At 42.7% G+C, this 72,089-nt stretch overlaps 1 protein-coding gene across 1 annotated transcript; it reads right to left on the reverse strand.

Annotated features, from left to right (window-relative positions):
* Window positions 1-10,085: 10,085 nt before the first annotated feature.
* Window positions 10,086-37,519, reverse strand: LOC134577513 (nicotinamide N-methyltransferase-like). Its single transcript, XM_063436280.1, has 3 exons — window positions 37,350-37,519; window positions 11,780-11,987; window positions 10,086-10,589 (listed from the first exon to the last, which is right to left on the reverse strand). Exons 1-3 carry the CDS (start codon window positions 37,504-37,506, stop codon window positions 10,169-10,171), a joined length of 786 nt encoding a protein of 261 aa, XP_063292350.1. The 5' UTR covers window positions 37,507-37,519; the 3' UTR covers window positions 10,086-10,168.
* Window positions 37,520-72,089: the final 34,570 nt, after the last annotated feature.

Raw genomic sequence — 72,089 nt, forward strand, 5'->3', positions numbered from 1 at the left:
CCCCCCATACACACACACACATTGCCCCTGCCCCCCATACACACACACACATTGCCCCTGTCCCCCATACACACACACATTGCCCCTGTCCCCCATACACACACACATTGCCCCTGCCCCCCATACACACACACACAGCCCCTGCCCCCCATACACACACACACACATTGCCCCTGCCCCCCATACACACACACACACACACACACACATTGCCCCTGCCCCCATACACACACACACATTGCCCCTGCCCCCCATACACACACACACATTGCCCCTGCCCCCCATACACACACACACACACACATTGCCCCTGCCCCCCATACACACACACATTGCCCCTGCCCCCCATACACACACACACACACACACACACACACACACACATTGCCCCTGCCCGCCATACACACACACACATTGCCCCTGCCCCCCATACACACACACACATTGCCCCTGCCCCCCATATACACACATTGCCCCTGCCCCCCATACACACACATTGCCCCTGCCCCCCATACACACACACACATTGCCCCTGCCCCCCATACACACACACATTGCCCCTGCCTCCCATACACACACACATTGCCCCTGCCCCCCATATACACACATTGCCCCTGCCTCCCATACACACACACATTGCCCCTGCCCCCCATATACACACACATTGCCCCTGCCCCCCATACACACACACACATTGCCCCTGCCCCCCATAAACACACTGCCCCCCATACACACACTGCCCCCCATAAACACACTGCCCCCACACACATACATTGTCACACACACACACTGCACCCCTGACACATACTGCCGCCCTCACGTACACACTGCAACCTTCACACACACACTGCTAATACACTGTCCCCCACACACACACACACTGCACCACTCACACATTGCACCACTCACACATACCACTGCTCCTCTGCCCTACTACAGCCCCATTTCCCAGAGGACCTCAGGTAAGTTGTCAAACAGTTCTTAAACAGTTTGACTCCTTACTCTGGGAGGGGGTCTTGGCATTATTGGCACTATAACCACTACACTGAGCTGTAGTGGTTATTGTGTCTGCATTATTTATTTAAATAATCTACAAGTGCCCCTCCCGAGATCAGGCTCTGGATCCGCCACTGGGCCTGCAGACCATGCTGTGGAGACCTTGCAAGCTCAGGCAATGCTCTGACTGTCTGACACTTTAAGTACTGTAGCTTGTGAGATTTCTAACACATGGTCTGCAGCTCTGCACCAGGGAGGAGACCACTGGAACAACAGGGAATTGATCACTGAAAAATAAATATTTTAATTTCGGGAGGCTTGCCTCTAAAACACCACGCATTGATAAAGACCGCAAGGTCAACATGTTGTGTCACTTTGGGCTTCAATAAATGTGCCATTTCTGGATCTTGGAGTGCCAGAACCATTATTTACATACTATATTACCCCCTCACACTCTGTCATCCCTGTGAAGCAGGGACGTATTTGCCGCGAGGCAAACAAGGCATTTGCCTTGGGAGGTACTTTCCAGGGTGCAGCAGAAAACGCCGCCCCCAAATGCCAGGCAAATACCTTGTTAGCCTGGCAGCACTCGGCTAACTAAAAATCCATGTGCATGGTGCCGGTGAGGGAGCGCTGATTAGTGATCTCTCTGCTCAGCTCCCTCGCACGCCGCAGACTGATGCCAGGAGCCGGAATATGACATCATATTCCAATCTGCGGCACGCGACGGAGCTGAGAAGAGACAGCTCGCATATCAATGCTCCCTTGAGGGCGCCGCGTGCCTGGATTATAATTAGCCGCCCAAGTGCCTGCATGCCTGCCTCCCTCCCTGCAAGAAGACCCACTGGACCCCAGGTAAAAAAGTTCCACCCAGCTATTCCAAAGGTAGGGAGGCTGGGTGGATTTAAACGAAAAATGAAAAAGTAATCTTTATCAATTAATGTTTGGGGGGGAGGGTTGTGTGTCTGGCTGTCAGTGTGTGTATGTCTGTCAGTGTGTGTGTGTGTGAGTGATTGTGTGTGTCTGGCTGTCAGTGTGTGTATGCCAGTGTGTGTCTAAGTGATTGTGTGTGTCTTGCTGTCAGTGTGTGTATGTCAGTGTGTGTCTGAGTGATTGTGTGTGTTTGGCTGTCAGTGTGTGTCTGTCTGTCAGTGTGTGTGTGTGATTGTGTGTGTCTGGCTGTCAGTGTGTGTATGTCTGTCAGTGTGTATCTGAGTGATTGTGTGTGTGTGTGTGTGTCACTGTGTGGCTGTCTGTCAGTGATTGTGTGTGTCTGGCTGTCAGTGTGTGTATGTCAGTGTGTGTCTGAGTGATTGTGTGTGTCTGGCTGTCAGTGTGTGTGTGATTGTGTGTGTATGTCTGTCAGTGTGTATCTGAGTGATTGTGTGTGTGTGTTTGTGTGTATGTCTGTCACTGTGTGGCTGTCTGTCATTGATTGTGTGTGTCTGGCTGTCAGTGTGTGTATGTCAGTGTGTGTCTGAGTGATTGTGTGTGGCTGTTGAATATACAACAACAGGTAGGTCTATAGAAAAGTCTCACTTAAAACAACAGAATGAAAATAAATGAAGGTCCGACCGGATAATAAAATATATTGAAAATGGAAGTTAATAAAAAGTCATATAAAAGTCTCACTGATATATCTGGTGTGGGGACAGTCCTCGGGAGTGGATCCGTCCGGATTGATAAAACATCCATATATGTGAAGACAAAAGGAAAACACGACAGGCAGCCGATAGTGTAATATGGTAAAAACCCAATGGTAAAATAGATAAAAGGGAGGTAATACACTCACATTTGTGAGAGCTCTAACCAGCTCTGGGATGGAGGGCATATAGCGGTATAATCCCTACTAAAGGATATACTGGAAAGGTGCGTCCGTCAGTCCGGCCTGGTTTGATCAGTGCTCCAAGGTATATAAAAACAGCAATAGTGCTCTTAATATATAAAAGATGAGTAATAAAAATATAAATAAAATATACTCACAAGTATAGAGCAGGAGGTACTGCTCTATCAATACAGAGTTGGTGGAATGATCCCCACCTAGGATTTCTTGAGTCAGGATACAATAAAAAATGCCAGGAAGAATAAAAATGAACAGTGCATATAAAATCCAATAAAATGAAAACTGGTCCTTTAAAACATAGAAACATAGAATGTGACGGCAGATAAGAACTATTCGGCCCATCTAGTCTGCCCAATTTTCTAAATACTTTCATTAGTCCCTGGCCTTATCTTATAGTTAGGATTGCCTTATGCCTATCCCACGCATGCTTAAACTATGTTAACCTCTACCACTTCAGCTGGAAGGCTATTCCATGCATCCACTACCCTCTCAGTAAAGTAATACTTCCGGATATTATTTTTAAACCTAAGGGTAACCAAAAGACTTTGATTGTTAAAATACACAATTTAAAACCATTAACGCGTTTCACCTTTAAGGCTTTATCAAAATAGTAGTATAACATTATACCTGGCACAGAACATTTATATAAGGATATGTAAATTTAAAATTGGCGCGAGAACTTGGATCAGCCAATAGGAAACAGATATTTTAAAACATATTTAAAACCATATTTAAAACAATTAATATCTTTATAGCTGTGTTAAGTAATCTGATATGGACTAGGTAGTGCAATTGTATTTGTAAAACTAGGCTATAAGATATTTATAAAAATAAGGCGTCAACGCTAGCCAGCAACAGAGGGGTGTGAGTAAGAGGGAGGTGCGGCGAACGGCTTGTTCTCGCCAATAGGCGGTGAGCAGCACTAGCAGGGGGAGGGAATATGAAGGAAGCGGCAAGTGCATAAAGTATGCCGCTTGGGGGTAGAAATGACTGACGGCGGCATGTGATATTCGTGCCGTCTGAGTCAATATGAAATACATGTGGCGGGAGGGATTAGGGTTCTAAATACTGCCCCAAAAAAGGGGTGGGATAATCTATAGATAGGGCAGAGGGATGTATATTCGCCACATATTCATAAGTAAAAACATATAAACATTCCATAAAAGCATGAAAGGGAATGGTATCACAACATAATAAAAAGTATATCGTTAAAGTATATAAATTTGAGGCATTGGCTTGCTGTTACCAGTAAATACACCTAAAATTACACAATATTATCTTTAAAGTAAAAGTATATAAATTTAAGGCATATGCTTGCTGTTACCAGTAAATGCACATACAAGTACACAATTTTATCCTTAAAGTGAAAGTATATAAATTTGAGGCATTTGGCTTGCTGTTAGCAGTAAATACACATAAAATTACACAATTTTAAAATTCAATAAAAAGGTTTACATGAAATCAATATGACAATTAATATTGGTTATTATATATATACTTATAAGAAAGATAAAAGTCTGCATTTAAACCTTGGGGTGTGAGGGTCTGTAGCTTGTAGACCCATCCCATTTCTTTTATTTTTCCAGGATGTTTTTTTATATCACCCCCCCTTCCCCCTCCAAGGTAAAATACATTTTTTATTCCCATACATTTCAACATTTTTGGATCTTTATTGTGATTAATGAAGTGTTTGGATAAGGAATGGTTGAAGTATCCATTTTTAATGTTTCTGTAATGTTCGCATAATCTAATTTATAAGTCATTTTAGTCATATTTGAAGTGAATTGTGTCAACTCAGACGGTACAGTAGAATCAGTGGTTCTACATACAATACATGATTTATATTTGTGGAAATCTTTGACTTGGGGAAAAAAGGACACTGGATTTTTGGGTGGGATAATTATGGTAAAATTCGTGGTTAAAATTGATCTAAAATTGGGAGCTCCTCTAAAAACTATATTTGACTTATCAGGAATAATTTGGCTGAGTTTGTCGTCATGTTTTAAAATGTGCCAATGTTTTTTAATAATCTTTTTAATTTCGCCACTTTTATTATTATAGTTGAAAGTAGGGAGAGATATAGATTCATTACTTGTTTAGGTGTTGTATGTTAAAAGTTTGTCCCTGTTTTGTATGCTTAATATGGTTAATACATTCTAAAAGATCTGTATCTGGGTAATTTTTTTCAATAAATTTATTTTTTAAAACATCAGCTTGTGCATTAAAATCTTCTAAGTCTGTGCAATTCCTGCGTAGACGTAAAAACTGACTTTTAGGAGCACTGTCAAGCCAAGGTTTGTAATGGCAACCGTATTGACACAGACTTTTTTAAAAAAAGTTTTTGTATGTATTTGCCAATTTTTTATAAATATGTTTAAATCCAAAAAAATAATTTGTTCTCTACTAAATTCATGTGTTAAAATTATACCTCTATCATTGATATTAAGATTATTGATAAAAGAGATAAGACTGTCTTTGGGTCCATCCCAGATAAAAAAAAGAGGTCATCAATGTATCTAAAATATGAGACCAGCTTTGCCCTCAGAGTGTGTCCATCATAATTAGCTGTAGATTCCCAATCTGCCATGAATAAATTGGCATAGCTAGGGGCAAACCTGGTACCCATAGTAATCCCTCTTTTCTGAAGATAAAAGGAATTGATGAACCAAAAATAATTATATTTTAAAATGATGTTAATACCCTCTAGTATAAAATCTATTTGTACATCAGAGATTCTGTTTTCATTGATTAAAATATTTCTAATTGCTTGGCATCCTATATTGTGAGGTATAATAGTGTAGAGAGATTGTACGTCGCAGGTAACAAGTATAAAATTGGGGTACCAATTAAAATGATTTTAAAATTTTAAAAGTGACATTGAATCTTGTAAATATGAATTCATTTGTTTGACATAAGGATGAAGGAGGGTGTCTATATATTGGGAAAGATTACAGAGGAGGGAACCTATACCTGACACTATTGGTCTACCTGGGGGTGTTTTATCATTTTTATGTATTTTAGGAAGAAAATAAATAACAGGGATAATTGGAAATTTCTTGTTCAGGAAGTTAAACTCGTGTTTGTTTAAAATTCCTAAATCTAAACCTTTGTTTAAAAAAAACAGATACAATACTTTGTATGGTACTAGTAGGATCTGATAAAAGTATTTCATAGACATCGGTATCAATCAATTGTCTGTGTGCTTCTTCTATATACATAGAACTAGGTAAAATGACCAGACCACTGTCACGGGTGGCGGAACGGAGACCGGGACCACTGAGTGCCTGATGATGATAAAGGGAGTCTCAGCGTGGAAATGGACCATCAGGGCGTGGTGCAGGGTAACCACACGCCCCTTGGTGTTCATCACCAGCATTTGTGCTGCCACATACCAGGGCCCTGATGCAGCTACTGCGGATCCCAAGAGCTAGGAGCTTGATATGCAGACCTCCCAGGAACTGGATAGGGGGGCTCTGCAGCAGACATGTATCCAGTACAGAAAGAAGGCAAGACTAGAACAGGCACCAAACAAGATAACAAGACAAGACTAGGAGAACCCAGAGCAGGACAGAAAGCAGAAGCCAGAACATGTACCCAAGACATGAGGGAAACATGAACAGGACAGGACAGGACTGTACATGAACTGGGAATACAAGACAAAAAAAAAACAAGACTAGAGATGCAAGGCAAAACAAGAGGAGACAAAACTAAGTGCTATATATGTAAAACATTGGAGATTTAGACATACATAAATGGCCAAGATGTATGCAGCCCACCAACAGCGGCAAAGTACTCCAATTAAGGTTGAAAACTAACTGCCTAAATATGAATGACTAAATAAACAATAATAACACACACACAGCACTTACCTGCAAGAAATGGGCAGAAGACTTGGAGCAACTGCCTGCAGGAACCAACTGAAACAAAAGGATTAATGGAAAAGGAACGAGTGTGGCAACATAAAACAAACATTTAAAGGAATCCAAGAGACTGGGAATTCCAGGAATGGAATAAAGGAATGAACCCAGAAAACCCAGCATAAAGAAAACCAGACCTGGAATAGAAAACCAGAAAAACTAAGAAAAACTAAACAAGAATTGTAAAAAGAGTACTGGATAACAGAAGCCAAGGCCAGACATCTCCGCAGAATAGGACAGGATGTGACAACCACCTCCTTTGTCTGCTGGCTTTATAACTATATCATTGTCATCTTGTAATTCTTTAAGTGCCTTCCTTTCTGCATTTGTCAAATTATGTGGGTCATATTTGTAATCGGTATTTTGTCGAGATCTTTTGAGTCGAGCTGATTTCATAAAAGCAGGATAAAATTTAGATTTTTCTTTAAAATGTGTATCAGAAGTTCTCACATAATCTTGTTATTAAGCTACCTAATAAGTAAGCTAAGTGAAATGATGGTCTACTCGGGAACAAGCAATTACCTTAACACCCATTAAGCGTCTGCTACACTGTTATATAGCATAACCTGTAGATAAGCCTGATTCATCTTTTATATGCACGTTAAGATTTACACCACACTGTTGTCTACTCTTATATAATATAAAAAATGTGCACAGTCTATCCATGCCATATGATTGTTTATCTATGCTTATGAAAACTCTGGCATTTGCTGTTGTGGCATTATTAGTATAAAATGTACCTTGTCTAATAAATGCACAACAAAATAAAGAATAAAAAATAAAATGTGTATTGATAATATGATTGTCATTGGAAGGGGAAGAAGATAAAATAGGGTTTTCTTTATTAAAAAATCGCTTAAAGGGACACTCCAGGCACCCAGACCACTTCTGCTCATTGGAGTGGTCTGGGTGCCAACTCCCACTACTCCTAACCCTGGAAGTGTAATTATTGCAGTTTTTTATAAACTGCAATAATTACCTTGCAGGGTTAACTCCACCTCTAGTGGCTGTCTATTAGACAGCCACTAGAGGGAACTTCCTGCTCTATAGCACAGGAAACCTGTGCTAGAGCGTCGCTGGACATCCTCACGCTGTGTGAGGACCTCCAGCGTCGCTCAAATCCCCATAGGAAAGCATTGAAATTTGTTTTCAATGCTTTCCTATGGGGAGACGTAATGCGCATGCGTGGCATTGCCGTGCATGTGCATTAGGTCTCCTTGGCCGGTGGGCGGGATCAGTCTCGCCCACCGACCGACGGAAGAACAGGGAGGAGCATCGCGGAGGAGGAGACTCGCCGCTGCCTTAGGTAAGTGACTGAAGGGGTTTTCACCCCTTCAGTAACCGGGGATTGGTGGGTGGGAGGGAGAGGGCCCCCCAGTGCCAGGAAAATGGATCGTTTTCCTGGCACTGGAGTTTCCCTTTAAGAGTGGCTTTGAGGACAAATTTGTTGACGTCAATAAAAGCTTCAAAAGCTTAAAAAGGTTTAAAAGGGTTAGTTGGGGCAAATTTGAGGCCTTTGTTTAAAACTGATATTTGTGCAAAAGTAAGGGTTTTCTGTGAAAGATTAAAAATGCCACTGCATTGGTCATTCTGGGTAGTTATTGTCTTTCTAATCTTTGTCTCTTGTTCACGTCTGCCACTTCTTCTTCCTCTAAACTTAAAATTAATTTTTGTGATTGTGATGGGCGGGGGGTTTGGACTAGTGTGCTGGGGTGGGTGCGGATCTCTAAAAAATGATCTTCATTTCCGAATTCTGAATCTATCGACAATAGTTGGTATCTGTTTTGGTGACGAGGGATAGTGGGTGATTTGGGATATTCCTTATGATCATTGATGTATTTAGATCTTTGGGTTTTGGGTTAAAAATTTGTATTTTGTTAGAATTAGTGGTATGGTGGTATTTGTTGGGTGTTGGAGAATGTGTGTTCCTGCGATTGTGATGAGTGTTGAGTGATGATTGATGAGTGTGTGTTGGTATGTGTGCATTTTTGCATTAGTGACAATGGGTTTGTGCTTTTGTGTCCATGTGTCTTTAAAACATCAAGTTTCAATATAAAAATATGTATATACAATGGTGTATTAACATATGCTTAATATATTAACATACACAAACTGTCACCATCACACAGACTCGCTGTCACCCCACCACACGCTGTCACCCCATTCATTCAGACACAGTAAAATTAACCCCTCTTAAAACCAGTCGCTGTAATCCCCTCCAGCTATACCAGACTTGCCTGACTTTGCTCTGCCATACTCACCCTATCACATTAATTTTCCCTAATCCTGTCACACTAATCTTCTTTCACACTGTCACACTCACCCCAACCCCATCACACCCATGTTGTAAAATATGTTTTTTTTTCTGCCTGGAGATAATTGGGTTAATACAATATCTGACTCAATTATCTCACAGGCAAAGAAGAGGGATTGTATGTTTGTTATGGGAGTGTCGTACATTTAATTACTGTTCTGATTGGTTTGTAAACTTTGTATCGCTGTCCCCAACAAGGTCCATGTGGGCGTACACCTTGCTTGGGGACTTGCATAAAGGCCGGTGTGGCACCATTAAAATTGAGTTCCTGCTTACCCTCAACATAGAGTCTCATTTGGTGGCAGCGGCGGGATGGCTTCCTAGTGCGAGGAGAAGAATCCTGTAGACACCGGTAATGTGTGGATTTATAATTGAGGGCAACACTAGTACCCATACAGTGCCCCTGGCTACAACAGTATGGAACCAGACAGTTCCTGAACAGCGTTCCTATATGAGGAGCCAAAAAACAAACAAGAGTCTTGCGCATCCAGTATAGGTGTGCACACCCAGGTGCTACCACAATTTATTTGAGGACAAAGTTTAAGCAGCAAACGTTTCAGGCAGCAGCCCTTGTTTTGTTTTTGGCTGTTGTATATACACTGTTGGGATTTCAGTGTGGAGTTTCTGCAGCACAGGTCTAATTTTCTTTGTTTATACTTTGAATTTTGTAGGCATTTTTTGCCTCTACCTCACCCTATATATGGTGATTCCTATATGAGGAGGAGGATGACCCGGACTGGAGGGATACAGTCCGGAAAGACGTCTGGTATGAGGCCCTGGAGGGCGTACAGTGTCGGCGAGGCGAGAGTCTACCCAGTGAAGAGCAGCAGCGACAGATGTGAGTGGATAATACACATTAGATAGATTGAAATAAAATATATAAAGTAGTTCTGCGTATAACATGCACATTAGTTTATTCAGCTGAAAAATTAAGACAAACTGGTTTACCATAAAAAGTGATATTTGGTTGCATCGTATAAAGTCAGTTGTAGAACTTTTTGTAAAAACTTTTAGGACACTGTTGAGTGAATAACGTCTTACATTTTCCAGTATTCTAAAATTCAACATGTAAACATTACTTCATCTTTACATTTCTTTTCACAACTTGCGTGCTAAAATGCAGAATATTTTTTTACAATCAAACACCTCTTCTGTAAAGTCGAAATCCTTGAACATAGTAAACTCTTCAATGACGCATCCTGCTTCAATAATTGCTTGCTTAACGAGATCTTCATTGATTGATAGAAGGGGAAACTTTTCCTTTCCAACAACATAATATGAGGCTCCCATGTAATCAATTAGGGTCAGATACCCTCCTGATCGCATAAGAGATACAGTATTCTTTAGACCACTTTTAAAGTCCTCCACTGTTTTACATGCGCAGATGAGGCATCCCGCAATGATCACACAGTCCGCTGGAGGGAGTGAGTTTGGCTCCAGAGGGTTGGCCTTGGTGACATCACTTTTCAAGACAGAAACACACTTTTTAATCTTCTCTGCTTTCTCTTCAGGTGTGGTACTAAAACGAGAGTTTATGTAATTAAATACCAATCAAAACAATACATCTCTTTGCTTGTAATATTTTCTATTTGTAGCATTTTTAAGAAAACAATTTCTATTTGACTATGGGTAAAAGAGTCCCTTGCACTTTGCATGGGTTCACATAGGCTGCTCATTTAATCTACCAGTTGGTGTTTTTTTTTTTTTAAATCTGTTTATCTGACAGCAAAGTCCTTTTTGCTGTATGTGATCTTGCACAAACTGACAGCTACTACTTGTGTGACATGAAGACAGCAGCAGAAAACAAATGTGAGGTAGGCTGAACTTGATGGACACACGTCTCTTTTCAGCCCATGTAACTAAGTAACACTGAGTAAACTGGACTTTATATACTGCAGCCGTTAGTTGGTAGTGTGACCACACGCATTATCACAGGACTGGCTATTACATAGAAAAGAAAATGGCAGAGGGTTCAATGCATGGAGACATGTAAGGAGAATCCTTAATTTAACAAAATTAAATTGATCATGTAAGCAACTATGGAAAACTGCATGCAGCAATATGTCTTGCATTTTAAATAAAAGTTGTTGGGTGTATATTAACCCCTTAAGGACCACGGACGTACTAGGTACTTCCGACAAAAATGGTCCTTATGGACCGCCATTCCCCTGCCGACGATTGTGTTGCTCCTGGGACGGGGGGACTGCCCAACAGCCCAGACAGTCCCCCCTTGGCAAATTCGGCCTCCGGCGGGCCATGGGATTGCTCTGAAAGAAACTATTTTTTTCATGCAGTGTGTTTGAGTCACAGCCAGGGAGGTGTGGTTATGGCTGCACAACAGAAACACAAATTATTTAATTCCTAGATGGCAGAGAATTGAGACTGCAGGGGCATGATATATACACCAGCACTGCTTAATTAAGCTAAAGTTGTTTTGGGGTCTATAATATCCCTTTTCGGGTATACATATCAGTACGACAGCTGCTAGAGGAATTTAAAATCCGCACTTTTGCTGCAGAAAGGTAGTGTTTGCAGTTGCAAGGTTAAACTACAGAGACATGGCGCATAGATGGTTCCCTATAGAGTCCATTTAAATTAATAAAATTTCACACTTTAGTGAATTGCAGTGTTAGTTGCAGAATGGGCTCTAAATGTAGAAAGTCAAAGTGATATATTTTCATGTTTTAGAGCTCTGAATTCAGTACACACCTGTTACCTTCCAAATCACAGACATATTTCATATATGGAGACCAATCAAAGGCATCTTCCTTGCCTTGCAGCCACTTTTCTATTTCATTCAGGTTTCCCTGATTGTAGTCAGTGAGGTAGATTTTTTTGAAGCTGTTGCTGGCTGGCAGTATATGATGTATTGAGGGACCAGAACCAATTTCTATGAGGCTTTCTCCTTGCAGGTAACCTAATCAGAATAATATATATCGTGTTACAAAGTCTCACCAAAATATATTTCTTTAAAGTCATTTTGCATTTTTCAAGCATATTTTAAAATTAATTTTTATTTGACTAAATGGATATAAAGCACTAAACACACAACTTATTTAGGATAATAGCCCTTCTCATTTGTAATGCCGCCAAGAATCACTGCATAGTCTGCAAATGGCTGTTTTCATATTCATGAAAAATATGATGTATCTGTATTCTTCAAAACTGTTGTGTCCATTGTATTTTCTTTGTGTGATTAAAGGAACACTAACATTAGAGATAAATATATGTACTTATTCATATTTAATATTTATTAAAGGAACACTATAGGGTCAGGAACACAAACATGTATTCCTGACCCTTGGCAAATTGGATCCAGGGGTACACCGAAGAAGGCATTGGCCAGATCAATGACTGTGAAGTATTTTGCAGAAGGTGGGACCCCAGAGAGCAGAGTGTGTGGGTTTGGTACAATAGGGGTGTCCAGGACTGTTGCTTCATTCACTGCACGGAGATCTTGGACCATTCTATACTTCTCTGGTTCACCTTTTGGAGTCTTTTTCTTCACAGGGAACAATGGGGTGTTGCATTTTGATTCACACTTGACAAGAGCACCCTTCTCCAATAGTGCTTTGATTTGAATTGAGATAGCTGCAGCTTGAGCTGGTTTTAAAGGGTATTGTGGTTTCCTTGGTAGCTTTGCTCCTGGAATGAGTTTTACCACCACAGGTGGAACCTTTAGGTGACCTATGTCCTCTGGGCCTGAGGACCACAGTTTTGCAGGTACTTGTGTCTTTAGTAATTCTGGGAAATTGGACCTCAGTTCCTTTGCATCCTCATGGGGATTTTCTAAGTGGAGCATCAGAGGAAGGGAGCACAAGGCTGAGGTGTCTGACACAGATAGAGGGGTAGATAACTCTACCTGTCCATCTGGAGTGAAGATGATAGATGCCTGCAGGCGTGAGAGGACATCAGCGCCTAACAGGTTAATGGGGCATGTGGAGGATACCACAAAACGAGCAAGCAAGCTAGGGTAGTTGCCAACTCGTAATGGAGTTGTTAAAGGACTGTGTCTTGGTAGGCCATCCACTCCTACACAAGAGACATCAATATTTGACAGAAATGATGGATCTGGCAGATCTTGTTCTCGCAGAACACTTCGGGCAGCACCTGTGTCAACAAGAAATGTAGTAGGTTGTCCTTCAATGGGTAGAGTCACAGTGGCAAGTGGCCCCCCCTTATCCCCTGTAGACACTGCCATGACAGGGGTTAATGACACAGGCTTGCCAATTTCCTAATCATCTGGTTCCTCTACAATTGGAACTGTCTTTGAGGCCTTGGGGACATGTGCAGCCTTTGTCACTTTCTTGGGTTCTGGACATTCACCCCTGAAGTGACCTTTAGCACCACAATTAAAGCAATGTCCATCCTCGGGTTTGGTACCTTTTGGAACAGGTCCGGGGCGGGACACCATGAGAGGAGCTGAATTGGGCCTTCTAGGAGTCTGGGCAGATTCCAGACCCCTAGCAACTAGGAGTAAGGTATCCAGAGGGACTACTTTATATTCAGGGCGTGCAGCAATGATTCCCTTGCGTATGGAGTCTTTGACACCTTGGACAAATGAACCGGACAGCATTTGAGAATGGATCTTGTCTGTGAGATCAAATCCCAAATCTGTAAACAGTTGAAACAGCCTTGCATGAAACTTTTCCACTGATTCTCCTTTTTCCTGTACAATATCAGTAAGGCCAGCAGCCTGATCTGCAAGTTTGTCCTTAGCCCATTCCTTTAGCTGGTTGCAGAATGCTACTCCGGAGGGGTAATCAATGTCACTTATAAGCAAATCTGTGCTGAGGTGGCGGGCAATGCTGGGCCAGTATGCATCTCCGGCTTTAATAGCACAAATACTCAGTAAATCACGCCATGCAGCGGAATAGGTCTTTTGAATCTGAACTATTCCTCGGTAAAAGGGCATAGGTTGCTTTTCTGGGAGTGATTTCATCAGAGCACTAGCCTGAGTAGGATTAAAAGCTACATATTTAGGAGGGGCCTGATCCCCCCGGCCCATATGTCCGAAAGGATCATCGAGGGAACGGCGAGGCGGAGGCCCCGTGGCATCTTGTGAGCCCTGGGATCCCTCCTCATACTCATCTTCGTCTGTGACCTGGACCCCTCTGAGTAATGGGGCCGCTTGAGGTGTCAGAACCGGGGGAAATGCGGGAATCCCGGATGCTGGGGTGGCCAGTGGATTATGAGCTTGGGGTGAGTAGTCACCGGGAAGTACCGGCATTAGGGGTGCTGGATAACTGGGGGCCGCCATATTGGAGGCGTGAAAGGAAGCTGCGTTAGGGTTAAGGGAGGTAGTGGCGGCCATGTTGGATGTGGGCACATCCGGGGTAGACTGTGCCGGATTGGGCATGACCGGGGTTTGGGGAGTGGCTTGGGAAAGGAAGTAGGCTTGGTTTGGATAGGGCAGGGCCATGTGGTAAGGGAAGGGGTATGGCCAGGCCATCTGGGCAGGGGCTGAGGTGGAACCTAGGGAGGGCGGGTTAGTTGGGCAAGGATTAGGGAAGGAAGTGGGACATCCGGGGTACGGAAATGAAACTGAAGGGGTGGGAACTTGGGCTGTGGGAGGAGTGGGAAGGAGAGAGAACGGAGAGAGATTAGCAGAGGCGGGTGTAGTAGGAGGGACCGGAGTGGGTGTAGTGGGATTGACAGTAGCGGGTGAGGAGGGGTTAGAGAACTGGGTGGATGCAAGTGGGAGGGTAGGATTATTGACGGAGAGAGAGCGTAGGGAAGGAATGGCGGATGAAATGTTTGGATTAGGCAGAGAAGGTAGTGCAGGGATGGATGAGGATGATGGGAATGTTAGGGATGATGAGGGGGAAAATAAAGATCCATCAGAATTCAGGACCGGACAAACAGGGGAAATGACGGGGTGGGTGATGGGAGGATTGGGAGTGGGGAACATGGTCAGCTGGCTGTCACTTATTGCTGACTGAACCTTGGGAATGGACATCCCCTGGGCGCCATTTTGGGGCGCTGGCTGAGGGAATGCCCCAGCAACATAATTATTATGATATACATACAATTTTACACCTTTGTGATCTATTTCTTCCTCAACCCAACCTTCCTGCTGAATAGCCTTTGCTACTCTATACCAGGCTTCTGCAGTACGTAATAAATCATTGATCTGGCCAATGCCTTCTTCAGTGTACCCCTGGATCCAATTTGCCAATACCTGTTTGCCTTCACACATGAAAAGTAACAGTATACATGGACTGTCATGCCCCAAGGGGCACAAAACTCTCCAAGTCAATTTGCAAAGGCCATGTGCTCTATCCTTGATCCATGGCAATCAGACCATCCAAAAGTTGTCCTACTCCAGTATGTGGATGATTTGCTGCTCTGTGGAGATGATATACCCACAACAGAATAATGTTCAATTAGTCTCCTTCGCTATTTAGCAGACCAAGGATGCAAAGCTTCACTTCTCAAGCTTCAATTCTGTCAACCAACTGTCATCCTCCTTGGCCATTGTCTATCCCAGGGTACTAGACATCTCACTCGTGACCGAGTTAGGGCAGTACTGGAAATTCCACCTCCAAGGACTTCAAAATCACTACATGCCTTCTTAGGCCTCATTTCCTACTGCCGAGCATGGATCCCAGAAGCCTCTCTGCTCATGCAACCACTCTATGATGCACTCAAGTCAGACCCATTCTGCCTGACCAATGAAGCACAAGACAACTTCTGTACACTAAAACGTGCCATTGCATCTGCTCCTGCTCTAGGCCTACCAGACTATACCAAACCCTTCAAGTTGTTTGTCTCTGAAAGACAAGGCCACGCTACAGGAGTCCTTACTCAAACAAATGACTTAAGAGGCCGTCAAAGGCCTATTGGATTTTTCTCCTGCCAGCTGGATATTGTGGCCAGAGGGACCCCCTCTTGCCTATGGGCCGTTTTTGCAGCAAGAGAAATTATTGAAAGAACTGCAGACCTGGTCCTTGGCCACCCTCTAGTTGTCTTGGCCCCTCATGACATTTCTGCCATCATCAACCAAGTACAACTCAAGCATGTGTCTCCTGCAAGACACCTACGCCTCCAGTGTCACCTCCTATTACCTGACAACATCACCATACAAAGATGTCAAGTTCTCAATCCGTCCCACTACCTGAGGGGGGTATCCACTATGGGTTTATCATGGATGAAACCTACATCTACCTTCTTACTGGTACCATCAAGAAAATGCATCCTGATTTATCCTTTCATCATGGACAAACACCTCTCTGCGAGGGAGCAGGATATGCCTTCTGTACCATGTGGTACAAACCAAACATCACTCCTGAACCTTGCTATGAAGATGAACTCTATCATTGGGTGGAGGTGAAACTCACTGCACACGACTTCTACTGTGACTCTGAAGGCAACAGCATGGTCTTGATTCAACTACCTTCAGAACTCAAATACTTGTACCGTCATTGGGATATTGCTATTCCACATGTCCCTGTCACCAAGTTGAAAACAAAATCATGGAATGATCTTGGGCCCATGGCAAAATTATGGGCCACCATGGATGAAACACAGCTACAGGAAAATGGCATTGCCAAATACCCAACAACTGACCATCTTGAAGCATGGCCACGCCACTTCCTGGAAAATGAATTTCAAGATCTAGTCATAGTGAATGATTATGACCCAGAGACACCTCATGACTGTTTTGAACAAATGAAAATGGAGACAATACATCTACCAACTGTACATGAGAATCCATTACCAGATCCTGATCTCACTCTGTTTGTGGACGGTTCAAGGTATGCTGATGAAGAAGGAAAATACCACACAGGATATGCCGTAACCACAACAGATGATGTTATCAAATCATCATCTTTCCCACCAGCAATGTCTGCACAAGAAGCTGAATTGCAAGCCCTGACTTCAGCATGCAAGATCTCTGAAGGAAAACGTGCCAACATCTACACAGATTCAAGATACGCTCTGGGTGTGGCACATGACTTCGGACTAATTTGGAAAACAAGAGGATTTCTTACCACTGCCGGTACACCAGTCAAACACAGCTCTGCAATCAAGGAACTAATGGATGCCCTCCTACTCCCTGAAGAAGTGGCCATCCTGAAAGTGAAGGCACATGGGAAGTTGGATACAGATGAAGCAAAGGGCAACCACTTGGCTGATCAGGCTGCTAAGCAAGCAGCAAGGAAATTGCAGGAAGTGGATGAAGAAGTGTCCGGACACGAAGAAATTCCTATTTTCACCTTGCAGACTCTTCCTACTGACCTAAGAATCTTACAGGAACAGCAAGCTACAACTACCCCCGAAGAAATACAGAAATGGAAGAAGAAAGGAGCAGTCCTAAAGGATGGAATATATTACAACAACTTTAGATTCTGCCTTCCTAAAAATCTATATCCTGCAGTTGTCCAATGGGCACATGGACCTGCACATCTGTCAAAAGACTTAATGGCTGCCCTCATACAGAAGTATTATGAAGCACCTGGAATCACAACACTGATCAACAGCTTCTGTAGGGCCTGTGTCATTTGTGCAAAATGCAACCCAGGAAAACCAACCAAAGTGCCCTTGAAACACCTGGCTAAGCCTATGTACCCATTCCAGAGAATTCAGATTGACCACATACAAATGCCCAAGAGTGGGCCTCATGAATATGCACTAGTAATAGTGGACATGTTTTCAGGCTGGCCAGAAGCCTACCCAGTGGCCAATATCACTGCCAAGACAACAGCAAAACGTCTACTTGCAGATATTGTATGTAGATTTGGACTTCCAGAAGTCATTGAAAGTGACCAGGGCCCAGCCTTTACAGCAACAGTGACCAAAGAAATCTGGACTGCTCTAGGAGTGACCCTAGCCTTTCACACCCCTTACCACCCACAAAGTAGTGGCAAAGTGGAACGCATGAATGGCACCCTAAAAGCCAGGATGTTAAAAATGTCACAAGAAAGAAAGATGCCCTGGCCAGAAAGCCTATCAATAGCTTTATTCAGCGTTAGGCACACACCTAGAGGGAAGCACTCACTATCCCCATATGAGATTCTATTTGGGACTGCACCCAGACTAGGTTGTTATTACCCACAACAGTTGCAGCTTCAAACTGATGTTTTAGTAGACTATGTAACTGAACTTGCAAGTTCCTTGAACAAAATACATGCCCAAGTTTTCTCTTCAATTCCAGATCCCGATTTTGATACGGGTGTCAGGGTACTCACCTGTTAGACAGACAGCCAGACGTGGCCGCTCCTGGAGTTCCCAACAGGGGACTTGAACCGGGGAACTTATCAGTCCTAGTCCTGATTTCTACCTCTGAGCCACAGCAGCTTTACACAGAGACTACTGAGTCCGGTCCTGTTCATCCTGGCATGACTAATACACCGGGGGCTGCACCTTGACTTGGCTGTGTCTCACCTGACTCTCATCGGTCATCAACAGGGTATTTAAACCCAGCCTCTTCCTGTGCTCAGGGTCAAGTCTTTGATCTAGTGTTCCTGTGTCGTACCAGTGTTCCAGTTTATCTGCTTCATATATTTGACCTCGGCTTCTAAATACGTTTATTCTGACCTCTGGCATCCCTTGACTTCGGCTACTCCTCGTTGTTCCTGACCTCTGGCATCCTTTGACCTCGGCTATCCCTCGACTATCCTGCTGCTTCAGTCCTTGCCTGTCCTGCGTATTGGCACTGCATCCTGCACAGCCCCCGTGCACAGACCCACAGGCCAGGTGAATTCTTACCTGACCACCTCGGCCTGTGGCTATCTGCAAGGGTGAGCAACATATCTGCGCTACAGACTCCCAACTCAGGTAAGACCCTGACAACAGGTACCCACAACCTGCTTCCCGGAGATTAGGTTCTGGTCAAGAAATTTGTGCGGAAACACACTCTGGAACCAAGATTTGACGGACCATTCCAAGTTCTCCTGATCACCTCAACCTCCGTCAAGTTGGCCGGCAGGCCACATTGGATCCACGCTTCCCATTGCAAGAAGACTCCTGCCCCAGAGGAAGCAGATACCGCACAACCATGTGCCTCTGGTACATCATCTCCTTAATTAGCTTAATTAAGGCCCAACAAGTAGCCATTACTAAAGATGCCAGTGGGTATACCTTCTGGTACAATTCTTCATGTACCCGTGTGGCTACTTACACTTTTGATTACTGTGACATTGTAGACTGCCCATTCCCTACGTCACAAATTCAAAATATCTATAGAGATATCCCTCATTCAAAGGACCCCTATGTTTGTGTAGTTGACAAGCAATGGGGGCACAACTGTAACCATTGGGGGGCGGCGGGATGGAATGCCGGGCCTGCCTGGGGTTACAAACCAAAAAGTGCCTTGTCTAAAGTAGATGATCACGGTAGATCCCTTCTCCAAAGAATGACTCTGAGGAAGCCTGGAGGGGGTATACTCATGAAATTAATCCTAAATATTGAGCATCCCAGCCCAACAGATGCAGACCAGTATGTAATGGGAATGTATTGGAAAAAAGGTTCCTATAACAAATTAGGGCACTTCTACCTGAAAGATATGTGCCACTCCCCAGAGTGGAAAGGAGCCACCCATATGGTCTCAAATCCATTAAAACCACACATCCAGTCCTTTAAAGACATGATGGCCATTGCTAACCCCACCTTTGAAGATACCATGGCCGCTGAAACAGGTTTTAATGATGTTAATTTATGGTTAGAATGGATGAAATATAATGCCAACAAACATAACAGAACCGCATGCTATGTGTGTGGTGGTGCCCGGCCTCACCTCGGCACCGTACCTTTAACCTTGCCAGTAGATATAGAAGAATGTGTTTTGAGTCTTTTGCCTACCACTACAACTTCAATAGGTCCCTCTGCAAGGCATGGACAGTAGAGTACCCTCTCCTAACCAAGGATGTCAAACCCCCAGATGGTGTTACAGTTTATAAAACCTGTTATGCCAATTATGATGGAATTGGTAAGTTCCTGGGTAACTTCTCCAAAGGGTATTGTGCCACTTACAGAACTGTCCCTATGTACCTGTTGCAATTTCACACTAGGTCATTAGGGGATATTTACTGGTTGTGTGGGGATTTACAGCTAAGATCCAGGATGGACAAGGAATGGTGGGGGGAGTGTACTCTGGCTAAAGCCATCATGCCTATACATATTATCTCTGACACACACCCTGACATACATGAGTCCATACACACACCAGCCAAGGTTAAGCGTGAAGCCCCAGTAAAAGGCAGTTTTGACCCTCACATTTACATTGATGCCATTGGGGTGCCTAGGGGGGTGCCCAATGAATTTAAAGCAAGAGATGAAGTTGCTGCGGGGTTTGAATCACTTTTTACCATAGTTACTGCAAACAAGAATTTAAATTGGATAAATTACATTTATTACAACCAACAACGCTTTGTTAACTACACCAGGGATGCCCTCCAGGGTTTAGCCAAACAGCTGCAGGCTACATCTCAAATGTCCTTCCAGAATAGAATGGCCTTAGACATGATTCTAGCTGAAAAAGGGGGTGTATGTAAAATATTGCCCGACACCATGACCTGTTGTACTTACATCCCAGAAAACACAGGTCCTAATGGTAAAGTCACCTTGGCCATAGAGAAATTAAATGAGCTCTCTGAAGAGTTAAAAAGGAATTCTGGGATAAAAGATCCCTGGGAAAGATGGTTTGGTTGGATGACAGGATGGCAAAAAGCTTTAATGCATATTGGTATGGCAATACTAATTTCTCTTTTTATTTTCGCTCTTCTCGTTTGTTGTGTCCTCCCTTGTCTAAGAAAATTTCTGCAGAAGACTGTAGACCAAGCGGCACCAACTTTTACACATCTGATAGTTGATGACCAAGATTTCCAAGATCTCAACTCACCCTGTATACCGCTGCAAACTATCCCTTTTTCTGATAAAGTGCAAGAGTTCTAGGTAGGGAACCAGCTTAGGGACAGCGTCCGTCTCTATGGAACTGACTGCCGTGCGGAGATGTGGTGGATAAGCCACCGCGGGTTACCAGCGGAGTGAAGAGATTTCCTGACCGTATTGACGGATGTGCTGCAGCCTGTTAGGGAAAGGAAGGGACAGAATTGCACTTTGCAATAACACCTAGCTAGCGGTCACTGGGTTTCTGTGCCTTTGGGCTAACACATCTTCTGGTATTAACAAATAAAGTTTATCTTTTTTAGAATCTAACATTTCATAGGGGGGACTGATGTAGAATTATTAAAAACCCTTTATTGATCCTGTATTGAATTTTTGTACTAACTCCATTTTAACTACATTACATGACAGATTTTCCTAACAGCATTTAGAATATTGAATAGAGAATGTATTTTCTAGAAGGACATGACTAACACCGGAATTATCAAGTTCCTGTAATATGAAACAAAGTATACTATAGCTAGGCCATGTGAAAACTGCTCTAATGAAATGTTCTTTCATAAAAAAGACCCTGAACCTGACCACGAGTCTGACATCACTAACTACCCAAAATGACGCCCAAGCCCCCCTTCCCACCGAGTAAGCCTCGTGCTGGGTAAGATGGCGCTTGAGCCATCTGTCCACACCCGTGTCCAGAATGACGCCACCTCCCGGTGGGAGGACACCTAGTCAGCCACTTAGTACTTGAGCCAATAAATAATATTGATGGGTGGACATTGACATAACCACTTAACACCTAATCCAATTAATGATGTTTATTTGTTGTTATCTTGATATTCAATGATGATGTAATTTTGCTCTTATAAGGGTCTGCGAGCCTGCTTTTAACCAGATGCCATTAAATTTTCTCGAAGTGCTTTTAACCTGAACTCCATGTGTCAGTGTGAATTTTACTTCTGCGTATACGCAATTTAATCATCTCAGATTTGGACAGGAACAGATAGACATTTAAACATATTTGTTTATTTTTTAAATTAATCTACATCAACCCTATAGTGTTAAAATCACCATTTAGTTGGCTTGCCTCCCCTGAACCCCCTTTGAAGGGGCTAAAACTCACCTTATTTCCAGTGCTAATCTACCTCCTTGGTGACATCATAATAGTTTATGATTCTTAGCCAATCAATGAATCTCTATGAGAAAAATTCAGCGTCTCCCTAAAGAGAGTGGAGATGCTGAGCGGCAGTACTGCATACTGTGAAGCACTGCTCCAGGAAGCACCTCCAGTGGCCATCTAAGGAGTGGTCACTGGACATGTCCCTAGGCGGCAATGCAAACACTGCCTCTTCTCTCATCTACCTGTACAGTGTAGCAGGACCATCGTAGCAGCATTTTAGGCCCCGGTCAAGGCAGTGCACTGGGGCCCTGCCTACACAACCACTCACAGGTATAAAAATGCAAATTGATTAAGTTAAGCTCATATTTATTGTTAACTTATACAAAATCAATGTTTAATCATTTAAAAAACAATAAGTAATCCACACAAACGTTTAGTAGGTAGCAGGAGGAGGCAACTGATATAGGCTGTTAAAAATATTAGAAGAACTTTATTAAAGCTATAATGCTTCAAAAAATGATGTGTGTTGATTTTGTCTTGCTTATATACAATTAGTACGTGTACGTTATTTTCGTCAAGGTCAAGATAGGTATTCGCAACAGCAAGACCACATGTACAGATAACAGCTGATATTTAGTCCACCTAAATGTTCTAATAAAGAGGGTTTGAATGTTCTGAATACATTTCTTGGAATAATATACTGAAAAGTAGGCAAGCCTATGGGGCCTCTAAGCTTTTGGGGCCCCTGGACAACTGCCCAATGTGCCCATGCGTTTAGACTTCCCTGCGGTATAGCATCTGACTATTCAAGTTATTAAAATATGAATTTCCTTTTTTTGCAAACGTAGAAATGCAACATAGTAAAACACTATAAGTTGATTAACTGAAATGTGTAGGGACTCGAGAAGCTTATTTTAGAATTCAGCATTAAAAGGACACTCTAATCCACATGATCAATGTCAATGTCGTCCAACCTATATGGCATTGACTGAGTGAGAGCAGAGTGTGTAAGCGCCAGCAATATACTTACCTTAAGATTTATTCCTTCTCCTACAAAGCAGTTGCCAAGAATATTATCTATGGCTTTAATTTAATGTTTAACCCCTTAACGATGTTACAGCGTTCTATGCTGTCCCCATTATAATGGGCTTTAAAGCCGTTGCGGTGGCATAGAATGCCATAATGGCTCAAGCCCCCAGGAGCCAGGAGAAACTTACCTCCGCCGTGATCCTTTTCGGGAGGACTGCCTGACAGCCCAGGCATCCCTCCCCTGGCAAATCAGGTCCCTGGGGGCCATAAGATCGCTCTCAAAGAGCAATCACATGGCCCCTTATAGCTGGCTATAGATCTGCCAGCAGGGGGACTGTCTGGGCTGTCAGACAGTCCCCATGCTGGTGGGTAGTGTAAAAATTTTTTTATTAAACATGTAAAATAAATTTAATGTGTATATATATATATATACGTATAATTACAATAATAAATAAATAAAATATTGTAATATGTAATTTCATTCTAACTGTATTTTGTTATATATATATATATATATATTGGAAACAAAATACACTTAATATTGACATTCTATATATATCTATCTATATATAAAATACAAATAACTGCAAATATATATATATATATATATATATATATATAAATATATATAATTACATTAATAATAACATAAGTATACACGTAGCATTTAAATACATATATATGTATGTATATATTCTACGTATATATTTAAGTAATCTTTTTTTTTTAATTTAATTTTTTTTATTTTATAATGGTAACAAATAAAAAGGGGGTACAGAAAGAAGAAAGGGGGGATGGGGTAGTACACAATGATTACATCAAGTTATTCCAGTATAATATATAGCAATTTACAATATAATATATAGCAATTTACAATTTACAATGCGGAGGATCACAAAATACATTTAATACATTCGTCTTTATCTAGGTAAGTTGTCAAATGATAGTATTATTGCACCATTATTTAGCGCATTATGTGTATGGCTCAACATATCTCGTATTGTGCATCTGTGGGTTAACCATTTTCCTGACTTGGGTCTACTTAGGTGCGTAGTTTTCTGGATAAGGGCTTATGTTGATATATGGTAGTGACATATGGTAATGATCTATATTACTGTTTGGTTACGCCTTTGGGGGGTACAGGATTGTTAGCCAAGGACACCATGACTGTACTATATGCTTCGCCTTCGTGTGGGATTCAGCGGAGAGCAATTCATATTTATAATATTGGTGTAGTTTGTCCAACAGTTCTTTACATGACGGACAATATGTGGTTTTCCAATGTTGGGCTATAAGTGTTCTGGCTGCTAATATGACATGAGAGGCTAGTGTCTTAGCCGCTTTATTCCACAATATTGGGAAGAGCAGCATAAGAGCCATCAGCGGTGTGAGGGGTGTAGAATAGTCTAGTGTGCTTCGTAATATGGATTGAACCTGCAACCAAAGTGGTTTGATCAAACCACATTCCCACCATATGTGGGTCATAGTACCCGTGTCTACTCCGCATCTCCAGCAAAGAGGGTTTGTCTCGGGGTATATTCGGTGTAGTCTCTGTGGTGTCAGGTACCAACTATAGATTACCTTTTTGTGAGCTTCAACATGAGAGAAACTAGACGTGATCCCTTTAAGGGTGTTTAGTGATTGGAGCCATTGGTCATTCGAGATATGTGGTATTCCCTCTTTTTCCCATTGGGATACATATGTGAAAGAGTGCGGTGGCCTATCCCCTAATAGGGCCTTATAACAAACAGATAAGGCTTTGGGTTTAGTCGGTGAAGAAAGGCACCTATTGAAGATAATTACTGAGTGGGCCGCTCGGGGTGTTATTAGTGAAGTTTTCACTGATACTTTACTTTGCATCATGCTCTTCAGTTGTAGGTATTTAAATGTATATGATGCTGGTAAGTTTTACTTTGCCTGAAGATCAGGGAAAGGTAGGATTTTCCCTTGGGAGCAGAGGTCTCTGATATGGGTGATACCATGAGCATTCCACGGTTTCAATGATAGACCTGGAGTAACCCCTTCTAGCGCCCCCAAAGGGGCATATGTGCAAAATTTCCCTTTGTCAGACATCATGGTTAGGACCTTGTCCCAGACTTTCATAGACAGTTTGGTGGTAGGATATAGCTTTCCTTTCTGATTCCTATACGGTGTCTGAGACCACAGAATATGTAGGAGTTTGTGTGGGAGTGTTTTGTCGCGTTCCATATCGACCCATTGTAGGGTATGCTTAGGAGTGTGGAGGCGTATGGCGGATTCCAGGAGGGCAGCTTCATAATATGCAGATAATTTTGGGAAACCTAGTCCTCCGTCTTGTTGTGTAAGTTGCATTAGGGATAAAGGCAATCTAGCTTTTGCTTTGTTCCAGATATATTTGGTTAGGATCGATTGGAGGTGTTTCAGTATAGATGGTGGTATGTACAGTGGCAGCATTCTAAATATGTATAAGATTTTCGGCAATAGTACCATTTTAATAGAGTTTAATTTGCCTAGCCACGATAAGTGGACGTGTTTCCATAGTTGAAAGTGTGAGTGACATATGAGGTGCAGCGTACCATAGTTGAGGGACACCATTTGTGGGACATGTAGCGTTAATTTCACGCCTAAGTACGTAATGTACTTTTGTCTCCAGTCAAAGTTAAAGTTTTGGCGTAGTACGTATATTTGTGATGAGGGCATGTGTAGTGGTAGGGCTTGTGTTTTAGTACTATTAAGTTTATAGTATGATATACGACCATAGTCTCATAAGGTTTCCATAAGTCGAGGCAAAGATATCTCCGGCGAACTAAGGGAAAGTAAGATATCATCGGCAAACATAGACAACGTGTATTCATTCGTGTTGATATGTATTCCTGTGATGAGCGGGTCTTGTCGGATTTTGTATGCTAAGGGCTCTAACGCTAATATAAAATGTAAAGGGGACAAAGGGCACCCTTGCCTGGTACCATTCGTAAGTGTAAACGGGGTTGACAGGAATCCTGATTGATATACTCGAGCAGTGGGGTGTCCGTATAACGCCATGATACCTTGTATGAGTTGTTGTGGGAAGCCAAATTTAATCAGCACTGACGTCATGTATGCCCAATTAAGCCTGTCAAAAGCTTTTTCAGCATCTAAGGCTAAAAGGATGCTTTTGATCCCTGTCGTTTCGATGTGGGAAAGTATATTTATAATCTTTCTGGTATTGTCAGAGCCTTGTCTCCCTTTAATAAAGCCTGATTGGTCGTTATGTACTATGTGTGGCAAAATGGGGTTTATCCTGTTGGCTAGTAGTTTGGCATATAATTTGGTATCACAATTTAAGAGGGAAATCGGCCGGAAATTGGAGCATTGAGTCGGGGGTTTTCCCGGTTTCGGTAAAGTTGTAATATGGGCTTGGAGCATGTCTGCGGGCATACATCCCGTTTGGAGACAAGTGTTAAAGAGAGAAGTCAAATGGTGCACCAGTATATCTTTGAAGGTATAGTAATATAGGTTTGTGAACCCATCCGGTCCGGGTGATTTATGTTTCGGTAGTTTATTTATGGTGTCTAAGATTTCTTGCGTGGTGAATGGTCTAATCAATTTCTGACAGTCTTCCGTATTAGAAACATAGAAACATAGAATGTGACGGCAGATAAGAACCATTCGGCCCATCTAGTCTGCCCAGTTTTCTAAATACTTTCATTAGTCCCTGGCATTATCTTATAGTTAGGATAGCCTTATGCCTATCCCACGCATGCTTAAACTCCTTTACTGTTTTGTCGCGTTCCATATCGACCCATTGTAGGGTATGCTTAGGAGTGTGGAGGCGTATGGCGGATTCCAGGAGGGCAGCTTCATAATATGCAGATAATTTTGGGAAACCTAGTCCTCCGTCTTGTTGTGTAAGTTGCATTAGGGATAAAGGCAATCTAGCTTTTGCTTTGTTCCAGATATATTTGGTTAGGATCGATTGGAGGTGTTTCAGTATAGATGGTGGTATGTACAGTGGCAGCATTCTAAATATGTATAAGATTTTCGGCAATAGTACCATTTTAATAGAGTTTAATTTGCCTAGCCACGATAAGTGGACGTGTTTCCATAGTTGAAAGTGTGAGTGACATATGAGGTGCAGCGTACCATAGTTGAGGGACATCATTTGTGGGACATGTAGCGTTAATTTCACGCCTAAGTACGTAATGTACTTTTGTCTCCAGTCAAAGTTAAAGTTTTGGCGTAGTACGTATATTTGTGATGAGGGCATGTGTAGTGGTAGGGCTTGTGTTTTAGTACTATTAAGTTTATAGTATGATATACGACCATAGTCTCATAACGTTTCCATAAGTCGAGGCAAAGATATCTCCGGCGAACTAAGGGAAAGTAAGATATCATCGGCAAACATAGACAACGTGTATTCATTCGTGTTGATATGTATTCCTGTGATGAGCGGGTCTTGTCGGATTTTGTATGCTAAGGGCTCTAACGCTAATATAAAAAGTAAAGGGGAAAAAGGGCACCCTTGCCTGGTACCATTCGAAAGTGTAAAAGCACTTGTATTGATGGATGGTAGGTGTATCTCCTGTAAAAAGGAGTCCACATCTGCCTGTGTAGGAGTATGGTTGTTTGTGCCGGTCGCTAAGTTATAGAGGCCGCCATAGTATCTGCCGAACTCTTCTACCACGTCTATCGGATTGGTAAGTTTGTCTCCGTTTGTATTATGGATAAATGCTATCCTCGAGGACATGGCCTTCGACTTAAGTTGAGCTGCTAATATCTTTCCTGCTTTGTTCTCTTCCTTAAAAAATGTATGTTTAAATTTCGTCAATAGATACGTGGTTTTAGCTTGATCAATGTCTTTCAGTTGAGCTTGTAGGTGTAGTATTTGTGTCGTGATGTCATGGGAAGGTGATTGTTTGTTCTTATGTGAGAGCTTTGTGAGCTCCGAGTGTATGTCTAGATAAGCTTTCGTGCGTTGTTTTTTATTAAAGCTAGCGTGTTTGATAAATTGACCCCGGATGACCGCCTTGTGGGCTTGCCACAGTGTGTCTATTGTCGTTTCAGTGGTGTCATTTATAGAAAAATACCTTTCTAGCTCTTCAGTGATCTGAGATACCAGTGTGTGGTCCGTGAGTAAGGAGTCATTAAGTCGCCATGTTCGGTTCCCGGTAGTAGGGTATTGTGTGGTTATGGACAACGTTATTGGAGCATGGTCGGACCACGTGATAATGCCTATTTCTGCTTTGGATATTTGTGGAGTTTGTAAGGTAGGGATTAAGAAACGGTCAATCCGTGAATAAGTATCATGAACTAAAGAGTGATGCGTGTAATCCTTGTCAAGCGGGTGTAAATTCCTCCAGATGTCAGTGTAGTCGTGTGATGTCAGTACGTTCTGTATGAGGGAGGAAGCGCGTGCTCGGCGTCGTGCCGTTGTGGGTTTGATGTTGGCTGATGAAGTGGTATCCATGACTGTATCTATAATAAAGTTCGTATCTCCCCCTATAATAATCTCACCCAACTTATGTGCTTTTGCAAGGTTACAGACATGGTCTAGAAAAACATGTTGGTCATTATGTGGACCATATATATTAACTAGAGTATATTGGATATTGTTGATGAGACATTGAAGGATTAAATAACGTCCCTTTTTGTCACTTAACTTTTTTATAAAATGAAATGAGACTTCCTTGCTAATTAGAATCGTGACTCCTCTTTTTTCTTTTTGTAGGTACTATGGTAGCTGATCGGAAAGTGAGTGGATGTGAGTTTGGGGTGTTGCGCCGTTTGGAAATGCGTTTCTTGAAAGAAAGCAATATGTGCTTTATGAGTTTTCGCTTCTAATAGGGCCATTCGTCTTTTATAAGGTGAGTTGAGCCCTTTGACGTTTAACGATAATATGTTGAGTGACATAGGAGGGGGTCTCCGGTGTCTATGTAGATTGCTGATCTCTTCAGGGGGTTGTCCCGTGTATAGGGACAGTGGTGTGTGGTGTAGTCAGAGACAACATAGCTGCATTGAATCAATGGTAAATCATAGATATATCGCAAGGTGATGTTTAGAGTATACCGATAATGGATCATTGTGCAATAGAGGGGAACTTGGAGGGAGGGTTGAACAGAAAACACAAAACTAACTATGTACAGAACAGAGGTCTCTATGGTGAGACCTGGGTATGTCACTTTCAGTCGGGCACTTAAGCCCATAGGTGGGGTAGAGAATCCCAATTTTAAAATAAGGTGTGCGCTATTGTTGGTAAGCTTGGTATCATACCTCATGTCTGTTTCTGCCCGCTAAGCGTGAGGAAACGTGTTAGGTGTTGAGTTGCTAAAAACACCAGCACATCAGTGTATGGGCATGTACCAAGGGGTTGTGTGTCACCTTTGAACTTCACGGGCAGGGTATCTAAGGTATTGAACTACACAATGCTAGGTACATTTTACCACATATGTAATTTACACAGTACTCAGGCATTATATAGCTATTAAGGCATACGTTGCTTAGTGTAAGTTAGGTAAGGTTTATCATCAGACAGTGCTATTAGCAGTGGCGTACTAAGGGGGGGGCGGTCCGCCCCGGGTGCCATCCAGTAGGGGGGTGCCACACTCTGTCCCTCCTGCTGGTCGTCCTCTCCCTCGCGGCTCAGGCGCTCAGTGAGTGAGTCAGAGCACAGGGAGGGGATTCCCAGCCTGTGTACTGAGTCATCACTGAGCACCAGGGATGCTGTTATGGAGTGTGCCAGCAGGGGGCGCAGAGCGTGTATTCTGCAAGGTTTCTCCCCTGCGGCCACTCTGCCTGCACCTGCTGCACTGCCTTAGCTGGGATGGAGAGAGACAGCCCCTGAATTAAGGTAAGATAATAATATTGTAAATTCACTCTCACCCCCTCCCTCAGTCACCCTGTCACCCCCCCACTCAGTCACCCTGTCACCCCCCCTCAGTCACCCTGTCACCCCCCTTCACCCTGTCACCCCCTCACCCTGTCACCCCCTCCTTCAGTCACCCTGTCACCCCCCCCTCAATCACCCTGTCACCCCCTCCCTCAGTCACCCTCTCCCTCAGTCACCCTGTCACCCACCTCAGTCACCCTGTCACCCCCCCCCACCCTGTCACCCCCCCACCCTGTCACCCCCTCACCCTGTCACCCCCCCACCCTGTCACCCCCTCACCCTGTCACCCCCTCCTTCAGTCAGCCTGTCACCCCCTCCCTCAGTCACTCTCTCACCCCCTACCTCAGTCACCCTGTCACCCCCCCTCAGTCACCAGTCTCCCTGTCACCCCCTTCCTCAGTCACTCTGTCACCCCCCTCAGTCACCCTGTCACCCCCCTCAGTCACCCTGTCACCAGTCACCCCCCTCCCTCAGTCACCAGTCAACCCCTCCCTCAGTCACCCTGTCACCCCCCTCAGTCACCCTGTCACCCCCCTCAATTACCCTGTCACCCCCTCCCTCAGTCACCCTCTCACCCCCTCCCTCAGTCACCCTGTCACCCCCCCTCAGTCACCCTGTCATCCCCCTCACCCTGTCACCCCCTCACCCTGTCACCCCCTCCTTCAGTCACCCTGTCACCCCCCTCAATCACCCTGTCACCCCCTCCCTCAGTCACCCTCTCACCCCCTCCCTCAGTCACCCTGTCACCCCCTCCCTCAGTCACCCTGTCACCCCCCCTCAGTCACCCTGTCACCAGTCACCCCCCTCAGTCACCCTGTCACCCCCTCAGTCACCCTGTCACCAGTCACCCCCCCAGTCACCCTGTCACCCCCCTCAGTCGCCCTGTCACCAGTCACCCTGTCACCAGTCACCCTGTCATCCCCCTCAGTCACCCTGTCACCCCCCTCACCCTGTCACCCCCTCACCTTGTCACCCGTCACCCCTCTCAATCACCCTGTCACCCCCTCCTTCAGTCACCCTGTCACCCCCCTCAATCACCCTGTCACCCCCTCCCTCAGTCACCCTCTCACCCCCTCCCCCAGTCACCCTGTCACCCCCCTCAGTCGCCCTGTCACCAGTCACCCTGTCACCAGTCACCCTGTCACCCCCCTCAGTCACCCTGTCACCCCCCTCAGTCACCCTGTCACCCCCCTCACCCTGTCACCCCCTCACCTTGTCACCCGTCACCCCTCTCAATCACCCTGTCACCCCCTCCCTCAGTCACCCTCTCACCCCCTCCCTCAGTCACCCTCTCACCCCCCTCAGTCACCCTGTCACCCCCTCCCTCAGTCACTCTGTCACCCCCCTAAGTCACCCTGTCACCCCCCCTCACCCTGTCACCCCCCTCAGTCACCCTGTCACCAGTCACCCTGTCACCAGTCACCCTGTCACCCCCCTCAGTCACCCTGTCACCCCCCCAGTCACCCTGTCACCCTTTCACCCCCTCTCAGTCACCCTGTCACCCCCCTCAGTCACCCTGTCACCAGTCACCCCCCCAGTCACCCTGTCACCAGTCACCCTGTCACCCCCCTCAGTCACCCTGTCACACCCCTCAGTCACTCTGTCACCAGTCACCCTGTCACCCCCTCCCTCCGTCACCCTGTCATCCCCCCTCAGCCACTCAGTCACCCTGTCACCCTCTCAGTCACCCTGTCACCCCCCTCAGTCACTCTGTCACCAGTCACCCCCTCCCCAGTCACCCTGTCACCAGTCACCCCCTCCCTCAGTCACCCTGTCACCCCGTCTCTCTGTCACCAGTCACCCCCCCAGTCACTCCCCCTGTCACCAGTCACCCCCTCCCTCAGTCACCCCCCCTCAGTCACTCTGTCACCCTGTCACCCCCTCCCTCAGTCACCCTGTCACCCCCTTTCCTCAGTCACCCTGTCGCCCCCTTCCTCAGTCACCCTGTCACCCCCTTCCTCAGTCACCAGTCAACCCCTCCCTCAGTCACCCTGTCACCCCCTTCCTCAGTCACTCTGTCACCAGTCACCCCCTCCCTCAGTCACCCTGTCACCCAGTCACCCCCTCCCTCAGTCACCCTGTCACCCAGTCACCCCCTCCCTCAGTCACTCTGTTACCCCCTCCCTCAGTCACTCTGTTACCCCCTCCCTCAGTCACTCTGTTACCCCCTCCCTCAGTCATCTCCCTCACCCCCTCCCTCTGCCACCAGTCACCCCCTCCCTCAGTCATCTCCCTCACCCCCCCTCAGTCAATCTGTCCGTCACCCCCTCCCTCAGTCACCCTGTCACCCCCACCCTCAGTCACTCTGTCACTAACCACCCCCTCACTCTGCGACCAGTCATCCCCTTACTCTGCCACCTGTCATCCCCTCACTCTGCCACCCCCTCACTCTGCCACCTGTCACTCCCTCCTTCCCTCACTCTGCCACCTGTCACTCCCTCTTTCCCTCACTCTGCTACCTGTCACTCCCTCTTTCCCTCACTCTGCTACCTGTCACTCCCTCCCACGCTCTGTCAGCCCCTCCCAACTACGCTCGGCCACCTGTCCCCTCCTCACTCTGCCAACCCTATCCCACAGCACACTATGTGCCTTACAATTCCCTACACACACTACATCCCACCCCCACACTATGTGTCTTACCCATACTACATCCCTATCACCCCTACACCAGGTCTGTCTCCTAAATTACTATCAATAAAGATTTGTATCAGGACAAGTAGATTGTCACGGCAGACAAGTAGATTGGGCAAACACTTTAGTCCCTGGACAAGTAGTTTTTTTTTTTTTTTATTTCAACACCCCTGCCCTCTCTGTCATATACACCCCCGCCATATACACCCCTGCCTTGTCATAATATCCTCCCTGCTATAAACCCACTACCTGGTCATAATTCCCACCCTGACATATACCCCTTTAACATGTCATAGAATACCCACACTACCATAATCCCCTCCCTGCTATATACCTCCACCGTATCATAATACACACCCTGCCATACACCCTGGCCCTGCCTTGACATAATATCCTCTCTTCCATATAACACCCAACCCCATTGTTCCCACGCGTGACATAAAACACCATATACTCACCACCTCACCTGCAGTCGCCTCCTTCAATCCACTGTGTGCAATGGCACACACTGTCATAGTATCCACCACACTGTCCCACCCTGCCATATACCTTTCTCCTGATAGTAATACTCACCCACTTACATATACATCCACGTTGTCACATTCCCCCAGACAGATAGGCCAGATATATACTGGAAGGCAGTGAGATTAAACATTTTTATGGACCATATAGGAGTTTGTGTACGCCCTGCAGTAAGCCGGCAGCCGGGGTATGACGTCATCCTGGCATCGGCATCACTACTGGTCGTGCAGGTGAGCTGTGAAGGAAGAGCACAGAGATCCCAGCCCAGCAGCAACCGCTTGTCACTCCCAGAGTAAGGTAGGGAGGTTGGTTGGACCTCTTAATAACTAAATGCGTTTGTATATCTGTGCTTGTGTATATGTTTAGTAGATAGCTCCCTAATTTGTTGTCCTTAAATATGTCAATCCCACAAAAGGATAACAAATAAGTGAGTTATCTACTAAACAACCTAAAGATTAAAATTAAGAAAAAGGCTTTTTAAATTTTGATCTTTTAGCTATTTAGTAGAGAATTCCCTAAATTGGTGCCCTTATGTGAGATTCCATATGTAAAGATACCAAATTAGGGTGCTGTTTAGCAGATAGCTCCCTTATTTGGTGTCCTTAAATATGGCAATCCCACATCTCAGCATCTTGCCATCACTACACACAAACACATCCCTGCATTCCAGTGCAAACACTACATACAAACACACCTCTGTATTAAAACCTCACCATTATATATAGCCACACCACTGCATCTCGCCAACACTACACACAAAAGCATGCCTGCATTAAAATGCCAACACTACATACAAACACACCCATTCATTCACTCACACTTACTCCATACAAAAGCATGCTTACATTGAAACATGCAACCACTGCTCAATGCTACATACATTAAAAAAATGTGGGTGTTTTGTACATTTTAAAGTGCAAAGGGGGGGGGGGGGGAGGGGTGCCAAAACTAGGACCCGCCCCGGGTGCCATATGCTCTAGGTACGCCCCTGGCTATTAGTCTCATTGCGTCAGAATGTTTAACATTAACGTAACAGTAAATATATAGACATTTTGCGCTGTAAAGTCTATTGTATTGCATGACAAGATTCATAAGCTTCAAGTGAGATAGCGTGTCTAACTCTCTGTGCCGCATGTATGTCTAACACATGGGGCTTCCAGGTATGAATATTGGCGGGTATTACCAAGATTTTTACTAGGCCGATCCAATTAGTTGCTGGCCATGTTATGTTAGACAGCTTGATTGAAGGGTCGAAAATGTCTAGCAGAATGTTTAACCTTCAATGAACTATACTTTCAGACCCGATGTGTAACTAAGTCATAACAGAAGGCTTGCTTCTTAACATTGTTTTATAACATTGGTCGGGCTGTCACCAGCGAGATTTGCGGTAAACTAAACAGGAGTATATAAACTGATTTCTATTATTCCCTTATTATTTTTTTGTTTTTGTTTTTATGCATTTTCAAATTTTTTTTGTTAGATTTTGCATTATTACGTAGTGAATATATACAGATATATACATATGTTTGTCATTTTTTTTCTTTTTTGTTGTGTTTTTTCTCTTTTTTTTTTAAAAGATTAAGCACTAACATGTGCTATGAAATATTCGTCCACGTCGTTGAAGCGGTTATGCGCTCCGTTATACACCAAACTGGTGTAAAGACAGGTTATTTAAACACATGATAATTATTATAGTCACTTATCTGCCGCTGCGGAATGCCAGTCTGGAACAAGTTTCATTTGTGGCTTAGCTGATCCGTTTCCAGCTGGGGTGTCCTGTGCATCGGCCTTTATGGGGATATCCCACTCTGACAGGGTGCTCCTTCCATCTCCCAGATTCAAGATGTGCCTTTCAGTGCCATTGCGCTTGACGATCAGTCGAGCTGGAAACCCCCATTTATAGGGTATATCTGCGGTACGTAGGGCTCTGGTAATTGGCATGAAGGTCTTCCTTGTTGCCAGTGTAGATGCCGAAAGATCTGTGAAGAGCTGGATTTTGCCAAAGGCCTCAGGCAAAATTGGTTGTTTCCGTGATGCCTGCATTATGGCCTCTTTAGTGGTGTAGTAATGAACCCTGGTGATGGTGTCTCTCGGAGTAGCTGCAGGGAGGTTCTTGGGTTTAGGCAGTCTGTGCGTTCTATCAAGGAGCAGAGCTTCTTCAGGAAGATCTGGGATCAGGAAATGGAACAGCGATTTAACATGAGTGCTTAAGTCCTTAGGTGTGACCTCCTCAGGGATTCCGCGAATGCGAATATTATTTCTTCTGTCCCTGTCTTCGTGGTCAGTAAGTTTTGTGAGGATTGATTGGAGTCTCGCCTCCATGTTACCGTAGGCCGCGGCAACGTGATTGTGTGCGGAGATGATCTCTTCCGTTTTGCTTTCAAGGTAATCAGTACGGTCACCTAAGGCCTTGACGTCGTCCCTGATCTCCTTTGCCAATTTGGCAAAATCCGCTTGGAGAGTTGTTTGAAGTTCTTTCAGCATTTTGGCAATGGAGGAATCCGTTGCCGGGATATGTTTCGTGGAGATGGAGGTAATATCACTTCTATCTGAGCTCGAGGCCGGCGACAGGTTCCCTCCAGCGCCATCTTGGATTCGGCGTGGTGGTGAACACATAGCCGAAATCTGCATAGAAGGCGCTTTCAGCTTTGCTTTCTTCGCCGATCGGTGAGCCATCGTGTCAGCCATGTTCACGGTTTGTGTAGAGGCAGGATTGGAGCGGCAAACGGTTGCAAAATATATGCTATTCGCTCTTTAATGGGATTCTCGTGCGGAGCTGATCACTCACACGACCATCTCCTCGAGCAGTCAGGCCACGCCCCCATTTAAGTAATCTTTTAACATAATTATGTGATTTAATTAATTAAAATTTGATGGACGTGCCTGACAAACAAGGCAGAAAGTGCAGAGAATTTTATTTACCAGCACTATATTTAACCCTGTAACTATCCAAGACACCATAAAACATGTATATGGGGGTACTGTTTTACTAGGGAGTCTTTGCTGAACACAAATATTAGTGTTTCAAAATGATAAATTGTATTACAACGATGATATTTTCAGTAAAAGTTATGTTTTTTGCATTTTTCACACACGAACGTCACTTTTACTGACAATATTATTGTTGTAATATGTTTCACTGTTTTGAAACACTTATGTTTGTGTTCAGTGAAGTCTCCCAAGTATAACAGCACCCACCCATGTACCGGTTTTATGGTGTTTTGGAAAGTTTTTTTTGAAATTTGGCAGTTTGGTAATGTTGCCTCTGGGACGTATGGTAGCCCAGGAATAAGAACTACCCCCATGATGGCATACCATTTGCAAAAGTAGACACCCCAAGGTATTGCAAATGGGGTATGTCCAGTCATTTTTAGTAGCCACTTAGTCACAAACACTGGTCAAATATTTGTGTTTTGCACAAAAACAAATATGAACGCTAACTTTGGCTAGTGTTTGTGACTAAGTGGCTACTAAAAAGACTGGATATACCTCACTTGCAATAACTTGGGTTGCGTACTTTTGTGTACTCATTCCTGGGCTACCACAGGGTCTCAAATGTAACATTACTAATCTGGCAAATTTTTATGTGAAAAAAATGAAAAATGGAATGTGCTATATTTGACCCTGTAACTTTCCAAAACACCATAAAATCTGTTAATGGGGGTTACTGTTGTACTCGAGAGACTTTGCTGAATACAAATATGTGCATTTTATTGCAGTAAAAGCAAACAGTATTATGACATTTACATCTAAAATGTCAGGCGGAACTACACATTTTTTTCAAAATCTTAATTTCTGGAGCTTACTGGAGTCCTAGAGGTCAACTAACAGTGCCCACTGTCCTATGACTTGAATTCCTTCCTGCAGCATTTAATTCTACTAACGTACTCCAGGATGACAACACTATTCTTTAACTACCCATCAACTATCTCTGTATGTATCATTGTTTTTAACAAATGTGTAAGAAGGACGTTGTGCTGATAGGAAATATTCATACAAAGATAGACATAAAGTTATACAAACAATCTAGCCAATCTAGATAGAACAGATACATATGCAGATAAAGTGAGACAATCTGACCTAACTGGCACCCTTACCACTGACGTGGGCAGTGGGCAGCAGCTGAACAAGAACTGTACATGTAGACTTTAATTGCTGGCAGATGTATCATGTTGAGAAAAAAAAGGTTGAAATCATTTGGCCACGGTGAGTTGGACATATGCATTCTACTTACTGTATTTATTCCAGTCTGTTTCCCGACATGTTTTTGACATTATAATGTGACATACCTGAGGCAACTAAATGTTCAATAAACTTGAGCAGAAATTGTGATTCTTTATCTATTTCTGGAGCTTCTGGATCCAAAGCATAGAAAGTGTCCAGATATTTCCTTGCATCAAAATCATTTTCATATTCAGGAGATTTTTCTGATAGCTCCCTGTCCATTTCTTTCCTCACTTCAGTCTGTAGATAAACAAAGAATATTTCCTTGAACATACAGAGTATGCAGAACACACTATATACAAACATATGGAACGACTTAGGAACCGATAATTTCCCACTAGAGAGACACTTGTATATCGCTAGAAAAAAATGTGTTCTGTGAAGATTTGATAAAACCGTATTCTTTATATTCTATGTATACAGTATGTTTCAAGATATGTAAAGACCCAAGTTGACTGCATTCAGTTAAAAAAAAACACAATTGTTACATTTGTTTATCCTTTACAATATTACAGGAATTAAATGATGACCCTTCTAATGTGCCAAATTAGGACACACATGTGACTCATGTTATCATAATTTACTAACACAATTTCTTACCTAGATCATTATTGTAAATTTGTTAGTTTAAAAAATATATATATATTTTCTTTTTCATTATTTCATTTGCTTAAAAAAAAAAAAAAAAAAAAAATCACAGGCGGAAAACATTTCCCTACAGCTAAGTCAAACTTACCAGACTTGTGTTCAGTGTCTGAGCTTGCTCTTGCTGAGTAGCAGATAGGATGCTCTAAGCCCTGCCTGCCTAGAATTTTATACCATGTGTAACGTGATCAGAACTTGTTAAACTGGATAGTTGTGCTTACATCAATTAACCCTTAAGATGCTGGGACGAAACAAACCAATTTGATATGCTGTACCTGAGTGATAAGTGAATTATCCCTGGTACAGTGAAAAGTCAAAGCTACATCTGCAGTGTAGATATTCAGATGGCCACCCAACAAAGGCACTGGATAATGTATTGTTTTTGTTAAGATTTAGAAAGATTTTTTTCTATTATTTTTATTGTGTTGCATTTTTTAAATGCTTCTAGCCAAATCACTAGTCAAAACCTCATGAAAACTGGCACACAGGTAGAAACCTATGGTGTGCTATATTTAGTATTATTTTTATTTATAATGTGACAATGTATTACATCTGCACAGATAACATCATGATTAGAGTTAAGCAAACATCACTGAATATCACTGTATGTTCGGGTTGGAGTTCGGTGTTCAGCGATTTAATAACGCGTTTTGAAAGGCTGCAGGGCAGCCAATCAACAAGCGTTTGACTCGTGTGCCCTTAGAAGCCATCACAGCCCCCTGGCCCCCACCCCTGAGTGGTGGGTGGGGGCCCTAAATATCAATAAGGGTGGGACCTATTGTCCTCCCCCCTGGCCCAGACCCCTGTGCAGCGGGTGGGGGCCCTAAATAACAATAAGGGGGGACCTACTTTCCTCCCCCTGGCCCCCACCCCTGCGCGGTGGGTGGGGGCCCTAAATAACAATAAGGGGGACCTACTGTCCTCCCCCCGGCCCCCACCCCTGCATGGCGGGTGGGGGCCCTAAATAACAATAAGAGGGTGGACCTACTTTCCTCCCCCTAGCCCCCACTCCTGTGCGGTGGGTGGGGGCCCTAAATAACAATAAAGGGGGACCTACTGTCCTTTTAAAGTATAATGTCAATTGACATGAGCAATTGCCTCTAAGCAAAATAACTTATAACCATGAAAACAAACTTGACGTCATCAGAATGGCGGCGCCCAGGGCCACGTCAAGAAGCAGAGAGCAGCTTGTGAGTGACAGTTCCTCAGAGATCAGTGGAATGTTTAGCATGCTGGGATACACTATCCAGAGCTTAAAAACACACAAGCTAGGTACTGATACTGCCATACCATAAATAATAATGGTGTTGGTATATGGGTAAAGGTAGACAGCAAAGGACAGGTCCTGCAGGACTACAAGCAGGAACGGCGTTCCTGCTGTGGTAAAAGTGCAGGAACGCCATTCCCATGTGTTCCTGGAGGATTCGAGCCCTGGACATGACCGGTTGCCTCTAAGCAAAACAACTTATAACCATGAATACAAACTTGTATACACAATAGAATGAACATCTGCTAGTTGAGTTATTTCAGATTTACTTTGGGAATTGTTGTCCAATCATTCTAAACAGATACAGGAGAGATTCCATCCTGTGCAGTATATTCAAGATCTTTTCTGCTTTTCTTTTTGAAGATGACCCTTTTCCTCTAAGTTCATGTGATCCCTCTAAACCCTTGTACCAGCTGTGCATCCTATGGCGTGGAAGACTCCTTATGAGCCTTCTATGTCTTAGAAAATATATAGGTAAGGAAACTCATCATCATGTTGGCATGGTATCAGAAATGACTCGAGTACAAAAACTTTTTCTCTTGTTTCCTTTCACATAGTCCTCACTTAAGCTAAAATAGTTCAGGCCTGTTTCCTGTGGAACAAAAAGAAATGGAGAGGGTACAAAGAGATGACCCAGTGGCAAAGTTATACATGTTTACACCTGAGGCAGAGACACAGCTGAACGTCTCTTATTTTTCCTTTCTAGTGAACGCAGTCGGTGCACGCTTGGGTCCCAGCATGCACCTGCAGGCTCTCCCAGCAGCCACCATGGCTTCTCAAGCAATTGTGTTGTGTGTATGAGAGGCCGCTTGTGGGCTTTGCGTGTTGTTTTTATAGTGAGCTTGTGTTTCATATGTGGGAGGGTACAGTGTGTGTACATTTTTATGACTATCTTCATGGGGTAATTAGGGAGGTGACTATGGCAGGGTGAGGAAATTATATGTGACAAGTTGATGGGTGTGACTGTGGCAGGGTTTAGGGATAAGTGTGACAGGGTGGGTAAGTGTGACAGAGTTAGGTGGTGATAAGTATAAATATTCGGGCATACCTCGTGGTTTCTTTCAGAACACAGTCTTTATTAGGAGTACAAAAGTAAAGACATTTTGGCTCCTACATGAGCCTTGTCTAGTTAGGGAGTGAGGGTGTGTAAGGGTTGGAGGTTGGGTGAGTGATTGAGACAAGAGTTATAGGGTAAGTGTGACCGCTAGTGTGGCAGGGTGAGGGTTTTCAATGAGTGTTGCAGGATGGTGAATGTGACAGGGTTATAATGAGAACTGGGAAGTGGGTGAATGTGGCCGGTTGAAGGGTGGTGAGTGACTGTGGCAGGGTGGTGTGTGACATGGTTAGGGATATGAGTGCAAACATTTGGAGGAGAGTGAGTATTAGGGGTGAGTGACAGGTTGAAGGGAATATGACAGGGTGTGTATTAGGGTGGTACATGTGATAGGGTTAGGGAGGGATGAGTGTGAGAGTTTCAGGAAAGGTAAGAGTGACTGAGTTAGGGTGGTGAGAGACTGTAGCAGGGTGGTGAGTGTGAAAGGACAGTGACAATATGTGCGGAGGCACCTGTGTACAAAGTGGGGGTAGTAATTCATCTTCTGGTGGTCCAGTGTGCTCCCTAGTAGTTTGGTGGGCTCCTGGTGCAACCACAAGCTCCTGGTCTGGCGCTCTGTGATGATATCAGAGTGCAGGCTGCGTAACCTGGTACTTGTGTTCTAACTCCTTTAGAGCACTGGAAACATGAGGGAGTGTGGCTGCACCACCAAACACCAGGGGGTAAATTTCTATAGTGCTTGCAGGGAGATCTTCTGATCTCCCCGCTGGCTTGAGCAAAAGGACAACCATCTCTTTTAATATAGGTTTTGTTTTTCTTATTGTTCTTGAACATATGCTCTTGAAAGCTACATTGTATTTTCTGTAGAAAGAGGGGAAATTGTCTCCCTCATGCCCTCCCTCCTCCACTTTTTACACCCATGATGGCAATCTGAGAAATTCCAGTACTACTGCTGGTTCAGTAATATTGCTGGGGCATAAACACACTACATACAAAAACATGCTTACATTCCCAGCTGTGGCAGATGAATGCGCACGCGCGGCAAGAGCTGCGCGCGCATTCAGCCGGTCGCATAGGAAAGCATTTACAATGCTTTCCTATGGACGCTTGCGTGCTCTCACTGTGATTTTCACAGTGAGAATCACGCAAGCGCCTCTAGCGGTTGTCAATGAGACAGCCACTAGAGGATTTGGGGGAAGGCCTAACCCATTAATAAACATAGCAGTTTCTCTGAAACTGCTATGTTTATAAAAAAAAAGCTGAAGTGGTCTGGGTGCCTAGAGTGGTCCTTTAACCATAAGGTATAGGGAATTGGAGCCATTCGGTGGAGAGAACACATTCGGAGTGGTGAATTTGAAAAGCTTTGTACAAAAGGCGCTGTGAGTGGTTTACAAGTAATGATCGTCCTACCAACTTTTATGTAAGCGTTTTTAAATCGTTTTTAAAATCATTTTGCAATAAAAGGTTTTAAGCTATGGTTTTAGTTTTTTTTTTGTTCCAATGTTTCCACATGCTAACTGAATATGTGGAGATGGTTGCTAAATTTTAATTAATATGTGTGATTTTGCCACTACTAAGTTGCACATGCATAAATTATCCTGTGCACAACTGAATAGTGGAGAGTTTTTGTTGCCAAATTTAACTTTTTATAATTTAAGCTTTATTTTATCACGGAGTGTGTTGTTTTTTTTTTTTTTATGTGGAGTGACACACGATGGTTTTTATTTGTTTTTGTTTATTTTTAAAATACTGTGTGTTTTACTATTTACCAACACTTACATCTATTTCATATTGCAGGCTTACGTCTCGTTAAATAAAATCTGCTATTTGAGCTATTAAAAGCCAGCTTGGGATGCATGATAGTAAATATCACTGACCTTTTAGCAAAAAAGAATGGCTGGCCTGGTTATGTTACTTAGTGAATGAACATGATATTTATCAGACATATTACTATGAAGCTATTGATGTTATTATTATTTTTTTTGAAACACCCAAAACATTCATACTTTAGTGAATAACTAAATACATTTTCAAATACATTTGCAAACATTGCTTAGATAACTGAATCTTAATTTGAGCACAGTTATCTGAACTTCCTCCTGGAAGTCATCTTTATTGCAAGTGACCTCCTGTGCCTTTCTGCGATCAGACCTTGGAAATATTGTGTAATACATGATAAACGCCCACAACAAGAAGTCTTGCACCGGATCTCAATACCCGGGTGCCACCATTTTGTTCTCACCTGTCCATGAAGTCTGCAGTTTGCCTTTTGTGGGATTCTTTTGACTGATGGATTGTGGGTAATTGAGCTTAGCAACTGAAATGGAACTTTGCTTAAGCTCCGCCCATTTCCAAATTTTGCCAAAAATTAGGCTCCCCAGGACAAAAAGTAGTCCGTACATTTATTTATTTATTTATGTAACTTAAAATACGAAGGTGAATTTAATAAATACAAAGAATATGAGAACTCTAAGAACGGACAAGTGCTTAGAGAAACTCAGTAACTTGCCCTTCGCTAAATCCCTGCTCAGGTCTCAAAATATTTTTTTATAAATAACTTACCGTATATACTCGAGTATAAGCCGAGTTTTTCAGCACATTTTTTGTGCTGAAAAACCCCAACTCGGCTTATACTCGAGTCAATAGTCTGTATTATGGCAATTTACATTGCCATAATACAGACTGGGGCTGTGGGGGCTGCAGAGAGCGTTACTTACCTGTCCTGCAGCTCCTGTCAGCTCTCTCCTCCTCTGGGCCGTCCGTTCAGCACCTCGGTCAGCTCCCAGTGTAAGCTCTCGCGAGACTTACAGTGGGAGCTGACAGAAGAGCTGACCGGACGGCGCGGAGGAGGAGAGAGCTGACAGGAGCTGCAGGACAGGTAAGTAACGCTCTCTGCAGCACCCCTCTCCCCCCCACTGAACTACCAATGCCACTGGACCACCAGGGAGTAAGAGCCCCCCTCCCTGGCCAGCTAGCAAGCAGGGAGGGGGGACGAAAATATTATAATAATAATAAAAAAAATAATAATTAATACAATAATTAATAATATAACAATCAAAATGCCCACCAACACATACACAAACACACACTGCATCACACACACACTCACACTTCATTCATATACACACACTGCACTCACACACTGCATTCATACACACACTGCACTCATACACACTGCATTCATACACACACACTGCACTCATACACACTGCATTCATACACACACTGCATTCATACACACTGCATTCATACACACTGCGTTCATACACACACTGCATTCATACACACACTGCATTCATACACACACTGCACTCATACACACACTGCACTCATACACACTGCATTCATACACACACTTCATTCATATACACACACTGCACTCACACACTGCATTCATACACACACTGCACTCACACACTGCATTCATACACACACTGCACTCATACACACACTGCATTCATATACACACTGCACTCATACACACACTGCATTCATACACACACTTCATTCATATACACACACTGCACTCACACACTGCATTTATACACACACTGCATTCATACACACACTGCATTCATACACACACTGCATTCATACACACACTGCATTCATACACACACTGCACTCACACACTGCACTCATACACACACTGCACTCATACACACACTGCATTCATACACACACTGCACTCATACACACACTGCATTCATACACACACTTTATTCATATACACACACTGCACTCACACACTGAATTCATACACACACTGCACTCACACACTGCATTTATACACACACTGCACTCACACACTGCATTCATACACACACTGCACACACACTGCATTCATACGCACACACTGCATTCATTATATACACACACTGTAAATAAATATTCAATTAATATAATTTTTTTAGGATCTAATTTTATTTAGAAATTTACCAGTAGCTGCTGCATTTCCCACCCTAGTCTTATACTCGAGTCAATAAGTTTTCCCAGTTTTTTGGGGTAAAATTAGGGGCCTCGGCTTATATTCGGGTCGGCTTATACTCGAGTATATACGGTAATACATACATGCATAAACAAATAAAAACACGGGACACAAATTGATTGATTGATTAAAAAACAAACCTGCAAAATGACAGATTTCATTTAGAACAGTGCAATGTTTCGCCCATGTTGCCAGCCATTTTAATTATGGTTTGAGATTTAATATTTGAGTGTCCATGCGTGTTATTACCCTAATAACACAAATTATTTATTTTTCCCCCGGCCATTTTCTGATGGTTTGTTTATAAACTGGTTTGCTCCAACCAAGGTGGTCAGACTGGACACCTTTCCCAGATAATTTAAAGTGTAACTGAAAGTTCTCTTCTGTAGCAGTCCTAGTATGATTCAGAAACGGGGACTGCTACACGAGAGTACCTTGAGTTACACTGGCGCAGTGTGGTAGAAAATGCTCCATCCTAATCGGTAATCTACTGAGATGTGTCCGAGCCAAAACCACCCAGTGCACTGACTGGATGACAAGAAGATATATTTGGTAAGGTTGCACACGTTTTACAGCAATATCATTGTATTATCTATCATGTGCAAACAGCGCTGTCATTAATCTGTTTTGTGGATGTGCTACTGATAGTGACCCACATGAGCTGTTTCAGGCAGCTCTTATGTCGAGTGATATCATTTATCCAAGCTACCTCATGCCAACCCTCGTACTCTACTGGCAATTCTGGTTTCAGACTGGGTGCTGATAAATATGATGTGTCTGATTACAGAACTCTATAGACAGAAAGCCTACCTCCCGAGTGCCTTGGTGGAGGTGGTGCTGGAGAGACACTTGCAGGATACACTTTAAGCCTGCATTTACACTATGTCATACTCTCTATCCCAGCTCTAAACCCAGTCTACCTAACTATCCATTCACCCACCCATCCTCAATCAATCCACCCATCCATCCACCTATCTCCTCTATTTTTCTAATCACAAACACTTTCTCCTCAGCAAAGGGTTTCCCTTTAGGCAGAGCAGGCATTTGCTTACAGGAGCATTTTTAATGGGGGCGCCTACTCTGCCAGATAAAAGCCCCCATCCCTACCTCCTGCTGCTGCTTGCTGACCAGAACAGAGGCTGCAAGACTCTGGGATCGCTGTATTCAGTCTGAGGAGACAGATCAGTGCATGGCCCCGCCCCCTCAGAAAAAACACAGTGATCTGTACATGACCCCGCCTCCACAGACTGAACACAGTGATCTGTACATGACCCCGCCTCCACAGACTGAACACAGTGATCTGTACATGACCCCGCCTCCACAGACTGAACACAGTGATTCAGTCTAGAGTTCACTCTCGCAAGATTTGGAGCGTTGCCGTGGTAAGTGCGGCAATGCTCCAAATCTCGCGAGAGGAGGACCCAAAGGAGCTGCAGGCTGAGCTCCCGGGTCCTCACTCTCTCCCCTGTCATCTGCCGGCACAGTGCCTGTGGAAAATGAATAGAGGATTGGTCCTATAAAAAAGGTAACCAAAAAGAGCTTGGAATAGACCAATCCTCTATTCATTTTATTGTATTTTATATACACTTTTACTGTTATTTTTTTCCTGGCATTTTTATTGTATCCTGGTTCAAGAAATCCATAGGTGGGGATAATTCCACCGGTGCTGTGTCAATAGAGCAGTATTTCCTGCTCTACACTTTGGAGCACGACGGAACCAAGGCCGGACCGACGGACACACTTCTCCAGTATATCCCTTAGCGGGTATTATACCGCTAAACGCCCTCCATCCTAGAACTAGCCTAAGCTCCTCCAAATGTGAGTGTATCATCCTCCTTTTTACTTATCTTACCCTTGGATTTACAATATTTCACCATTGGCAGTTTGTCGTGTTTTTTATTTTTGTTTTCACATATACGGACTATTTACAACACGGACAGATCAACTCCTGAGGATTGTACGCATACTCTATCCAGAAATATCAGTGAGATGTTTTATAGATTTTTATTCTATTGAACATTTTATTACTTGGATGGACTTTGTTTTAATATACTTTTTTAGCTGTTTTAATAGAGACTCTTTTTATTTATTATATTAGCTTACTTGTTGTTGTCTATTCATTTAGGCCAATTGGTCTGATTTTTACTGTATAAGTCACTGTATCCTAGCGCAGCCCTTTCCTACTTTTTTCATTGCTTTAGTAATGTTTGTCACCCTACACAAACAGTTTTAGCGGTATGGGAGACACAGGACACATGAATAGAACAGAAATAAGAAGTAAGGTACCACCGATATGATTGTAGTTGTTCATTTTCATGGGTTCTAGATGTAAAACCATGCCTAGTCCACGGACACCTCCTTCACACCGTACTGCATGATTTTGTCTATTAGTGATACCACAAGGTTATTATGAACTGTATGTAATAATAGCTAATATAGATGTTTACCCTTAGTGTAAGAAAGGGACGTATACATTTACCTCCTAATTAACCAATTCCCAAACAGCCCGGTACTACTGCCAAGCTTCAAAATGTGCACTAATGGGGAGCATGGAGTAACCAGTAAATGAAGAGGTATATAGTCTGCAGCTGCAAAACCTCTCAACTTCAATATAGTCACCAGAATGACACTCCAGTAGTGTCTGGGACTTAACCCCTTATAATTCACAGAAAGAAAGAAAAAATATCTCAATTGGAATCCCTATAATAAAGGCTTTATTCAAAGTGGCCAAGCTAAGGGGCATCCAAGGGGTTAATAGAATGTAATTCGCAAGGTAGAGGGAGATATTCAGTTCCTATAGTAAATGTTCACTCAGGTATGTGAACATTGTAAGAGGCTAGGCTGATAGAAATCTTAGATAGTAGACATTTGCCTTTGGGGATTAAGGAGAGAGTGCAGGTAACTTTTTTCCTTTGGTTTTTACTATATGTATTAGCTGATGTGTACTGTAGTCATTGCTGCCGCCCAGGAGTGATGGGAGTGAGCGCAGGACTTGTATTCACTTTTTGTATCACACAGCTAGGTTACAATGCTGCCGCCCATCCTATGTGTTCCCTATTAAGGGTTAACAAGTATATAGGGGTGTATATAAAAAATACCCCTTTCTGTCTCATTAGAGATATTTTTGCCAGAAGCTCAAGGAAGCAAGGTAAAGGGTCAGTGTAGGACCCGTCTAGGGGGGTCTGCCTTGACGTTGGCAGGCGGGCATTCCCTCCAGTGGCCATTGGAGTAACTAAATGACCTCCATTTGTTTAAATATGCATAGGGATTAAGGAGGAAGCGCAGATAACTTTTTTCCTTTGGTTTTTACTATATGTATTAGCTCATGTGAACTGTAGTCATTGCTGCCGCCCAGGAGTGATGGGAGTGAGTGCAGGACTTTTCTTTTTGTATTTGCCTTTGGGTATATACCAAGTTGTTATATCTTGGTATGGTGATGTCTGATGGGAGTGAGTGCAGGACTTTTCTTTTTGTATTTGCCTTTGGGTATATACCAAGTTGTTATATCTTGGTATGGTGATGTCTCAAAGATATGACAGCAGAATCACCATAAAACAAAGGTAAGAACAGGCGAATGCACACATTTCAACGCCAACCTATGATCAAAGGCTACAGCTTGAAGGTCAGAACAGATTCAACAAAAAGCAGCAAATTCCGAGAGAATGCTGACCCTTAACCGTAAGGTATAGGGAATTGGAGCCATTCGGTGGAGAGAACACATTCGGAGTGGTGAATTTGAAAAGCTTTGTACAAAAGGCGCTGTGAGTGGTTTACAAGTAATGATCCTTCTACCAACTTTTATGTAAGCGTTTTTAAATCGTTTTTAAAATCATTTTGCAATAAAAGGTTTTAAGCTATGGTTTTAGTTTTTTTTTTGTTCCAATGTTTCCACATGCTAACTGAATATGTGGAGATGGTTGCTAAATTTTAATTAATATGTGTGATTTTGCCACTACTAAGTTGCACATGCATAAATTATCCTGTGCACAACTCAATATTGGAGAGTTTTTGTTGCCAAATTTTACTTTTTATAATTTAAGCTTTATTTTATCACGGAGTGTGTTTTTCTTTTTTTATGTGGAGTGACACACGATGGTTTTTATTTGTTTTTGTTTATTTTTAAAATACTGTGTGTTTTACTATTTACCAACACTTACATCTATTTCATATTGCAGGCTTACGTCTCGTTAAATAAAATCTGCTATTTGAGCTATTAAAAGCCAGCTTGGGATGCATGATAGTAAATATCACTGACCTTTTAGCAAAAAAGAATGGCTGGCCTGTTCATGTTACTTAGTGAATGAACATGATATTTATCAGACATATTACTATGAAGCTATTGATGTTATTATTATTTTTTTTGAAACACCCAAAACATTCATACTTTAGTGAATAACTAAATACATTTTCAAATACATTTGCAAACATTGCTTAGATAACTGAAGCCCATGGAACAGCGCAGTCAGGGGAGTGGGCCTTGACAGAGCCAGGAGTAGGCAGGGGAGTAACCAGTTAAAGGGGCGTGGTTATTGGTAAAGGGGGGTTGGATAATAGGAGTATATTAAGCGGCCATTTTATGAGTAAGGGACATTTTAACTAAACTGACACTTACCTGGTAATTGTCCCTCCCACCCTCCCTGTTGTTTTGGAGTTCCCGTTTGGTCACAGCGGCGGGATAGGGCTTGGGTAATTGGAAGGTAGGAGGAGTATAAATTGGTTAGGCTGGATTAGACTGGAGTGTGAAATGGTTTGTGGGTTCGAGCTCATCGGTGGCTCCGAACCAGGTGGTGTAGGGGGGTCTCGGTACACCCCTACAGTTAAAAAAGTTATGGATATGGGGCCTCTTTGGTAGGCCATGTGTTATTTGTTATTTATAATGTTATTTATTGTTATTGGGCGGGGTCATTGCCGGGGGTAATTTATGTACGGTGGGGGGTAAATTTACATTTGTAGCAATGACCCCAATTTGTTAACTTGTTTATAATAATAAATAAAGCTGTGGACTTTTATATTCCAACAGAAATACGGTGTCTGTAAGTTATTGGGGGGTTGGGGTACACAGCGCACCTGCCGAATAATCGACTGTGCGCATGTCATGAATCTTAATTTGAGCACAGTTATCTGAACTTCCTCCTGGAAGTCATCTTTATTGCAAGTGACCTCCTGTGCCTTTCTGCGATCAGACCTTGGAAATATTGTGTAATACATGATAAACGCCCACAACAAGAAGTCTTGCACCGGATCTCAATACCCGGGTGCCACCATTTTGTTCTCACCTGTCCATGAAGTCTGCAGTTTGCCTTTTGTGGGATTCTTTTGACTGATGGATTGTGGGTAATTGAGCTTAGCAACTGAAATGGAACTTTGCTTAAGCTCTGCCCATTTCCAAATTTTGCCAAAAATTAGGCTCCCCAGGACAAAAAGTAGTCCGTACATTTATTTATTTATTTATGTAACTTAAAAAACAAAGGTGAATTTAATAAATACAAAGAATATGAGAACTCTAAGAACGGACAAGTGCTTAGAGAAACTCAGTAACTTGCCCTTCGCTAAATCCCTGCTCAGGTCTCAAAATCATTTTTTATAAATAACTTAATACATACATGCATAAACAAATAAAAACACGGGACACAAATTGATTGATTTAAAAACAAACCTGCAAAATGACAGATTTCATTTAGAACAGCGCAATGTTTCGCCCATTTTGCCAGCCATTTTAATTATGGTTTGAGATTTAATATTTGAGTGTCCATGCGTGTTATTACCCTAATAACACAAATTATTTATTTTTCCCCCGGCCATTTTCTGATGGTTTGTTTATAAACTGGTTTGCTCCAACCAAGGTGGTCAGACTGGACACCTTTCCCAGATAATTTAAAGTGTAACTGAAAGTTCTCTTCTGTAGCAGTCCTAGTATGATTCAGAAACGGGGACTGCTACACGAGAGTACCTTGAGTTACACTGGCGCAGTGTGGTAGAAAATGCTCCATCCTAATCGGTAATCTACTGAGATGTGTCCGAGCCAAAACCACCCAGTGCACTGACTGGATGACAAGAAGATATATTTGGTAAGGTTGCACACGTTTTACAGCAATATCATTGTATTATCTATCATGTGCAAACAGCGCTGTCATTAATCTGTTTTGTGGATGTGCTACTGATAGCGACCCACATGAGCTGTTTCAGGCAGCTCTTATGTCGAGTGATATCATTTATCCAAGCTACCTCATGCCAACCCTCGTACTCTACTGGCAATTCTGGTTTCAGACTGGGTGCTGATAAATATGATGTGTCTGATTACAGAACTCTATAGACAGAAAGCCTACCTCCCGAGTGCCTTGGTGGAGGTGGTGCTGGAGAGACACTTGCAGGATACACTTTAAGCCTGCATTTACACTATGTCATACTCTCTATCCCAGCTCTAAACCCAGTCTACCTAACTATCCATTCACCCACCCATCCTCAATCAATCAATCCACCCATCCATCCACCTATCTCCTCTATTTTTCTAATCACAAACACTTTCTCCTTTCTCCTCAGCAAAGGGTTTCCCTTTAGGCAGAGCAGGCATTTGCTTACAGGAGCATTTTTAATGGGGGCGCCTACTCTGCCAGATAAAAGCCCCCATCCCTACCTCCTGCTGCTGCTTGCTGACCAGAACAGAGGCTGCAAGACTCTGGGATCGCTGTATTCAGTCTGAGGAGACAGATCAGTGCATGGCCCCGCCCCCTCAGAAAAAACACAGTGATCTGTACATGACCCCGCCTCCACAGACTGAACACAGTGATCTGTACATGACCCCGCCTCCACAGACTGAACACAGTGATCTGTACATGACCCCGCCTCCACAGACTGAACACAGTGATTCAGTCTAGAGTTCACTCTCGCAAGATTTGGAGCGTTGCCGTGGTAAGTGCGGCAATGCTCCAAATCTCGCGAGAGGAGGACCCGAAGGAGCTGCAGGCTGAGCTCCCGGGTCCTCACTCTCTCCCCTGTCATCTGCCGGCACAGTGCCTGTGGAAAATGAATAGAGGATTGGTCCTATAAAAAAGGTAACCAAAAAGAGCTTGGAATAGACCAATCCTCTATTCATTTTATTGTATTTTATATACACTTTTACTGTTATTTTTTTCCTGGCATTTTTATTGTATCCTGGTTCAAGAAATCCATAGGTGGGGATAATTCCACCGGTGCTGTGTCAATAGAGCAGTATTTCCTGCTCTACACTTTGGAGCACGACGGAACCAAGGCCGGACCGACGGACACACTTCTCCAGTATATCCCTTAGCGGGGATTATACCGCTAAACGCCCTCCATCCTAGAACTAGCCTAAGCTCCTCCAAATGTGAGTGTATCATCCTCCTTTTTACTTATCTTACCCTTGGATTTACAATATTTCACCATTGTCAGTTTGTCGTGTTTTTTATTTTTGTTTTCACATATACGGACTATTTACAACACGGACAGATCAACTCTTGAGGATTGTACGCATACTCTATCCAGAAATATCAGTGAGATGTTTTATTGATTCTTATTCTATTGAACATTTTATGACTTGGATGGACTTTGTTTTAATATACTTTTTTAGCTGTTTTAATAGAGACTCTTTTTATCTATTATATTAGCTTACTTGTTGTTGTCTATTCATTTAGGCCAATTGGTCTGATGTTTACTGTATAAGTCACTGTATCCTAGCGCAGCCCTTTCCTACTTTTTTCATTGCTTTAGTAATGTTTGTCACCCTACACAAACAGTTTTAGCGGTATGGGAGACACAGGACACATGAATAGAACAGAAATAAGAAGTAAGGTACCACCGATATGATTGTAGTTGTTCATTTTCATGGGTTCTAGATGTAAAACCATGCCTAGTCCACGGACACTGATACCGGAGAAACTGACGGAAGCCAAGCACAGAGAGATGGACACAGGTTTCTTCAGGAAGGAAGAGATTCTTTATTCGATTCACCGACCGGGGCTCAGAGGGACTTATGTCACCAAAATACAACAAGATCTGAGCCCAGAACTAACTGTGTAAATGCATGATATAGACATATAGCTCCTCCTATAGTTAACTCTACCCCCATATACTCTTTACACAATCAGCTGAACAAAGCCTAACTTCCCTTACTTATTAGACCACATGGCTCACCCAGAACAATGGAGGAGGGGGGAAGTGTTTTCAGTTTCTGCATTCCTGCATTTGCTCAATACGGTGTTGATTGTATCTTAGCTACGTGAAACTAACTAACTGATACACCATTTACACATATGCCACATGGCAATCTTGTCCTAGTAAATTTATTTTTACTGAGATTCCACCACATTCCCCCCTTTGATGCTTCTGATATTTCACAATTCCAGATGCATCACTTAACCATAGTTTGCTTACACCTCAGGTTGCCATGAATCAGAACAGACCTCGTAAGCATCTTAGCATCATTACAAATTCCTTCAGCACTCCTCATTCTGAATATATTCTCTCTGGGCTAAGGGTTCATACTTGCAAACAGCCATTACATGCGCAGCTGGTTTCCTTTCTGTCGTGCTCTCTATGACACTCTGTATGGACCTAATTACCAATGGAACCAAACATGGTAGAAAGAGACACACTATAATCAACATGACTCCTCCTACCAATGTCTTGATCCCTCCAAGCTGCTCGTACCTACTTCCAAACCAACTACTAGAATTGTACCCGTTCCAGGCTTAAGTCGGTACATGCGTCAGTTTAGCCATGTGGCTTGTGAGATCAGCCACTGCCTGCCCTTCATCATCTATGTGCAGACAACAGTTGCTGAGATTGAACTTTCCACATACACCTCCTTCTATTTGCACTGGAAGTGAATGGAGGACTTTATCAACAGCCCAACTGGTTTACCTGGTAATAAGGCTATGTGCTTTACAGAGGAATCCATAATTGCCTAATGGTAGAATGAGGCTTGAATCCCTGTATTAGAATACAATAACACTTCATGGGCATACAGTTTGGCTGTTAACCAGTTCCCTCACATATTACATCCCTCCTATTGGCAATGAAGCGCGCTAAGGTAGCCAGTGCCACTCATTATCTTCCCAGCTACCTACATTCAAGGATGCTAGCTTCTTTTTATGATTCACATCATAAACTTTAACTCTCAAGGTCTCTGCTGTTTCAATTGGCAACAAGAAGAAGGATGGTTTGAGCATACCTAATACACATGCCCCTTCCCAGTCCTGTGGTAACTCCGAATATACTTTCTTACCACAGATCCAGTACAAATTTGCTGGGGCTCTCCAGGTAGATGTGATGGATAGGTCAAACCACACATCCTTTAAATTGGCGTATCTAGCAAACGGGTTAGATGGTTCTGAGACATTTGAAGCCGACCACCAAGTTGTATTCTTCGTATCATCATCATAAGCTTTTTGCCCTAGACAAGTTAATTCTCCTACAGAAGTATTATACATCATTCCTTTCCTCGCTATGCAAACATAACCTATGATGGAGGTCTTTAATCTCCACTCAGATTTACCTCTAACACTCATATGATAATCGGCTTGTGTAGATATTAATTGGTCAACTGCCTCAGAACCGGACATTACCTCCTTTGCTTCCCAAGGCCATTGGTCTCCCATGTTAGTACCTCCACACACATAGCAGTTGGTAACATTAAGACTACCGGCAATACTTTCGGCTAAATCTATGAACAGGTTTTTAGCATTATGGGGGATCTTATTATCTATACTCATCTCTTCATAAAAGGAATGGTATACTTGATGAGTTTGGGAGGTTACCGTATCAGTCTCTATCCCTATAAACAATACTGTCCCAGGATCTAAACCCGTCCCATATATTTGAAACCCAAATAAATTACCATATTTATCTAAGAACTTGTCGGGGTTATTTATAAGTATATGGATTGGATTGCATTCCATAGACTTACAGTATGGACTGGTAGGCAACTTAGTCACAATCATGTCCTTGTCTGCTGTCTGTCCCCAAGTTGCCCACCCCACACAAGACCAATATGGGCAAAAATTATATTCTCTATTTGGGCATCTCGGACTCATACTTATTTTTACTACTGGGACAAATATATTTATCATTAGACCCATATGTTCTCTCCCACTTAAGATCCCCACATACATTCCACGGCTTTCTACCACTTGATATTGCTTTACATGCATCAAATAGCAGAACACCCGAAGAATGTACGGTTTCTAACTCAGTTTTATTTATTAGGGTCCCCTGAGGATCTCCATTCCTGAGGGTCAACCAAATTGTACGGGGTTGATACTCTGGACTGAAGCACTTAGGTTCTCCTACTCCTAAATGGCACACACTATATTCTATATTTAAGTATCTACATCTTGATACATCTCCGTTACATTCATATTGTGAATGCCAAATTAGGGTCTGGGAAATATGGTTACCTGTTCTTGTAGTCTTAATGCATACCTCACAGCTAGGAGTGTCGGTACCTCTACCTTCCTGAATATAAAAAGACACAAAAATACATATTATCAAAAACACTTCTTTCGACGTCTTCATCCTCAGTCTTCGTCCGTGCGATGGCACCTCAGCTTCCAGGATGTAAGGGCTGCAGGGAATGGAGTTCTGCTCGTCTTCACAGGGGTCCCTTCGAGACTTTCCTGGCTTTTAATAACACGTTGGTGAGCGGACAGGCATTATTATGGCCGTCAAAAACACTCCAAAAACACTCACTTGTAGATCTTTGTTGATGTTCCCTTTTAACAATATTATCTTCGCAAAAAAAAACACTTTTAATCCAACTCGGTCACACGCTTCAACTGGATCTTGCAAGGATTCTCTGGATCTATGGTAGCTTGTCAGGAATCTGCCGCTGTTTTTTTTTACCCTAGAGTGATGAATCCACGGAGTCACTTCTACAACCTTTACAACTGTTGGGGTAGATAAAAGAACAACATAGGGACCTCTCCACTTGGAACCTAATGGAACAGTGTTCCGTTTTTTTATCCACACTTGATCCCCTAGATGGCAAGAATGAACAGGTGGATAAATATTCACAGGTAATCTATCTTGTACCCATTTCTGTACCTCCTCCATAGTTTTACCCAACTCTACAACCTGCTGCAGGGTAATTCCTTCTCCCAACTGACTCAAATCCCCCGTTAAGTTACCAAGTATGGAAGGTGGATGCCCATACATAATTTTTCAGCAGTACCCCAGAAACAAAAGAAAGCATCTTTGAGGTCTAGGAAGGTATAGTAGGTTGCCCCACCTGGTATTAAAGCAAGCAGATTATAGGGGATGGGTACCACTGGGTGTATATTGACTACTGCATTATTAACTGCGTTTAGATCTTGTACAGGATGATACTCATCTGATCCCGGCTTCTGAACAGGTAATAATGGAGTGTTCCAAGGGGAGGTACAGAATTTTAGGATGTCATACTTTGCACACTTATCCACATAGGTTTGTATATTTTCCTTAGCCCTCTATAATATATGGTACTAACTAAGGCTAACAGGATATGCTCCAAGCTTTGATTCAATGTGTATTGGTGGAATATTGCGAGCAAGTCCTGGAGGATTATTCTCTGTCCATATTCTTGAAATGTCAAATAAGGATTCATCACTCTTAGGGTCTGTATTTGTTATTATAGAGTAGAAGTGCCATTCTTCTTCCCTTTGCACCGATACTGATATTATGCCTGGTGATCTATTAAACTTCAGAGACGTTGATCCGTTGGGTTTAAAAGTTATCTGGGCTTGAAGCTTTAATAATAGATCTCGTCCTAGAAGCTGAACTGGACACTCCAGCATATATAGGAACTGGTGCTTAACCAAATGGCCTCCTAGAATACAAGTATGACTCCTGAGAATTGGTCTAGCAGCGCTTTTCCCAGTAGCTCCTATCATAATTATAGTCTTCCTGAAGGAGGAGCAACTAGGTTAGTTACCACAGAGTACTCAGCACCAGTGTCAATCATGAAAAAGCTCCTCTTTCCCTCTATTGATACATCGACCATAGGCTGCACTCGGCTAAAGGGGGATGGAGCCCAGTCGGTATCAATAGTCTTCCATGACAGTGTCAGCCAGACCGACAAAATCTCTATCTTCTCTATCCCTTAATCTCTGGGTAGGGGAATAGTATCTACTTCCCTGAACACCTCCTCTGTTACTACTGTCATTCCCTCCAAGACTTTCTCTATAGCCACCTCTGTAACCATCTCGTAACCTTCTCTCTTGTCTTATCTATAACTTGCTTTATATTCCCTCTGTGGGCAGTCACTTTTCCAATATCCTTCCTCTCTACAATACGCACAGTGATTCCTACTTCCTCCCTTACTCAGGCTATTCTCAACTCCTCTATTCACCTCCCTTCCCTGTCTCTCTACACTTATGATAGCTACAACTAGCATATCTGCCTTCATCCTCATTTTACGTTCTTCCTCCTGCTTTGTTTCAATCTCCCTGTTCATATACACCTGAACTGTGATATGGACATTCCTACAAATCCCTTTAACTTTAGCAATTTTCTTTTGATATCACCTTGGGTCTCGCTGACAAATGCTGAGTTGTTCATTCGAGAGTTCTCAGGGGCCTCTGGATTAAAAGGAGTATATAATCTATATGACTCCAGCAATCTCTCATAGAAAGCATTAGGTTACTCGTCTGCTTTCGTAAAGGAATTATGGGTCTTCCAATTAAACAGATCAGTCATGGTGAACGGGACATAAACAAATACAGGGTCTGCCAACTGTAATTGACCATTAATATCAATGTGTGGTGGACCAGGGGTAAGCTACAGTGGCATTTGTAAATGTCAAAGTTGGAGGGCACCGGTCATTTGTCAGGTTAGGGTGGGACTTAGATAGGGTTGTTTAGTCATAGGTTACGGTCGGGGAGTGGTGAGGTAGGTGGAAATGGATAAATTAATTTTACTGGTCAGTAACTTGGTTAACAAAATGTTTCGGACAGGGCTAGGAGGAGCCTGACCAGTAACCAAAAATGGTAAAAGTGTATTCCAGCGTCCTATACCATTGACCATTTCATCCAGTTGTATTTCAAAACTAATTTACTGTTACTAAAGGCACACAAGGCTCAGTAATTATAGTGTTATGTCAGTGGTTATGGTGTTTTCAGTGATTATGGTATTATCAGTGGTTATGGTGTTTTCAGTGGTTATGGTATTATCAGTGGTTATGGTATTATCAGTGGTTATGGTGTTTTCAGTAGTTATGGTGTTTTCAGTGGTTATGGTATTATCAGTGGTTATGGTATTATGAGTGGTTATGGTATTATCAGTGGTTATGGTGTTTTCAGTGATTATGGTATTATCAGTGGTTATGGTATTATCAGTGGTTATGGTGTTTTCAGTGATTATGGTATTATCAGTGGTTATGGTATTTTCAGTGGTTATGGTATTTTCAGTGGTTATGGTGTTTTCAGTGGTTATGGTATTATCAGTGGTTATGGTATTATCAGTGGTTATGGTGTTTTCAGTGATTATGGTATTATCAGTGGTTATGGTATTATCAGTGGTTATGGTATTTTCAGTGGTTATGGTATTTTCAGTGGTTATGGTGTTTTCAGTGTTTTCAGTGGTTATGGTGTTTTCAGTGGTTATGGTGTTTTGTAATTGCTGAGAATTATCTGATTTCAGTGGATTCAGTTACTGTTATTAAGAATTCTCCTCACAATTTTGACTGCTAATAATAAAACTGAATACAAAGAACCAGTTGGGGGGGTAGGTAGGCACAGAAATAGGAGGGGACAGGCATCTGAGAGCCAAAGACAATTAGAGCACAGGGGGACATACCAGCTGCACCAGTTTTTGCTAAAGAATTTAGTTGAGGGATGGTCAGATGGGTCAGATTCCATTTGGGATGGACAGACCAGTTTTGATAACCATCTAGTAACACAAACTGTGTTAACAGTCAAAAACTGGTCATTCTCTACTACATAAGGTAGTCTCCAAAATCACACACATTATATCCCTTTTTAAAGTTATTTAGCATACATTCTAAGGGATCAACAATCTTTAAATCGGCGCTGCCATACTTAGCAATGGAGCGTCTAATTCAAAGAAACACAACAAACACACCTACAACAGTCACATTTGTTTCCCTGGCAACAGCACCATGTGGCACAGTTACTAGGTCAAACTCATACAACAAAACATACAGGGAATTCCCGTACACACACAGCTGTTACACCAGTCACTAAGTAACTAATACTGTGCCCTTTGGCGAAACTATACAGTCACCCACGCTATAATTCTCTATATATGAATTACCCGTCTATAACAAACCCCAGTAACATCGTCTTTTACAAATAGCGGTTACAGTACGGTTAGCATAAGTCAAAGCACAATTTAAGGTCACAATACAATTATTAGTGGTTATGGTGTTAAACATGCATTAGACGACAATGATTAGTACTTATATACAGTGTCAGTAAATATACAGGGTTATGGTACCGTGCACTATGATACAGCAACACACTATTAACACTCTCGCTAGACGGCTGAGCTCGCGCTATCTAACAAGATATACACTTTACTAAACAATCTTTAACACATTTACAATCCCAACTAAACTATTGGCCAGTACCTTGAATGGACTACCTAAAACTATATACATCCGTTTTGGTTAGCCACACTGCCCAAGCACCACATATAGCGAGCTAGAGGACCGAATTTACACAGACGCCTCTTAGTCGATTACTATCAAAAATCTAGTGGGTTCCAAATTTACACGACTTCCCACTTAGCCAAGATAGGTTGAGAGCTAGCGAACCGAATTTACACAGACGCCGCTTAGTCTCCCGGTCCCTCCGACCTAGCGAACGTAATATACACCCTAGAACGCTAGTCTAGACAAGACACCGGTGTCCGGCTAGGGCTATTTACACCAGAACCCCGCCTGACTAACCAAATCAAACGGTCTTACTAAAGAGCGTTCGATTGAGCGGTGCGCCTTCGCTCCTTCCCTCCGACAGAGGGGGCAGATTCCATACACAGATTTAAACCCCTTTTGGGCCTACCGCACAATCGGTATACCCCTAGTGGGTCTGCCGTCTAAAACAGCAGTTGTCTTACCTCCTCGTTCCTGAACCTGGGTTCACACTCATCGACGGGGACACCCCAGCACTTACTACGTAGAGGCCGATGATCTCCTGGACAAAAGACCAGTGGCGCCGAGACGAAGGGAGGTCCACGCAGAAGTTCAGGGGTGCAGCCGTAGAGAACGTGGGCAAAGATAGACCGTCTCACGCCTCTGCTTCTCAGCTACCGTTGAACGATAAGCTTCCCGGCCCAATGCACCAAATGATACCGGAGAAACTGACGGAAGCCAAGCACAGAGAGATGGACACAGGTTTCTTCAGGAAGGAAGAGATTCTTTATTCGATTCACCGACCGGGGCTCAGAGGGACTTATGTCACCAAAATACAACAAGATCTGAGCCCAGAACTAACTGTGTAAATGCATGATATAGACATATAGCTCCTCCTATAGTTAACTCTACCCCCATATACTCTTTACACAATCAGCTGAACAAAGCCTAACTTCCCTTACTTATTAGACCACATGGCTCACCCAGAACAATGGAGGAGGGGGGAAGTGTTTTCAGTTTCTGCATTCCTGCATTTGCTCAATACGGTGTTGATTGTATCTTAGCTACGTGAAACTAACTAACTGATACACCATTTACACATATGCCACATGGCAATCTTGTCCTAGTAAATTTATTTTTACTGAGATTCCACCACAACACCTCCTTCACACCGTACTGCATGATTTTGTCTATTAGTGATACCACAAGGTTATTATGAACTGTATGTAATAATAGCTAATATAGATGTTTACCCTTAGTGTAAGAAAGGGACGTATACATTTACCTCCTAATTAACCAATTCCCAAACAGCCCGGTACTACTGCCAAGCTTCAGAATGTGCACTAATGGGGAGCATGGAGTAACCAGTAAATGAAGAGGTATATAGTCTGCAGCTGCAAAACCTCTCAACTTCAATATAGTCACCAGAATGACACTCCAGTAGTGTCTGGGACTTAACCCCTTATAATTCACAGAAAGAAAGAAAAAATATCCTCCTTCAAAACAGAAACAAAAGGAGACTACTTAGAGATATGGATATAATCTGGATATTTTAGAAAGCTATACACAATGTAAATCTATCTGAAGAACCAATATTAGTGGATGAGTCAGGGTGAATACTAAAGCAAATTTCCTTTACTCTGACTAAAAATTAACTCAATTGGAATCCCTATAATAAAGGCTTTATTCAAAGTGGCCAAGCTAAGGGGCATCCAAAGGGTTAATAGAATGTAATTCGCAAGGTAGAGGGAGATATTCAGTTCCTATAGTAAATGTTCACTCCGGTATGTGAACATTGTAAGAGGCTAGGCTGATAGAAATCTTAGATAGTAGACATTTGCCTTTGGGGATTAAGGAGAGAGTGCAGGTAACTTTTTTCCTTTGGTTTTTACTATATGTATTAGCTGATGTTTACTGTAGTCATTGCTGCCGCCCAGGAGTGATGGGAGTGAGCGCAGGACTTGTATTCACTTTTTGTATCACACAGCTAGGTTACAATGCTGCCGCCCATCCTATGTGTTCCCTATTAAGGGTTAACAAGTATATAGGGGTGTATATAAAAAATACCCCTTTCTGTCTCATTAGAGATATTTTTGCCAGAAGCTCAAGGAAGCAAGGTAAAGGGTCAGTGTAGGACCCGTCTAGGGGGGTCTGCCTTGACGTTGGCAGGCGGGCATTCCCTCCAGTGGCCATTGGAGTAACTAAATGACCTCCATTTGTTTAAATATGCATAGGGATTAAGGAGGAAGCGCAGATAACTTTTTTTCTTTGGTTTTTACTATATGTATTAGCTTATGTGAACTGTAGTCATTGCTGCCGCCCAGGAGTGATGGGAGTGAGTGCAGGACTTTTCTTTTTGTATTTGCCTTTTTCTCTTTATTCTGCCTCTCTTGGCAAACTTATTACCTCTTTTGGATTTCACTACCACCTGTACGCTGATGACACCCAGCTATATCTCTCCTCCCAGGACCTCTCCCCTGCCGTGCTGCAACGTGTCACTGCTTGCCTTTCTTCCATCTCTGACTGGATGTCCTCCCGCTTTCTGAAACTCAATCTCTCAAAAACTGAGCTCCTTGTCTTTCCTCCTCCTAATACTGATCCTCCTCTTTCGCTCTCCCTCCAAGTTTGTGGTACCAACATCAGTCCATCCTTGCAAGCGCGCTGTCTTGGCGTCATACTTGACTCTGGTCTCACCTTTGAGCCTCACATCCAGCATGTTGCCAAATCCTGTAGATTCCATCTTAAAAACATAGCCCGCATCCGCCCCTTTCTTGCACCAGATACTACCAAGGAGCTTGTCCATGCTCTAGTAATTTCCCGCATGGATTATTGTAACCCTCTCCTGATTGGTCTCCCCAATAGCCGTACTGCACCCTTACAGTCCGTAATGAATGCTGCTGCTAGATTGATTTTCCTCTCTAGTCGTTTCTCTCACACCTCACCCCTCTGCCAGTCCTTACATTGGCTTCCTGTATGCTATAGGAGTCAATTCAAGGTACTAACTCACACCTATAAAGCACTGAACAACTCAAGCCCCTCTTATATCTCCTCACAGATCCATAGGTATGTCCCTTCTCGGTCTCTCCGTTCTGCCCGTGACCACCTCCTGTCCGTTGTCCGCACTCGTACGGCCAACTCGCGCTTGCAGGACTTCTCACGGGCGGCTCCCTTCCTATGGAATAGCCTGCCTACCGCCATCAGACTCTCCCCTAGTCTTGCATCTTTTAAGAAGTGCCTTAAAACCCATCTCTTTAGGAAAGCTTATGGCCTCCAAGACTAACCCTTACCTCACATACCTGTCTCTTGCCCTCTCCTAAAGGGCAGCCCACCTTATTTGATTGTAAATTCCTGTCCTAATGTGTTTTACACCCCACCTCCTATAGAATGTAAGCTCGTTTGAGCAGGGTCCTCTTCAACCTATTGTTCCTGTAAGTTTATTTGTAATTGTCCTATTTATAGTTAAATCCCCCTCTCATAATATTGTAAAGCGCTACGGAATCTGTTGGCGCTATATAAATGGCAATAATAAATAAATAAATAAATATACCAAGTTGTTATATCTTGGTATGGTGATGTCTGATGGGAGTGAGTGCAGGACTTTTCTTTTTGTATTTGCCTTTGGGTATATACCAAGTTGTTATATCTTGGTATGGTGATGTCTCAAAGATATGACAGCAGAATCACCATAAAACAAAGGTAAGAACAGGCGAAAGCACACATTTCAACGCCAACCTATGATCAAAGGCTACAGCTTGAAGGTCAGAACAGATTCAACAAAAAGCAGCAAATTCCGAGAGAATGCTGACCCTTAACCGTAAGGTATAGGGAATTGGAGCCATTCGGTGGAGAGAACACATTCGGAGTGGTGAATTTGAAAAGCTTTGTACAAAAGGCGCTGTGAGTGGTTTACAAGTAATGATCGTCCTACCAACTTTTATGTAAGCGTTTTTAAATCGTTTTTAAAATCATTTTGTAATAAAAGGTTTTAAGCTATGGTTTTAGTTTTTTTTATGTTCCAATGTTTCCACATGCTAACTGAATATGTGGAGATGGTTGCTAAATTTTAATTAATATGTGTGATTTTGCCACTACTAAGTTGCACATGCATAAATTATCCTGTGCACAACTGAATATTGGAGAGTTTTTGTTGCCAAATTTAACTTTTTATAATTTAAGCTTTATTTTATCACGGAGTGTGTTGTTTTTTTTTTTTTATGTGGAGTGACACACGATGGTTTTTATTTGTTTTTGTTTATTTTTAAAATACTGTGTGTTTTACTATTTACCAACACTTACATCTATTTCATATTGCAGGCTTACGTCTCGTTAAATAAAATCTGCTATTTGAGCTATTAAAAGCCAGCTTGGGATGCATGATAGTAAATATCACTGACCTTTTAGCAAAAAAGAATGGCTGGCCTGGTTATGTTACTTAGTGAATGAACATGATATTTATCAGACATATTACTATGAAGCTATTGATGTTATTATTTTTTTTTGAAACACCCAAAACATTCATACTTTAGTGAATAACTAAATACATTTTCAAATACATTTGCAAACATTGCTTAGATAACTGAATCTTAATTTGAGCACAGTTATCTGAACTTCCTCCTGGAAGTCATCTTTATTGCAAGTGACCTCCTGTGCCTTTCTGCGATCAGACCTTGGAAATATTGTGTAATACATGATAAACGCCCACAACAAGAAGTCTTGCACCGGATCTCAATACCCGGGTGCCACCATTTTGTTCTCACCTGTCCATGAAGTCTGCAGTTTGCCTTTTGTGGGATTCTTTTGACTGATGGATTGTGGGTAATTGAGCTTAGCAACTGAAATGGAACTTTGCTTAAGCTCTGCCCATTTCCAAATTTTGCCAAAAATTAGGCTCCCCAGGACAAAAAGTAGTCCGTACATTTATTTATTTATTTATGTAACTTAAAAAACGAAGGTGAATTTAATAAATACAAAGAATATGAGAACTCTAAGAACGGACAAGTGCTTAGAGAAACTCAGTAACTTGCCCTTCGCTAAATCCCTGCTCAGGTCTCAAAATCATTTTTTATAAATAACTTAATACATACATGCATAAACAAATGAAAACACGGGACACAAATTGATTGATTTAAAAACAAACCTGCAAAATGACAGATTTCATTTAGAACAGCGCAATGTTTCGCCCATTTTGCCAGCCATTTTAATTATGGTTTGAGATTTAATATTTGAGTGTCCATTCGTGTTATTACCCTAATAACACAAATTATTTATTTTTCCCCCGGCCATTTTCTGATGGTTTGTTTATAAACTGGTTTGCTCCAACCAAGGTGGTCAGACTGGACACCTTTCCCAGATAATTTAAAGTGTAACTGAAAGTTCTCTTCTGTAGCAGTCCTAGTATGATTCAGAAACGGGGACTGCTACACGAGAGTACCTTGAGTTACACTGGTGCAGTGTGGTAGAAAATGCTCCATCCTAATCGGTAATCTACTGAGATGTGTCCGCGCCAAAACCACCCAGTGCACTGACTGGATGACAAGAAGATATATTTGGTAAGGTTGCACACGTTTTACAGCAATATCATTGTATTATCTATCATGTGCAAACAGCGCTGTCATTAATCTGTTTTGTGGATGTGCTACTGATAGCGACCCACATGAGCTGTTTCAGGCAGCTCTTATGTCGAGTGATATCATTTATCCAAGCTACCTCATGCCAACCCTCGTACTCTACTGGCAATTCTGGTTTCAGACTGGGTGCTGATAAATATGATGTGTCTGATTACAGAACTCTATAGACAGAAAGCCTACCTCCCGAGTGCCTTGGTGGAGGTGGTGCTGGAGAGACACTTGCAGGATACACTTTAAGCCTGCATTTACACTATGTCATACTCTCTATCCCAGCTCTAAACCCAGTCTACCTAACTATCCATTCACCCACCCATCCTCAATCAATCAATCCACCCATCCATCCACCTATCTCCTCTATTTTTCTAATCACAAACACTTTCTCCTTTCTCCTCAGCAAAGGGTTTCCCTTTAGGCAGAGCAGGCATTTGCTTACAGGAGCATTTTTAATGGGGGCGCCTACTCTGCCAGATAAAAGCCCCCATCCCTACCTCCTGCTGCTGCTTGCTGACCAGAACAGAGGCTGCAAGACTCTGGGATCGCTGTATTCAGTCTGAGGAGACAGATCAGTGCATGGCCCCGCCCCCTCAGAAAAAACACAGTGATCTGTACATGACCCCGCCTCCACAGACTGAACACAGTGATCTGTACATGACCCCGCCTCCACAGACTGAACACAGTGATCTGTACATGACCCCGCCTCCACAGACTGAACACAGTGATTCAGTCTAGAGTTCACTCTCGCAAGATTTGGAGCGTTGCCGTGGTAAGTGCGGCAATGCTCCAAATCTCGCGAGAGGAGGACCCGAAGGAGCTGCAGGCTGAGCTCCCGGGTCCTCACTCTCTCCCCTGTCATCTGCCGGCACAGTGCCTGTGGAAAATTAATAGAGGATTGGTCCTATAAAAAAGGTAACCAAAAAGAGCTTGGAATAGACCAATCCTCTATTCATTTTATTGTATTTTATATACACTTTTACTGTTATTTTTTTCCTGGCATTTTTATTGTATCCTGGTTCAAGAAATCCATAGGTGGGGATAATTCCACCGGTGCTGTGTCAATAGAGCAGTATTTCCTGCTCTACACTTTGGAGCACGACGGAACCAAGGCCGGACCGACGGACACACTTCTCCAGTATATCCCTTAGCGGGGATTATACCGCTAAACGCCCTCCATCCTAGAACTAGCCTAAGCTCCTCCAAATGTGAGTGTATCATCCTACTTTTACTTATCTTACCCTTGGATTTACAATATTTCACCATTGTCAGTTTGTCGTGTTTTTTATTTTTGTTTTCACATATACGGACTATTTACAACACGGACAGATCAACTCTTGAGGATTGTACGCATACTCTATCCAGAAATATCAGTGAGATGTTTTATTGATTCTTATTCTATTGAACATTTTATGACTTGGATGGACTTTGTTTTAATATACTTTTTTAGCTGTTTTAATAGAGACTCTTTTTATCTATTATATTAGCTTACTTGTTGTTGTCTATTCATTTAGGCCAATTGGTCTGATTTTTACTGTATAAGTCACTGTATCCTAGCGCAGCCCTTTCCTACTTTTTTCATTGCTTTAGTAATGTTTGTCACCCTACACAAACAGTTTTAGCGGTATGGGAGACACAGGACACATAAATAGAACAGAAATAAGAAGTAAGGTACCACCGATATGATTGTAGTTGTTCATTTTCATGGGTTCTAGATGTAAAACCATGCCTAGTCCACGGACACTGATACCGGAGAAACTGACGGAAGCCAAGCACAGAGAGATGGACACAGGTTTCTTCAGGAAGGAAGAGATTCTTTATTCGATTCACCGACCGGGGCTCAGAGGGACTTATGTCACCAAAATACAACAAGATCTGAGCCCAGAACTAACTGTGTAAATGCATGATATAGACATATAGCTCCTCCTATAGTTAACTCTACCCCCATATACTCTTTACACAATCAGCTGAACAAAGCCTAACTTCCCTTACTTATTAGACCACATGGCTCACCCAGAACAATGGAGGAGGGGGGAAGTGTTTTCAGTTTCTGCATTCCTGCATTTGCTCAATACGGTGTTGATTGTATCTTAGCTACGTGAAACTAACTAACTGATACACCATTTACACATATGCCACATGGCAATCTTGTCCTAGTAAATTTATTTTTACTGAGATTCCACCACATTCCCCCCTTTGATGCTTCTGATATTTCACAATTCCAGATGCATCACTTAACCATAGTTTGCTTACACCTCAGGTTGCCATGAATCAGAACAGACCTCGTAAGCATCTTAGCATCATTACAAATTCCTTCAGCACTCCTCATTCTGAATATATTCTCTCTGGGCTAAGGGTTCATACTTGCAAACAGCCATTACATGCGCAGCTGGTTTCCTTTCTGTCGTGCTCTCTATGACACTCTGTATGGACCTAATTACCAATGGAACCAAACATGGTAGAAAGAGACACACTATAATCAACATGACTCCTCCTACCAATGTCTTGATCCCTCCAAGCTGCTCGTACCTACTTCCAAACCAACTACTAGAATTGTACCCGTTCCAGGCTTAAGTCGGTACATGCGTCAGTTTAGCCATGTGGCTTGTGAGATCAGCCACTGCCTGCCCTTCATCATCTATGTGCAGACAACAGTTGCTGAGATTGAACTTTCCACATACACCTCCTTCTATTTGCACTGGAAGTGAATGGAGGACTTTATCAACAGCCCAACTGGTTTACCTGGTAATAAGGCTATCTGCTTTACAGAGGAATCCATAATTGCCTAATGGTAGAATGAGGCTTGAATCCCTGTATTAGAATACAATAACACTTCATGGGCATACAGTTTGGCTGTTAACCAGTTCCCTCACATATTACATCCCTCCTATTGGCAATGAAGCGCGCTAAGGTAGCCAGTGCCACTCATTATCTTCCCAGCTACCTACATTCAAGGATGCTAGCTTCTTTTTATGATTCACATCATAAACTTTAACTCTCAAGGTCTCTGCTGTTTCAATTGGCAACAAGAAGAAGGATGGTTTGAGCATACCTAATACACATGCCCCTTCCCAGTCCTGTGGTAACTCCGAATATACTTTCTTACCACAGATCCAGTACAAATTTGCTGGGGCTCTCCAGGTAGATGTGATGGATAGGTCAAACCACACATCCTTTAAATTGGCGTATCTAGCAAACGGGTTAGATGGTTCTGAGACATTTGAAGCCGACCACCAAGTTGTATTCTTCGTATCATCATCATAAGCTTTTTGCCCTAGACAAGTTAATTCTCCTACAGAAGTATTATATATCATTCCTTTCCTCGCTATGCAAACATAACCTATGATGGAGGTCTTTAATCTCCACTCAGATTTACCTCTAACACTCATATGATAATCGGCTTGTGTAGATATTAATTGGTCAACTGCCTCAGAACCGGACATTACCTCCTTTGCTTCCCAAGGCCATTGGTCTCCCATGTTAGTACCTCCACACACATAGCAGTTGGTAACATTAAGACTACCGGCAATACTTTCGGCTAAATCTATGAACAGGTTTTTAGCATTATGGGGGATCTTATTATCTATACTCATCTCTTCATAAAAGGAATGGTATACTTGATGAGTTTGGGAGGTTACCGTATCAGTCTCTATCCCTATAAACAATACTGTCCCAGGATCTAAACCCGTCCCATATATTTGAAACCCAAATAAATTACCATATTTATCTAAGAACTTGTCGGGGTTATTTATAAGTATATGGATTGGATTGCATTCCATAGACTTACAGTATGGACTGGTAGGCAACTTAGTCACAATCATGTCCTTGTCTGCTGTCTGTCCCCAAGTTGCCCACCCCACACAAGACCAATATGGGCAAAAATTATATTCTCTATTTGGGCATCTCGGACTCATACTTATTTTTACTACTGGGACAAATATATTTATCATTAGACCCATATGTTCTCTCCCACTTAAGATCCCCACATACATTCCACGGCTTTCTACCACTTGATATTGCTTTACATGCATCAAATAGCAGAACACCCGAAGAATGTACGGTTTCTAACTCAGTTTTATTTATTAGGGTCCCCTGAGGATCTCCATTCCTGAGGGTCAACCAAATTGTACGGGGTTGATACTCTGGACTGAAGCACTTAGGTTCTCCTACTCCTAAATGGCACACACTATATTCTATATTTAAGTATCTACATCTTGATACATCTCCGTTACATTCATATTGTGAATGCCAAATTAGGGTCTGGGAAATATGGTTACCTGTTCTTGTAGTCTTAATGCATACCTCACAGCTAGGAGTGTCGGTACCTCTACCTTCCTGAATATAAAAAGACACAAAAATACATATTATCAAAAACACTTCTTTCGACGTCTTCATCCTCAGTCTTCGTCCGTGCGATGGCACCTCAGCTTCCAGGATGTAAGGGCTGCAGGGAATGGAGTTCTGCTCGTCTTCACAGGGGTCCCTTCGAGACTTTCCTGGCTTTTAATAACACGTTGGTGAGCGGACAGGCATTATTATGGCCGTCAAAAACACTCCAAAAACACTCACTTGTAGATCTTTGTTGATGTTCCCTTTTAACAATATTATCTTCGCAAAAAAAAACACTTTTAATCCAACTCGGTCACACGCTTCAACTGGATCTTGCAAGGATTCTCTGGATCTATGGTAGCTTGTCAGGAATCTGCCGCTGTTTTTTTTTACCCTAGAGTGATGAATCCACGGAGTCACTTCTACAACCTTTACAACTGTTGGGGTAGATAAAAGAACAACATAGGGACCTCTCCACTTGGAACCTAATGGAACAGTGTTCCATTTTTTTATCCACACTTGATCCCCTAGATGGCAAGAATGAACAGGTGGATAAATATTCACAGGTAATCTATCTTGTACCCATTTCTGTACCTCCTCCATAGTTTTACCCAACTCTACAACCTGCTACCGGGTAATTCCTTCTCCCAACTGACTCAAATCCCCCGTTAAGTTACCAAGTATGGAAGGTGGATGCCCATACATAATTTTTCAGCAGTACCCCAGAAACAAAAGAAAGCATCTTTGAGGTCTAGGAAGGTATAGTAGGTTGCCCCACCTGGTATTAAAGCAAGCAGATTATAGGGGATGGGTACCACTGGGTGTATATTGACTACTGCATTATTAACTGCGTTTAGATCTTGTACAGGATGATACTCATCTGATCCCGGCTTCTGAACAGGTAATAATGGAGTGTTCCAAGGGGAGGTACAGAATTTTAGGATGTCATACTTTGCACACTTATCCACATAGGTTTGTATATTTTCCTTAGCCCTCTATAATATATGGTACTAACTAAGGCTAACAGGATATGCTCCAAGCTTTGATTCAATGTGTATTGGTGGAATATTGCGAGCAAGTCCTGGAGGATTATTCTCTGTCCATATTCTTGAAATGTCAAATAAGGATTCATCACTCTTAGGGTCTGTATTTGTTATTATAGAGTAGAAGTGCCATTCTTCTTCCCTTTGCACCGATACTGATATTATGCCTGGTGATCTATTAAACTTCAGAGACGTTGATCCGTTGGGTTTAAAAGTTATCTGGGCTTGAAGCTTTAATAATAGATCTCGTCCTAGAAGCTGAACTGGACACTCCAGCATATATAGGAACTGGTGCTTAACCAAATGGCCTCCTAGAATACAAGTATGACTCCTGAGAATTGGTCTAGCAGCGCTTTTCCCAGTAGCTCCTATCATAATTATAGTCTTCCTGAAGGAGGAGCAACTAGGTTAGTTACCACAGAGTACTCAGCACCAGTGTCAATCATGAAAAAGCTCCTCTTTCCCTCTATTGATACATCGACCATAGGCTGCACTCGGCTAAAGGGGGATGGAGCCCAGTCGGTATCAATAGTCTTCCATGACAGTGTCAGCCAGACCGACAAAATCTCTATCTTCTCTATCCCTTAATCTCTGGGTAGGGGAATAGTATCTACTTCCCTGAACACCTCCTCTGTTACTACTGTCATTCCCTCCAAGACTTTCTCTATAGCCACCTCTGTAACCATCTCGTAACCTTCTCTCTTGTCTTATCTATAACTTGCTTTATATTCCCTCTGTGGGCAGTCACTTTTCCAATATCCTTCCTCTCTACAATACGCACAGTGATTCCTACTTCCTCCCTTACTCAGGCTATTCTCAACTCCTCTATTCACCTCCCTTCCCTGTCTCTCTACACTTATGATAGCTACAACTAGCATATCTGCCTTCATCCTCATTTTACGTTCTTCCTCCTGCTTTGTTTCAATCTCCCTGTTCATATACACCTGAACTGTGATATGGACATTCCTACAAATCCCTTTAACTTTAGCAATTTTCTTTTGATGTCACCTTGGGTCTGGCTGACAAATGCTGAGTTGTTCATTCGAGAGTTCTCAGGGGCCTCTGGATTAAAAGGAGTATATAATCTATATGACTCCAGCAATCTCTCATAGAAAGCATTAGGTTACTCGTCTGCTTTCGTAAAGGAATTATGGGTCTTCCAATTAAACAGATCAGTCATGGTGAACGGGACATAAACAAATACAGGGTCTGCCAACTGTAATTGACCATTAATATCAATGTGTGGTGGACCAGGGGTAAGCTACAGTGGCATTTGTAAATGTCAAAGTTGGAGGGCACCGGTCATTTGTCAGGTTAGGGTGGGACTTAGATAGGGTTGTTTAGTCATAGGTTACGGTCGGGGAGTGGTGAGGTAGGTGGAAATGGATAAATTAATTTTACTGGTCAGTAACTTGGTTAACAAAATGTTTCGGACAGGGCTAGGAGGAGCCTGACCAGTAACCAAAAATGGTAAAAGTGTATTCCAGCGTCCTATACCATTGACCATTTCATCCAGTTGTATTTCAAAACTAATTTACTGTTACTAAAGGCACACAAGGCTCAGTAATTATAGTGTTATGTCAGTGGTTATGGTGTTTTCAGTGATTATGGTATTATCAGTGGTTATGGTGTTTTCAGTGGTTATGGTATTATCAGTGGTTATGGTATTATCAGTGGTTATGGTGTTTTCAGTAGTTATGGTGTTTTCAGTGGTTATGGTATTATCAGTGGTTATGGTATTATCAGTGGTTATGGTATTTTCAGTGGTTATGGTATTTTCAGTGATTATGGTATTATCAGTGGTTATGGTATTATCAGTGGTTATGGTGTTTTCAGTGATTATGGTATTATCAGTGGTTATGGTATTTTCAGTGGTTATGGTATTTTCAGTGGTTATGGTGTTTTCAGTGGTTATGGTATTATCAGTGGTTATGGTATTATCAGTGGTTATAGTGTTTTCAGTGTTTTCAGTGGTTATGGTGTTTTCAGTGGTTATGGTGTTTTGTAATTGCTGAGAATTATCTGATTTCAGTGGATTCAGTTACTGTTATTAAGAATTCTCCTCACAATTTTGACTGCTAATAATAAAACTGAATACAAAGAACCAGTTGGGGGGGTAGGTAGGCACAGAAATAGGAGGGGACAGGCATCTGAGAGCCAAAGACAATTAGAGCACAGGGGGACATACCAGCTGCACCAGTTTTTGCTAAAGAATTTAGTTGAGGGATGGTCAGATGGGTCAGATTCCATTGGGGATGGACAGACCAGTTTTGATAA

The sequence above is a fragment of the Pelobates fuscus genome, chromosome 11, assembly GCF_036172605.1.
Source record: "Pelobates fuscus isolate aPelFus1 chromosome 11, aPelFus1.pri, whole genome shotgun sequence".
NCBI classification, from domain to species: domain Eukaryota; kingdom Metazoa; phylum Chordata; class Amphibia; order Anura; family Pelobatidae; genus Pelobates; species Pelobates fuscus.

Bases quoted from the DNA above. Each gene is read 5' to 3' on its own strand.
- LOC134577513 (XM_063436280.1), bottom strand. From the start codon at position 37,506: ATGGACAGGGAGCTATCAGAAAAATCTCCTGAATATGAAAATGATTTT. The intron at 11,988-37,349 runs GTATGTCACATT...TATTCTGATTAG, and splicing joins TGAACATTTAGTTGCCTCAG to GTTACCTGCAAGGAGAAAGC. The intron at 10,590-11,779 runs GTGTGTACTGAA...CTCTCGTTTTAG, and splicing joins TGTGATTTGGAAGGTAACAG to TACCACACCTGAAGAGAAAG.